This window comes from Salminus brasiliensis, chromosome 22, assembly GCF_030463535.1.
Source record: "Salminus brasiliensis chromosome 22, fSalBra1.hap2, whole genome shotgun sequence".
Classification (NCBI taxonomy): domain Eukaryota; kingdom Metazoa; phylum Chordata; class Actinopteri; order Characiformes; family Bryconidae; genus Salminus; species Salminus brasiliensis.
The window spans coordinates 22,213,729-22,285,817 of NC_132899.1; the positions used below are offsets into that span (position 1 = coordinate 22,213,729).

Below are 72,089 nucleotides of genomic sequence, written 5' to 3' on the forward strand. Positions count from 1 at the left end.
ATAAGCATGTTAACGGTAAAGGTTATAAGACCATATCCTAGCAGCTTGATGTTCCTGTCACTACAGTTGCACATATTTTTCAGAAATCTAAGATCCATGGGACTGTAGCCAACCTTCCTAGACGTGGCTGCAAGAGGAAAATTGATGACAAATCAAAGAGATGGATAATATGAATGGTAACAAAAGAGCCCAGAAAACTTCTAAACTTCTAAAGAGATTAAAGGTGAACTTCAAGCTCAAGGAACATCAGTGTCAGATCGCACCATCCGTCGTTGTTTGAGCCAAAGTGGACTTGATGGGAGATGGCCAAGTAGGACACCATTGTGGAAAACAAATCATAAAAAAGCTGGAATTTTCCAAACTACATGTTGACAAGCCCCAAAGCTTCTGGGAAAATGTGATTATGGACCTATGGACAGATGAGATTAGAGATGAGAACTTTTTGTCAAGGCATATCAGCTCTATATTCACAGACAGAAAAATTAAGCATATCAAGAAAAGAACACTGTCCCTACTGTGAAACATGGAGGAGGCTCTGTTATGTTCTGGGGCTGCTTTGCTGCATCTGGCACAGGGTGTCTTATACCTGCAGGGTACAATGAAATCTCAAGACTATCAAGGGATTATAGAGAGAAATGTGCTGCCCAGTGTCAGAAAGCTTGGTCTCAGTCATGGGTCTTGCAACAGGATAATGACCTAAAACACACAGCTAAAAACATCCATGAATGGCTAAGAGGAAAACATTGGACTATTCTGAATTGGCCTTCTATGATCCCTGACCTAAATCCTATTGAGCATCTTTGGAAGGAGCTGAAACATGCCGCCTGGAAAAGGCACCCTTCAAACCTGAGACAACTGTAGCAGTTTGCTCATGAGGAGTGGGCCAAAATACCTGCTGAGAGGTGCAGAAGTCTCATTGACAGTTACAGGAATCGTTTGATTGCAGTGATTGCCTCAAAAGGTTGTACAACAAAATATTTAGTTAAGGGTACCATCATTTCTGTCCAGGCCTGTTGGTGTTTATTTATTAAAATTATTCTGTTGAAGCATGGTTGAAAAGCAATGTCTGACTTTCATTGGTTAATTTTCATAGCATTTATTTATTATTAATTTTGTCAGATTCAAGTTTCAAGTCAGATTGTGGGCTTTCATTAACCGAGGGGTACCAACATTTTTGTCCATGTGTGTAGGTGTCTATAGGCTGTCTCCTGTGGGTTGCATGAAGGATCATTGTTTTTCTTTTCTTTAAGTGCAGGTCCTCGCTTGTGCTTTTAGCATATTTGTTCCTCAGGCTTTAGAATTCAACCACAACAATGAGCTCCTTCTCAGGCAGGCTTGCTCTCACATGTTTCCACTTGAGAATGCTTCACTGAGGCCCTGCATTCTGTTGGAGAAAGCTGAAGATTAAAGCTCCTTAGGAGTTCTTTCATGGATTCGCATGTCAAAACAGGTTTTCCATATCAAAAGCTTGGGTAGTATTTACGTAAAGCTGCGCTAATTACGTTTTTTAAGGATTTCGCAACTTTGCCATTAGTGTTGATGATGCTAGTGCCAACCTGCCCTGAATCCTGTAGGAGCTGCCAAGTGTGAATGCTTCAGTTAGATGTCATCTTTGGAAAACAGCAAACATCGTATATGTGATGCTTTAATGGTTGACTGTTAGACATACTGTTAGACATAAATTTCCCGGAACCATCATATAAAAAGCAAAACTGGTTCTTCGTTTAATGACAATGACGTTTTTTGCAGATACTCTGGCTAGTAGAGGGTTAATACCATGAATTACCAGGCTGAATTCCTGCCTCCCTGCCGTGAGTTTAACATGGACCTTTATACGCTTCCAAACGCTTTGTGATTCAGGACTCAGGCCTTGAATGTTGATTGGTAATGACAAGGTTCCGTGAGGTGTGAGCTTTGGGGTGAGATTTCCTCACACCTTCCTGGGCTCCCCAGCTGTAGATTGGTCTATTAGAATTACAATGCAGCAGACTTCCTGATTGCATTCCTCCTGAAGGCAAAGAAACCAGAAAGAATACCTACATACATTTCCAATCTACTTGGTCAACCACAAGCTAGAAACACTCAATTTAACACCTCAAAAATGCAAAATGGAACAGTATTAACAGAATGAATGTCAGAATTCTCAGTTTTTAATGATTTATTTTTCTTAAACTAAAGTTATCCATGAAGGGAGCAATGACCTTCTACAAATAACCATGGAATGGGAATGTCTACAAATGACAGCACTTGGTTTCTGAAAGGGACCGTCTACAGTTTACAGCATTTGGTTTCTTGAAGGGATGGTCTACACATAACATTGTTTAGTTTTTGAAAGGGATCGTCTACAAATTACAACACTTCATTTCTAAAAGAAACCGTCTACAAATTACAGCACTTGGTTTCTGAAAGGGGCCATCTACTTCGTTTCTGGCCTTTTATTACCTTATTTACCTTTTAGTATGCATATCATGAATGAATACACTGTAATAAATGTTTACAATTATATGTTTATACATAAAAACATTTTTAATCTTTGTGTTTAAAATATAAATATTTCAGTGTTTTGCTCCACTTAGATTTAACCATTTTGCAATATGTGCAATCAGTAATTATTTGTGTGCTTCCCAGTTTCAACAATAAAACAAGCAATTAAAAAGTTGGAACAGTGACGAATGAAAAATAGGGTGGTATTATTATTTGCCAGAACATAAAGCTTTATGAATTATAACTTAGCTGCATTATTTAGTACAATACAACACAAGTAAACAACAAAATCAAATATCACATGCCTTTAAGGAGCAGTTTCCCTGCTCCTGAATAATCCATTATAGATTAACTTCACTTCACACTCCAGAACTAGAACATAGTGCCGAGGCTTTCTGCTTCATTCAACACCAGAAAGGATGACGCAGTACTAGTGGCCTCTGTGTTAAAGTTCCTCTGACCAATGCCCACTTAACTCTGAGCTACAATACCACAATACCCCTGTCTTCGTCACACTTGCATGATCCCATATAGAGCTAATTAGATAAAGGCTAAGATAATGATTTTAAGATCAGAAAAGTTTAGATAAATGCTTTTGTTGTTTAGATAGAACATGTATATATTTTTTAGAGGTTTCAGGAGCTTTGGACACTCTGTTGTCCATCCACATTAGACTTAACCTGTGCTTGATCATGCCTAGTTTTGTTATATAGGCAGTGACACTAGGCAGTGATACAATACCCCTGCCCCTGCTCTATCATTTCCTCTCTGTTGATCTCTAAATCATTCACACATTTCTTTCCCTGGCTATTTTATCAGTTTTACTACAGACTGGCTTGTGATGTATAATGTAAAATGCCCATATTTTGCATTTTTCTTGCATTTCATTTTTTGCCCTAATATACAGTGGCAATTGAAATGATTTAACCCCCCGTAGCAAATTAGGTTTATTATGCAAAATGTACAATCCTTCAGCTGGTTGCAATAAACCAATCAAACATAACCAATTTAAATAGCTCAGCACAACTAATAGAGTAAGTGTGTTCTCCAACTTCAACACAAACAATATAGCCCATTCCTTATGGACAGTGGCCTCCAGTTTACCAATATTCTTAAGTTTGTATTCTGCAAAGTACCAAAATTCGATGAGGTTTAAATCAGGCGATTCTGATGGCCACTCCAGAATCTGCCAGGACTGAGGTATGCTTGGGATAATTGTCCTGTTGGAAAATCCAGTGACGGCCAAGCTTCAGCTTCCTTACAGAAGATGTGAGGTTTTCTCCTAGGATTTTCTGATAGATAGGATTTCCAGTGCCAAATGAAGCAAAGCATTACTGAGCCACCACCATGCCTCACTGTAGGCAGGGTGTTCATTTCAGTAGTATGCTTCATTCATCCTCCTCCTCAAGACATACCGATCACACCATAGGCCTGAAAAAGTTCCAGTTTGCGAGTTTCATCGCTCCATAGAACAGAATCACAAAACTTCTGTGACGTATTTCTATGGTTTTGAGCAGATTGCTTCTGACTTCTCTTGTGCTTTTGAGTCAGTAGAGGTGCGCGACCACGGAGACATTCAGCATTTAGTAAGTGCCTTACTGTGCAAACAGAAACCTCAGTGTCTGCTGCCAACAAACCTTGCTGCAGGTCTTTTTGGAGTCAATCAAAGAATTTTTACCACTCAAGAATCTGGTGGCAGCCAGTAATGGGTTCCTCTTTCTGCCATGTTTTTAGGTGGTGTAGCCACTGTTCCTTTAACTTTGAACTTGTGAACTATGCTTCCAGCTGTATCTCCGACTACAAACGGAGGAATTTTCAGGAATTGATGCTGATGGTATTGACTAGGGCAAGAATGCTGGTGTATGGGATTTTGGGGATGCTAATGTAAAGGAAGTTTTAAATGTAAAGGAATTTTAGGAAACCTTAAAACAATTGTTTCATTCTAATCAAACTTTTCCATTAAAATGAGTTTAATGGTCCCATCAAATATGGTTTATTTGTAGGTGGGTGTTTTTCTGCTGCTATATTAGTCATAAATGAATTACCTACCTCTGAATTATTACCTTTCTACATACCCCTCAATTACACACTAATGTTTCATTGGCTGTGAGAAACAAACCTGCTTGTCACTGTGATCGTTGAAAGCCCTTTCTGATCGAGGTTAATTACTCCTGCCATGCCGGGCAGGCGAGAGTATAATCATCTTCAGGTTTTGCCTGACTGAGTGAGCCTCTGTGATTTTTGGAACATGAGCTGCTCTGTATTGTTCCGTTTTCCTCTGGGGAGTCCCCCGGTGAAGCCGTCAGTCGCAGTGAGAGAGTTCGACTCGGACTCAGACATGCTGCTCTGCACCGGTGACACTTCAGCATTCTTAGCTCTCATGCATATGGACACCTGAGGCGGGCGCACTTCATCTGGAATGAGTCACAGGCTTTTAGAAGAATCCTTTCACCCTTTCAACCCCAATTCTATCCAGTACATCAACACTGAGCTGTCAGTTTCTTGGGCAAGCTTACCAAGCAGCTACACTCAGAGGTCATGTTATTAGAAACATCTAACATCTGTTAAATACAAGTTCTTCAGTTTTCTTGAGATATGTCTGAGGAGTGTACATATAAGCAGAGGTTTAAAAAGTTCTGAAATATTCAACTTGAGTACAAGTAGTATAACTTTGATGAAATACCAAAATTCGAGTCCAATAAAAGTTACAACAAGTAGCTTGGTTCCTTCTGTGTAGTGCAAGAAGAACAAAGGGGATATACAGCCCAAACTGGATGTTCTTAATGAAAGGAAAACACCTTTGCAGATGAGTACACACAATTTTAATCCTGGAATGTTTCATTGGAAAGATGTTATTTCTACAGCATTCCACCCCAAGCACACTGCTGAGAAGATCAAGACATACCTATCAAAGAAGGTTCTGGTGTTCTCAGAAAAATGGGCCTCATTCACCAACAGTGAAGAAATTTCTTCTTAAAACCAACTTTCTGGATTTGTTTGACTATGGACAATGGAATATATCATTACAAGAGCAGAGCTCTGAACAGTTCTACAGTTTAAAAACATAAAAAAGTCTTAAGAAGATATTGATGAACGAGGCCCAATGGACTGATTCCCTCCCAAGAGTCCTTACCTCAACATAATTGAATGTGTCAGAAATGTTTTTTTTTTTTTGTCTACATTTGGTAAGGATTTCATCAGTCTCTGGAGTTCCTGTCTGTGTTTCAGACTGTACTGGGTCCAAACACTGGGCTGGTGCCAACTGTGGGCAGCTCATGGAGATGGGCCCTAGGGCTTCAGCATTGGCAGATGCCTCCACATCATTGCTTTGGAGTAAATGCATGTTATTGTTCTTATGAAATATGTATATAATATATCAGTGTTGTTGGCCCATAAAGAGTAAATTGTAGTGATTTACTCTTTATGGGCCAACAACACTGATTGGTGTCCAACCAACATATTTCATAAGAACAATAACATGCATTTACTCCAAAGCAATGATGTGGAGGCATCTGACAATGCTGAAGCCTTAGGGACCATCTCCATGCTTGCTGCCTCCTCTCCTGACCACAGCAATGATGTACATTTACATTTATAGCACTCTTTTTCCAGAGTGACTTACAGAGGAGCTTCACTGTCCACTCAGAAAAAATATCTAGGTAGTGTGAATAGGCCCCATCCACACTTATCCAGATATTTTTAAAACCTGAGGTTTTTGTCTACGTTTGGCACCAGTCCACACTGAAAGGGTGTTTTTGGTCACTAAAAAAGGAGCTTCTGCGCTATTTTTTGCTAAATATGCATTTTGTGATTTGTCCTGACACTTAAAAATAATCAACTTAATGCAGAGCAGAGCTCTGTTTTTTGTTCTTTTGTAAAGTTGTCATTATAGAGACACAAGGTTTTTGCATGACAGCGTTTGTATGCACAATTTAACGGCTCCACCTCTACCCCGCCCATCAGTGGAAAAGGATCACCACCGACTGGATCATCATTTGGTGGCAGATTATCCTCAGCACAGCAGTGAGGCCAATGTACCAGTGGCAACTCTGTGTGTATGAGAAATGAGACATGAAAAAAGCATTTTCTTCCCCTGAAGACTAGATAGCTGTTGGAAAGGCTGAAAATAGATCATAGACTCCTGCTTTATGATGGCTTCAAAACCACAGCTTTTTTTTTTTTTTTTTTTTTTTTTTGGTGACTGTGATGGCTCATTTTTCTCTTCTTTCACATTAGGCTTGATTCTATCCAGTTGACGTGACAGCGAGCATTCGTTTCAATAGTAGCTGTCCGTTTAATTAGGTTTCTCCTTCGGTCTTTGCTCTGGCATGGTGGCTCAGCTGAATGTAATGATTTACAAACTTCCTGTTGGAAATGCAATGGAATAAGATTAGCGCATGATGATGGGTCAGCACTGACACAGTGAGGGAGAATTAGAAGGTCTTATAACCCATAACGCATTGCTCATCTAACAGATTCTGCATGTAACATTGATAAGCTCACTGGATATAAAATAATTGTCACATTTCATTAATTTGTTTTTCTCATGCTTGGTTATGGCCTTGCCCTGCCTGCTTAACAGCATCAGACCTGTCAGGTAAGGATTACATCAGTCTCTGGAGTTCCTGTCCGTGTTCCAGACTTTGTACTGGGTCCAAACACTGGGCTGGTGCCAGCTGTAGGCAGATCATGGAGATGGGGCCTAGGGCTTCGACATTGGCAGAGGCTACCACATCATTGCTTTGCATCAATGAAAGGAGTAAATGCATGTTATTGTTCTTATGAAATATGTTGGTTGGACACCAGTCAGTGTCGTTGGCCCCATAAAGAGTAAAGATGCTCTTTATCCAGAATGACTTACAGAGGAGCTTCACTGTCCACCTAGAAAATATCCCTAGGGAGTGTGAATAGGCTAGAGTCCAAAGATACCTCAAGCTTAGATACTGCCAAATACAAAAGTCAGTAAATGGATACATAGACACACAAGGGGCACCATATTCAACAGCTTTAATAAGAGCAAGATTGATACTGTCAACATTAGAAAACAGCGAGTCCTTCACTTGTTCATACACACTGGGAAGTTTGTTCCACCACCTTGTTGCCAGGACAGAAAACTAGAGGCTTCCTCAGGCTAGAGCTGCATCCTTAGGGACGTTCAAGCCGGGCCATACTTGAACCTCAAAGGCCTCTTGGTATGGTCAGGTTGTGACCACTGCCATTAGGTATGGTGGGTCTGGTCCATTTTTGGCCTTTTAGGCCAGCATCAGGGATTTAAGTCTTATACTGGACTCCGAAGACATTGTAGTTGGAGACAAGTCATGCCGGCATGTTCAGGAGGGCCTGATGGTCCTGATGGTACGTACAGAAAGATCAGCCAGGAGGAAGCTGCAGTGCGCAAGTCTTGAGATGGCGAGAGACTAGAGGTGACCTCTCTAAACAGAAATGGTCAAATTCCCTGGATGTTGTAGATGGAAAATCTGTATGACAGAGTCAGGGTTGAGAACAATTATACCAATACCAATCGTCCACAACTATACCAAGCCTTCATGCTTCTGCGGATGGAGTGATCAGGGAGTTCTCCAAGTGCGAGCATTAATGGGGAGCGTCAAATTAATTGCACTGACCAAAAAGCAGCACGGAATGCAGATCCACAAATGCACTGGCCCTGATACACTGTGTGATTAATATCTCTGCAGTGTTTTGTAATTGCTGCCTGAACAACACTTTATAGTGTAATAAAAGTGCAGTTCTTCTAATCTTGTCTAATCAGAGAATTACATATTTTTATGCGTCTCTTTCTTTTCCGAAATGTCAGTATATTATGTTTTTGAACAGCAGTTATTATGCTCAGAAAGAATAGTTTGGGTTTGTACACAATGTTTTCAGCAAATTATTTTTATAGCTATATTAGAGCTATGTGGTCTGAAAAAAAAGATGTCCACGTTGGGCTGATTCTGGACCAAATCTGATCAACTAAACACAGTCAAAGTCTTTTTTGAGCTAAATAAAGCATATGATGGGCAAATCAGATTTAGTCCAAAAAACAATGTCCATATGATGTTTGGTGTAAGTTCACAATCATCTCAGAACTAGACTGAGCTCCTTGGACTTTCCCATTTCACTGTATGTTGGTCAATCCAAAATTCTGTCAAACTAACTCCTTTTACACACAGGGCACAGAAAAGCTAACAGCTGTAGCCAATCATGATCACTTACAGGACGTTTAGAGCAATCTGCAGAAAGCAGTCTGCAGTTGTTCAGATATGGATCCAAGAAGCATTCCCCACCCAGCAAAAAAGACATATATCACAATACATATTCCATATTTCCATGTTTCTTAAAACAGCACACTGATCGACCAGCATGACCAGTCTGACCATGCTGGTTTACCAGTCTGACCAGCTTGACCAAACTTGTTTACCAATTTGACCAGATTGGCAATCACTTTGATCAGGTTGGTAATGCTGATAGATCAGCTAGTGCATTAAATAATAATAATCACATATCACAAATAATCACATCATAACAACATACAATATGCTGGTCAAGAGCTGGATAACCATCTGGCTTCTTGGCACAGGGTATTTTTTCACTTGAATGACCGTTTTCTTTTCACTATAAACCATTTCATTGACCATAAACATTATCTTAGACCTTCTGAAACCAGTTACCAACAATAGCTGGTCTTGAGCTGGATTTTAGCAGAGGGGTGCCAAAACTATGTTACATGAGTGGCTAATATTATAGGGCAAGAGCAAGAGGGGTTTAAACATAATGTACCTAAAAACTTTTCAATAATTGCCTGGTCTGGCTGTGGTGTTGTTTTTAGCGGTGTAGCCTTTAGCTCACTAAGTAGCAAGCTGGCAGAAGAAAGCAATAATTAGCAGGCACATTATTGATAGAGAAGGTTACAATATAAAGCCCAGCAAATCCAGTGTTATAATGCATACCATTGTGCAGTTTTGAGCATTTGAATGTACGCTCTAAGCAAAAAGAGTACAGAAAAGGGTTATTTGACTCATAATGATAGCAGAACCTTTTTGGTGTTTTAGAGCAATATTTCAGTCATTTCTGCAATTTTGCTATAGTACTTTCCATAATTATAGGCCTACACACATTTGTAAAGTAATTAATTACATTTAGGATGGTTTACATTCTTTTATGAGGCTTGATCTTTTTATGACCTCTTCTCTTCCCCATCCAGTGGAACAGCTGGGACTCAAACTTGATTGGACTGCTAAAACCCTTTCCTAGGCTGCTAATCTGTGTTTTCTGGGCCAGTATCCTCTGACACATTGGATCGGAGGTGTGCTATAAGACAGAGAAGGCTGCAGAAGGACAGGTTGCATTGATTTTTATGCAGCACCGAAGCTGACTGTGCACTTTCTTCACACTGTCAATGAGGGTAAGGCCAACCCTACCCTCAGTCATGCCACAAACCACTCCATTTGTCATACAACTAACTGCAGACATATAGAAATGAACTTAAAAGGTTACAGGCCTTCTCTGAACCCCTGAAAAATAGTGTAAAAATGCATCACCATGCCTTGATCTGAATGGGGCAGTTCAGTTTTTAATCTTGATGGCATCAATTATACCAAACACAATGGATCATAATATCATTATGGATCATCATTACATATCACCATTACAATGGATCATAATAATATGCAGTGTTTATATGCACATACTCTCTGGTGGTTAGATACTGAGGCAACGAGATGTGGCCAGGGACCTGGGGTTGTGGGTTCGATCCTTGCTTTGGTCACACTTTGTAAAGAGTTTGGTTGGTTCTGTCCTTGTATATAAGGTAGGTTAAATGATTATGATAAATTGCCACCAGACGTGTTTGTGTGGTTCCCTGTAATGGAATGATTCACTGCCCATGAGGTAATTCTGCCTTGCGCCCAGTGATTCTGGGTGGACTTTGGACAGGCTACCCTGACTTGAAAGAAGTAGATAAGAAGATGCATCAATGGACTTTAGATACTAAAAAAAAGCTAAGACTCTTTAGCTTAGCTTTAACTTACACATTGCATGTTCAGACCATGCCATCAGTCTACAATATTATGGGATGAGACTGTAAGAGAATGGGAAGAATTTAAGAGAACTTTGGCCAGGAGATTGAATGGCTTCTGCTTTGTGCTAGATGGTTCCACACCCTCTAAAAGTGGAGCTAGGGATGAGGGATATTGCTGAGTTGGTGCTGGATGAAAACTTCATTGTGAAGATGTAAACAAGGTAGAGATGGGAATTAATGGGATGTTAGATTAGAATTCATAGGAGGAAGATCTGCAGGTGTGTTACTTCTCAGACAATTCTGTTATTTCATAAATTCACTTGACAAAATGTCTACTGACCTCTTAGACCCTGTAGCTCACACTTCTTCAATTTCATGACTACAATATTGTTGCCATCAGTTTCATAGGCCCTAAAATACAACCCTGTGGGATACCACAACATATGCTAAACCAATTGGTAATAACTGGAAAATAAACATGACTTAACCCTTAACCCTAACTTTAACCTCAACCCAAAACCTAAAACCAACCCAGACCTTGGTTCTAAACTTAGCCCTGATACTAATTGTAAGCCTAACCCAAACCCTGTTCTATTTGAATATCTGTGGATTCTCTGTAAGAGGATAAAGTGTATATCCAAACAAACCATACCATAACAACTGAATCAAATGCTGAGGAAATTTGAGATTTCAAGATTCACTTTTATAATTTTCTTCCAAAAATATTTTACACAGATCCTATTATTGTTATATATTTATTTCATAAATGTAAACAAATAACTGTTTGTGCACCCCCCCTGCTGTTACTGTCAGTTTGTGGAAGAAAAACCACGCTGTGTGTGCCACTTTGTCCCTCAACATCTGTCATGCCTGGAGAGACGGTGGAGGATGCAGGTAAACACAGATCCATTTCTGGTGTATGACGTATAGCCCCTCACACCCACCAGCTCCTGCTTGCTTCCAGGACAAGACACCTTCACAGACTGGATGGCTAGTGTATTTGATCCTGAATGTGTGTTTCGTTACATATTTATGACCATCTGGACATCTGTTCTCAACAGCCTGGCCAGCATGACCATGGGCATTCCACCTTCCGTTGATCATACAAGAAATCGAGACCTGACCTGACCAGTTGGACAGCTGTGTGTTCTGCCAGTGTCAGTGGATACACTCCTATAGCCTGTAAACATGTTCTAACTTTGGCACATCTCTGTCAAGGTCTTTGACCTGCACTGAATTGAAGAAACTATGAACATCACTTGCACATGGATAATATGCAGTACATTATGTCAGCATAATTATGTCTATCAGTTTGCTCTGATATTATTCTATATATATTCTTCTTCTTCTTCTTCTTCTTATTATTATTATTATTATTGCAGTGAGATCCAGAGCTCTAATGCAAAATAACCTACAAGGTCCTGTTCCCACTGTTTAACTATTACATATTACATATTAAAATATATATATATGTGGGTTCACTGATAGTTTTGGATGATAAATAAAACTGCGCTGTTTTGACTCCAGACCTTCCATATATTTGACAACACAGACTCCAGACCTTGACTCCAGACCTTCCATATATTTGACAACACAGAAGAAGTCCTAAGGAGCGGCTTCATTTAGATGCATTTGTGTTTCCTAGTTCATAGTAGTGACTGAATATTGTATAGTAGCTTGCAAAGGTTTAGGCACCTCTAATATAAATGTTTGTTACTGTGAGCCAAACGAGTACAAGATGACCTGATTCCCAAAATTCATAAAAGTTAAGCATGAAACATTTCTTTAAAATTTAAGGCAATAGTGTTTTTGGGACTATGATGGCCATGGCCTCAGTGTGCACCTTTTAAAGTAGTCCATACTGGATTTTGAGGAGTGTTTAGGATCATTATCCTGCTGTAGAAGCCATTCTCTTTTCATCAGCTTCTATACAGATGGGGTGGTGATTGTCATCAGAATTGTCTGGTTTTAAATCATTCTTCCCTCTGCCAGGGAAATGTCCCCTGTGCCACTGGCTGCAACACAAGCCCAAAGCAAAATCAATCCACCCCTGTGCTTAACAGTTGGAGAGGTGTTGTTTTCTCCAAACATATATTTGCTTAACAGATCTAAAATTGTTTGACTGATTGGTTTTCTTATTCTTCCTGATCTCACATGGTCTGTACCATTCATTATTAACTGCAATTACTTAATTCCATCACAAGCTGAAATAAAAATGCTTTGCTATCTTTGTTTTGTAGGAATAAATTAGTAAATAAATAATAATTAAGTTATAATAAATAAATTGTAATTTATTTTTCAGACGCTTCTTAGTCCATGGCTGCTAATTCCTGGCCTTTCCCAATGATGATGCTGAAAAAGCCATAGGCCTTGCTTTAAAATGATACAAAACAACAATAATAATAAACTAATACTAACTTTAATAAAATGTATTAAAATTAATGTACAAACCTTGCTTAACATGTTTAAATGAATGTTACATCTTTAACTGTAGGCCTTCTGGGGATCAGTTCATCTTCTACTCACCTAACTATTCACAGTAACAGACATTTTGATCTTTGGTGCCAATATTTTTGCATGCCACTGTATTTGATGTACTAAGTAATATGTTTTAGCATTAATAATTGATTAATAATACTAATGCTTGAGAGGTTCACCCAGAAGGGATCCATTTCATACTAGAAATCAATGACAGACACTGCAGCCTCCTGAAATAGAATACTGCAGTAGATTGCAATTCCTGCACGACGGACAGATGGGACAGGCAGACTTTTCTTTTTTCAAACTTTTGGTCTATCCATAAGTTAGATTATTCAGATGTAACATTTGTCCTAAGCCATTTGACGGCACCCCGAAATCGATATGATGTCTCCGAAGGGCCTTTAAATGCAGGGAAATAACCTTGTCCTTCATGCCAGGGCTAGCTACCTTCCCCCATAAAAAGAAAGCACTCTAACTCATCTGCCGGTCCATTGTTACGGGTCAGCATGTTCTTGATTTATGACCTCTCCTGGTACATTTTTTATTGTCCACATAGCAGTCCTGTTTCATGTTCCCTGCTGGCGTGGCATCATGGGGGAAAAATGACAGCTGTGAAACTGTCACTCTTAGCAAGGAAATTGCTAAATTTCTGCCATTCACACACTCAAATGTTTGCTCAAGTGCTAATAAGCGAACGTCCCTGGCACGGCAGCTCCTGGAGGGCCACATGGAATGGATTTATCCCAACCCTGACTGAGTTATGGTGCTTTTGCACCAGTTGCAGGTGTGCCTGGCGTCTGTCCGAGTACATAAAGTGCGTTACTGCAGGCCAAATCGCCCCCTACGTGAGTCATACAGATTCTCCCTGGCTTGGCGAATGTTACACCATGCCGAATTGCTGTGGTAATGAATGATGCCAGAGAAGTTTCTCCTTTACGGGCACAATTAAGAGTAATGAAGTCGTGTTCTGCATGGTAAATGCCCGTGTGATTGATGTCCTGCTGGCAATTAACTGAATTACTTTCACTTCCGCCCAAGGCCTGAGGTGAGAGCCTCGGGGTTGCCACAGCGATAGTAATTACCAATAGCTATCTACGTGCGGGTCACTGGTTGCTGTGCGCTGATGGCACCTGATGTAAATGGCCTGTGCCACAGTGTCTTTCACAGCCACTGTATTAAACACCGGCTCAGATGTCATGTTCGAACACAATAAGCCAATTAGACTGTCACTGAGAACTCTTTTTCATTCACTGATACAGCTACCCACCTCGGGTATACATAACAAGCGGCGTGACGCGAAAATAGAACTTCCCAAATCATTTATTAGAACCTTTAAATAGATGAAAATATTATCAGAACAATCTCCATGTAGAAGCATATGCATATATTCAGTTTACATTGTGCCGACATCCCGCTTTTCTGTATTGCAGTTCTATATTGCCAAGACAGGAGAAGCAGTCCCAAGTCCATGTGTTTGCCTCATGAGGTCTGCAGGGTGCAGTTCATTGGACCAACCACCTGCTATGTCAGAATCACAGTTATGTGCACGTTTAGGTGATCTTTTAAAGAAAGACAGGTATGTGTGACAAGACCTTTTTCACATGGTAAAGCCTTTACAGACAGAAATACATACTTCTAAATGTCATGTCTAAAGAACATGTTGAAAGAACTCATCTAAAGAACTTATTTACTTGAAAGTAGAGCTTTTATCAGAAATGAAACGACAACATGATTCAGTTCCACCAGGCACGAGTTAAATAAACGAATAGCAGAGTTGATATATGTGAATATATTTGCACTACAGCAACTAAAGGCGTGCACGGCGTCTCGATTCTGTATCTATGAAGCTTACATGAATGGTGCCGGTGTTCGTCATCCGTTCGATTCTTGAACAAAGCAGTGCGAGGAGGCATGGCTGTTTCCTTTGTGTAATCATTTAAAACAGTGGTTCCCAGTCCTGGTCATGGATTACCCCTGTCCTGCACATTTTAGCTTCTAGTTCTGCTGTAACACATCTGATCCAACTCATTAGCTAACAGGAAATCCCTTATTAAGTTGAAGTGGGTGTCAGAGGAGGAAAGCACACATCTGTGGTGGACAGGGTTAGTGCTGGGCAATATGCCGGTATACTATAATTCTGTGTTCACAGTAGCACTGGACAACTGGTCATAAGAAATAGTTGTTGCAGTTCAAAGCTGATTTATACTTTGGCAAAGATGCACATAAGCATATCTGAAGAAGAGCTTTGCCGGTAAGCAGCAGGGGCTGCCGAATCTTAAATGCATGACTTTTTAAAAGAAGATTTCATCTGAAGTAAATGGCATTTTTATAAGACAAGGTTCAATTCTAAAGTAGGCGCTCATTAATATCAAGCATGGTGTTACAAACCACGGGCCGGATTCACAAAAGTGTCTTAAGAAAGAAATTCTTCTTAGATGTGCTTTTTAAAATACTGGATTAATAGTTATTCTAAAACAATTATCTTCGGGATAACTTTTGTCTTATGAAAGAATGTTAGAATAATTGAAATTCTTAAAAAATACATTCTTAAATATGTAACTATAATTTAAATATAGTTCAGAAGGTCAGTCTCTAAAATGATCAGCTAGCTGAATTACTAAAATTAATGTTTAATTTAACCAGATTCAAATTTGAGATTTTCTTAAAGTACTTTTTGTTACTACATAAGGAAAATAAGGGCTTTCCAGTGTCACGTCACATTTTCCAAGAATGTTTTTCCCTGTTGGCAACTCCCAGTTCAAACGCCTAGTTTGAGTCCGTTTTCCTTCATTTTGCTCCATTTGCATCATTTATGATAAGCTGTAAAACGCAGCATGAAAGGCAATGTTACAAAAAGCTACTTTTAAAAAAGGAAATAATTAAGACATTCTCAATAGAATATCTGAGACCTTATTTGGAGAATGGCATTTAAGAACATTGAGCCCCATTCACCAATTTCTTCCAAAGAATTTTTAAAACTTTGTTCTTGACAAAAGTCCAACCAAAACGTCTACATCAGATTCATAATGTGTTTTTAAAGCACAGAACTCTTCACAGCTCTGCTCTTATAATGACAATTGTCAAATTGAACAAATATCAAGTAAGACAAAATGTCTTCTTAAGAACTGTTGGTGAATGAGGCCCGTTATTATGAACTTCAGAAATTAGGAAAGCTTTTGTAAATCCGGCCCCAGCTTTTCTCAGCTTGGCAGCGTGAGGTAGCATGATATCGACCTCCAGGCCAGTGAAACAGTGCCTGTGGTTGATATCAATGGTAGCAGTATGTAACACTGCTTATCTACAGTAGATTAACTAACTAGAATATGCTATCCTAAGCTTATTAACTAAATTAGTAGCACATACTGTGACTCCATTTACAATTGTCACTTCATCCATCTGGAATATCACAATTATATTCGGATAAGGTCAAACCACATATCAATGCAAGTGTAAACACCCTCAAAATGCATTTAAAACAGGAGGTGGTTTACGTCATGGCATTTGACTACCAAAACTACAGTAATAACTGCTGCACAACAATCGATTTTGCATATTCCGTCCCACGTAACAATCAGACTTCAGTCTAACTGGAGATGCATTTGTCCACCAAGTGTAAATGCATGTGGCTAAAATCTTATCAGGATACAGTCTAGAGACTAGTCACATGAAGTGACCAGGTGTAAACGGGATCTCTGTCTATAACAATGAGGTGATGGTTACAGCTTGAAGCTTACAGTGCTTGAGAATACTGCATTTGGAGTGCTGGTTTGTTCGGAAAACGTTCCCCTCTGAAGCGAAGCATAGAAAAAAGTAAGGAATGCATTTCTGTCTCTCAGTTAGAAATGAACACATTGCTTGGCTCACAGTGGCTACAGAGTGGCCGGGGTTTCAAAAATCTTCATACATATTTAAATATCTAATTAAAGCCAAAGAATATTGTTTTATTGTATTAACTGCCAGAGAGGGCATGCTCTCCCATGCCTTTGTAGCCATCTTCTTTGACTAGCTCGGCTGAAACATGCTAGGAGCGACTGCTGGAATGGCTTCAAACATGCCAAAGGACATTTCTGCCCAATTCTTTCATTGAATTCAACAAATACTTGGCAATTTTTGTGTTTTCACTATCCAAGTAAGCGTAGCTTTCAGAGGCACACAGAGTGCCTCGTCAAAAATCTCAACTATGTTTCATGCAAATCTGCTAAGCTGTGCAGCAAGCAAATGCTGTTTGGCTATCTAGAAATGTTGGGGAGCAAGGAGATCCAAACAATGCATAGAAAATGCACAAGAATTTTCTATCCAATATAGTCATTTCCAATTCCCACCCACTTGAGACTCCCCTTATCTACTACTAGTGGTATGAGGGTCAAGGCTAGCATGTGCTTCCTCTGAGTCACAAGTCTCCAAGCCAACCAACCTCATATTTTCGTCACATCACTGGATGGCTGAATACGGCTGGGAGAGAATACTAACGGCCAAATCTAACACATTAGCTAGCAACTAGCGTACTGGCTAGCATCACGCTAAATGATGGAAGAGAGTTCTGCTAAAAAAAAAAACCTGGCCAGCTTGAGCTGGTTAACCAAGGTTAGTTGTATGTTTTCAGATGAGTGTAATTGTCTAGACGGTCTACCAGCGCAAACTACCTGACCAGCATGACCAGCCCTACCTTGCTTACCCACATAGGGCATGTTTTTGCTGGGGTCCAGCTCAGATCATCTAAAGCCAGTTAGCAGCAAAAGTTGGCCTTGAGATAGATTTTTCAGTAGAGAGGAAGGGTAATGCTTTTGGATGCACAGTTAAAAATACCGAAACATGCAAGAAATAAGAGGTTTCCTTTCGGTTGTCAGTAAAGTGTAGGTCTTTACTTTAAAAGAAGCCAAAACAGTCCAGTCAACAGAAGCTATATGAGGTTTGGAAGATGTTCTTTTGGCATAGAGATTTTAAATACTCACCCTGAGCCTGTGATACTGATCTGGTTATTTTATCAGCGTATTTGGAAAAATATTGTGGTATTGACTTTTATTGATACCAGCGAGCAATACCTAGGGACACTCCAGGACCAGGTGCGAGAACCACTGAGTTAAAAGAAGCACAGTATAGTCCAGTCTAAGTATATATTAAAATCTTGCTTTATTACGAGCTCTGGCTTCCTGCAGCCTTTCTGCTCGTCTCTCCGAGTCTTGAGTCCATGGTTACAAGTCAGCAGTGCCTTGGCTCATGCCTTAGCGGTCCGCGTTCATCCGACGCAGTTTGGCAGGCAGATTGTCCTCTGGCCGGCTGCCGACTGCAGGCAGGGGTTTGAGATTTGGCCCTGGAATGGGCGGAGGCAGCGGAGTCAGTCTGTGGTGTTCTAGTTCTTCCGTTGACTGGGTGTGCGCCTCTGAACCCATCTTTAGAGGCTTCAGCTGGAGCTGTTGGTTTCCCCCTGGTTCCTCTGGGCTGGCAAAGGAGCCTAGGCGCTGGACCCTCAGGGGCAGGTCACCTGTGCTGGAGGCTTTCTCGATGGCCTGCTGTGTTGCTGGCCCACTGCTAGCTTTTAGGGCATCTTTGCCATTTCTGGAGCTCATGCGCTGGAGCTTGCTGGGCAGCCTAGAGATGGACTCCTCTTGCGGGACGGCATCCAGAGAGAAGATGCGCTCCCTACGACTGGTTCTGGGATCACCTGGGGTAGGGGTGAGTGGGGGAGCTGGGGAAGGCAGGCAGGATGTGTCCTCTTGTTCTTTGACACTGTAGGGTGGTGTGGGAACCTCAAAGGTGCTGTGGAACTGCGAGTAGTCAACCCGGAAGAAGCCTTCCTCCAGAGACATTACAGGTAGGAAGCGGTGACCCCACAGAACCTCGTCCTCAGTGTAAGACGTACGGGCCTGGCAGGTCATACCTTTAAGGAATAGAGAGCGAGAAGTCAGTCAGGGGCACAAACTTACTTTTAATGTTCTTTGTTTCTTTTTATATTTAATTTTATTTACCATGAACATAAAATACTATATGGACAGTACTGGGACACATCTCTTAATCATTAAATGCAGTCCCGTTGCCACAAGTGTATAAAATCAAGCATCTAGTCTTCACAAACATTAGTGAAAGAATGTGTGGTTTTTAAGAGCTCACTGAATCCCTCTGTGGTACTGTAATAGGATGCCACTCTAACCAACTTTTTGAAGTTTCTTCTTACCTAGACATTTCAATATTAACTGAGTGGTAGTATATGTTTCTATTATTTATTGGTTGCACTTCTTCATAAACAGAACAGTAACTGCCTTCAAGACTGATAGACTTTATATGCTGATATACTTTATGTACACAAGCATTATGTTTGGAATTGCTGATTTTACCTTCACAACATATTAATAGCTATTGAGGATCTTATTTGTACCACAGAACACTTCTATCACTTGTTTACACTATACAGTAAATTATTTTACAAGTGTCAAAACGTTGTTAAAATCTGATCAATTTAAAACATGCAGACAGTAAAGCACTGCTTTCAGCTTTTAGTTCAACTATATTTATCCTTGTTTTTTCAAAATGGCTGGACATGAATCATTTAGAGCCCTGATCCGTTTGTTTATCCAGTAATCTCAGTAGGACGCTAACCTGTGGTTTCTACAATGCCCTCTAGAATCACAACGATCTCGAACTGCTCGCTCATGAGAGAGCGCTGGGAGAGGTCGAAGAAAGGGCTCTTGGGATTTATCTCGTGGCAGATGGTGAGAGGAGAGACAAGGAAGAGCTGATCAGCGCCCGTCCCGAAGCCTACGTCTAACTCCCTCTGGTCCAGAGGCAGAAACTCACCCTCAGGAGTCTGACGAGACTAGAGACAGAGAGAAATTCAGAGAGTAAGGCAGAAACAGAGTGAGAGAGTTTCTACAGCACAGTAATACAGAGAAATTGCCCTCCATATATGGAGAAAAGAGTGGGCTGATTATGCAGCCTGAAAGATTTGTGACATCTTCTCACAACCTGAGGCACAACCAGAGAAGCATAGCATCATTTTATTATTATTAAGAAATGAAAAAAAGCATAACCGTTTTTTCTGTTGGTCTACACTTCTGTTTTATTGGATAAACAATACACAACCATTTATAAACTGTAGAAACTGGGTTTTTAAATCCATTAAAACCAATAAAATGCAGATATTTTAGTGCAGCAGCTCAGCATTACCTAAACATTCTACCCTTCTGGAGTTCAATAAAGACATTCAAATATCAGTTTACAATATTAGGACAAAAATAAACATTATTTTTAGCAGTTATTGGAGAAGTGGTTATGATTCCAATATAATCATGCAATTAAATATCTCTCATCTATTACTGCTATGCTTGACACAAGAGAGTTTTAATAGATTATGCCATGTTATAATGGGATCAATCATTGGTGTAATTTCTGAGGGGCTTGGAGGGAATTTTAACCCCATACACACACTGAGGATTAAACTAGCACTAATCAATGCTACATAAGACAGCACTAATAGGCATTAACAGATATTAACACAGGCACATACAGTATATACATAGATAGACATACTTGCTTCTGTTTTCAGTCACTGTGATGTGTCAGCATATCCTCCATATTGGAAAGGTCAAGGTCTACTTAAAAATGCACGTGTATTGAGAGCTTCTCATGCTGTTATGTCAAAGTCAAATATAACTCGCTGATTGCTTTAACTGATTTTACCTAATTTACTTTGTTATAATTGTCTTACATTTCCGAAATTCTTTCTTGCTAATCATTTGCGCTCTATTTGTGTATGTGAACTGTCAAAATGCAAGTAGTTTTACTTGTGAAATGGTCAATAAAACATATGTATCTTGTTCACATTTGGGTGATTCTTCCGCTAGAGGAATCTTAATGTCCCCAAGTTATAAATTCATGTTATAAATACTTCATTACAAAATAAACAGCAAATAAACAAATGATTAAATATATTATTAATTGCTCCACACAAAAAACAATGCACTAATATCATTATGATTTTCATTTTCTCTAAGAAAATTATAAAAAGTGATCTATTTTTTAGAAAAATCCCAATGTGTGTTTTTATTATTATTTAAAACACACAATATATTTAAGTTTATTTAAATAATAATAATAATAATAATTCTGTATTTATATGTGTTTAAAGTGCATTTCAACAAACCCGCAACAAAATTTATACCCGAAAAAGTGAAACTTGTCATTAACACAACAAATCATTACCAACACAAGTTTTGTGTTGTGATGGAAATGACATCTGGTGATGGTAATGACAAGTTTTCAGTTCCACCATCAGATTAATTCAATTGTTTAGAAATTCAAGTGAAATCCAAAAACTATGCAAAGCTAAACTTCCTGAATTTCACAGTTTTTCAGTCGATATAGTCAGAAGACATCAGTAGAGAGTTCTAGAGAATACAAAAGAAAAGTAAACCTTTGGCAAATATTTAACAGAAAAAAAACTTAAGTTGGACTCCTTAGTGGTCTAATGGGCTACCACTATTTCCTGGGGGTCACTAGTTCCTGAGCTGTGAGGCTTTGCCATCAGCTTCTGGAGTCCAAGAGAGCACAACTGGCCGTGCTCTCTCCCCTCGTCACTCTTAAGCAACGTGGGCCGGCAAAGGCATCTGTTGGCTGGTGCAGTGAACCGTGTTGGCTGCCCAGCAGTGTAAAGTCCTTACCCTCATAGTGTCTGGAGCATTGCTGGTTCATGGGGGGCTTCGAATGGGTGAGTTAATTGGCAGTAACAAAAATTATTTTTTAAAAAAGGTCATTTTATTTATTTCATTAAGTTCATTAGGCTGTCGAGAGTGCTCTTCACCAGTAATATCTGAGAGAACATCAGTACATTATGTCATTATTTAGTACATGTTCAGCTTCTTAAAATGTTTCTGTAACATATTCAGAATAAAAAAAAAAACTGCAATAGACTGCTTAGGCACTTCCTCTCTCGAAATGTCTGATCAGTGCCAATCATACTGATAACTGCTAAAGGTACAAAAACCCAGTGTGGCAAATTCTGTTCTCTCTTCTTCCGAAAGTACACATCTAGTGATTCTCAGTGAAAGCACATAAGTAAAAGCATAGTGCTGATTTCACTACACTCTTCTGGAGTGATAAATAAACTCCAAATGTGCAGACAGATATATTACCGTTCATGTTCCAGAGAAGCGTGAAAGTCGTTTGCCTCAGCAACTGCTCACGAGCAAGCTTGTCTGATTTTGTTAATTAACTGTACAGATGTCAAATCCATGTTGCATGCTGAAATACTACACGTTCTCTAATTTGGATTTGAGCTAGCAACATCCCGCCTTTGACATCTGCGTTCCAGACATGCTGATGGACTACTTCTAATTCCAACACAGTAACAGCAATGCCTAATAAATTAGACAGGCTTATGAAAAGCAACATATCCTCCCTGTCAGGCAGAAATGCCTAATCCCCAAACAGGCAACCTTACACTAGAAGGTCAAAAGAAACTTTTTTAAAAATACATTTTTTATGGAAGTCAATGTAAAAAGATTTCATTCCAGGTCATTTTGGAGCATTTCTATTGACCAATTTCTCATGAAAGTTGTATACAATTAAAAAGGATAACTGCCAGATTCACAAATCAAAAAGTATTATAAGGACATTTTTAATATGTCCTTATAATACTTTTTTTAAAATATTGTATTTTATACAATATTTCGTGGAACTAAGTAGAGCTAGTTGGGGGTCACGAGTTCCCAGGCTGTGACGCTGTGACACATTTTAATGGAAAAAATGGAAGTCAATACAAATGGAATTTCATCCATGTTGTTTTGGTGCATTTTAACTGGTCCATTTATCATGAAATGTTGATACAATGAAAAAGCATATCTGCCAGATTAACATTATATCAAAAAGTCAACAACAAACAATTTTAAAAATGTTTCACAGTCAAGCTTGAGTTTAGCATTATGTAAACCTTTTTAATATGTTAATATGTAAAACAATAAAATATAAAAAGTGAAACTAACACCTTTTGTGCATGTAATAACCACCATCAGTCCATTAAAATCTCAATTGGCATGTTCTGGGTAGTAGGCCGGTAGTATTTCTTACATTTTTTTACATCAACTTTTTACCCCCTCTTGAATCAATGGGTGGAGCTACATTAATGTTGGCTGAATTGCTAAATATATATTTTTGCAGCTTGATTTCTATATATGAGATTATGGTATGTCTTGAAACTTTAATAAAAAAAAAGGGTAAAATAAGTTTTTTCGATGCTATGGGCTCTTTAAGCTTGCCAACAGGAGTGAAACTGTCAATCAAATCTAGCATTGTGTAAGCATGCAATTATTTGTTAAAAATACACTAAACACACTTTATACACTGTTCCTGCCATCAGCCTGCAGGACCCCGTTTACAGCCCACGTACAGCACCAGAATCATCGGTGCCGGATTGCATAACCACTCACGGGTAACCATGACCAACACTCCCTGGGATCTGCTGTGTGCTGCTTTCTAACTCTATGCACTAGAGTTACTCTTCTATAGAATTACAGAGAGTTTAGTACAGTTAAAGTGTGAGAGTATGCATCGGTTCATTTGTTAATTCCAATGTGTATCCCCTTGACTTTGAATGAGCATAAGGGACTGGCTGGAGAGTGGGTTAGAGCTGGCCGCCTGTGCTGGCGGCTCCAGATGGTGAACAGACTGAGCTCCGCTCATGGTGGTGTACCCGGAGCAAAGGGGTGCGACTTTTCACTGGGTAGACACAGTACCCACACGTCAGCCTTAGTGTGATACTGCCAGTGCACACACTTACCTCATACATGCTCGTACCAATGCGTAAGCATGCTCGCACACTTACACACAAGCATTTTTTTTCCATGAAAGATTGCACCAGAACCAGAAACCCATAAATATTACAACGTCCACTGAGGAATAAAGAGATGTCAGCCGTTGGAGCTACCGAACATAGAGAGAGTTCTGATTATTACTGCTGGAATGATTGAGTTCCTGTGGTTCTACGCCTGCAAATTAAAGTTAAAGCCCTGTTTCCTTGACAAAAACACATTATTTGCCAAAAGAAATCAGTTCATTTCCCTTCATTTCTGTGTACTGCACCATTATTGGACCATTCTTCTGTAGAGATAAGAGAAGCTGAACACGAATGGCTGTCCACAGCCTGGCTGGCACATTCTTCTTTTGTGTTCCTTTGAAGGGAAAGCCCATGATAGGGAATTGAGACAGCCCCCAAGGTTTTTGGTTCCCAGCAGTTGGGAGGTGATTTGAAGAGAACAGCAGCTTTGGGAGGGCAATCTTTAGCTGCAATGCCAATGTTTAGGCCCGCGGTCCACCGATCCCCCTTGCAAAGTCTCAGGTGATGTTTAATAATGACAGCGTTGGAGGCGCTTGTCTGTCTGATCCAACACCCAGGAGATGCAGCATTAAAGCCCTGCTATTCTAACCATGAAGCTCCTGTCTTCACGCTACATCCATCTGCTTTCTTCACATATCCAGGAGCACACACACTGTGTTTGTTTTTTTTATGCTGTTATGCTGGATGTGCAGTCATACATTCAATAAACAAGAATTCAAATGAAGTGTTAAAAGTAGAAATATTTATATAACATTAATACAGTTACACCATTAAAAATAAAGGTGCTTCATAGGGTTCTTTGAGCGATGCCACAGAAGAACCATTTTGGTTCCATAAAGAACCAATTTTATAAACTAAATGTGTGGGAAGAACCTTTTAAAGGTTTATAGACATAGATATACATATAGAATATTTCTCACTAATTTAAAGGTTCTATGATTCTTTGGAACTGAAACCAAAACTGGTTCTTCTATGGCATCACTCAAAGAACCCTTTTTAGCACCTTTTAAGGCCGTCACCATTTTTAAGAGTGTTGATTTTGTGTTCAACTAACTATTTCCACTATTTGCTACTTTATTAAAACAAAAAGCTTGTTGTTAGAAAGATATTTCTTTTACACTGAACATTTTGAACACTGAATTATTTATTTACACTGTATGTAGGATTCAGAACATTTCTGGCCTAAAGAATGCAAGAACACACAGTGTCACTAATGCAAAGCACCAAAAGCTATTCGAGTACCAACAACGTTCCCTTTGTGTAGAATCTTTAGCCAGCTAAACATGAGTGAGTGAGTAAGAAATACACACTTAATGACTTGTAAGGTCCTAAGACCGAAAAGAATTGTCACCTGTAGACTGGGATTTTTGCCACTGCTGGTAGACCCATATAACCGTACGCTTTGAAACACCTGCAGATTCAGTTACTTCCTTCACACTTAGCACACCCAAATGCCATCACTTCTTTTTGCCAATCATTACCATCTGCTCTGTGGCCCATTTTCTATACAATCTAACCAGACATTCACTACACTGTACCACCTCTTCTCAATCTACGAAGCCCGTTGCACACTCCGCAGGTATTTTATAGCCCAAGCCCACCCTCGTTCATCTGCAGGAGCCTAAAGTTACCACCATCTTAAACACGCAAGGTGATTTTTTTAATACAGGGAGCTTTATAAAACCCACATACACCATACTGTAACCTAACTAATTTACTATTATTACTATTATAGATTTATGTGTTTTGTGGTTAACCCCTTAATGCACAAAGGCTTATTACACACTAAGACATATTACTCAGTAGCTACAGGGACTTGTAGGGGCTGATCTTTGGTAGTAGACGTATGTGATAACACTATCGGCCCTGCCGGCGGGCTATAGACTGTTTAAGGCATTAAACTGTTACAAGTCATTTTAAGTTTTATTGGATGAACCATTATTTTATAAGTCTGCAATCTATAGAAACAAGGCTACTAAACCTGGAACTTATCTAATGAGTATAATTATGGGTGTCTAAGCAGAAAACCATCAAGCTGTGAGATTCAATTTGAAGAACTTTTCATGAAGCTTGAAGTTCAAAAGGAGAGCTGGTGACTGAACTGGTGACTGGTGTTCAACTCCAATTACTAGACATTAATACTTGTTCATCTTTTCTAGTTTGGCTGGAAGTTACTTTGTCAGCTTCAGCATTATTTTGTGTGGTATTTGTGGTTATTGCACAACTAAACTCTTAAGAACAAAGGTTTCTGAAAGGTTCTTGGCTTGGATGTCCAAGAAAAACCATGAATTTATAAACAATTGTTTTGTTTTGTGGAGGTATTCCAACTTTCTTTAGGTCTACGAACATTCAGTTCTTCAGAGCACTGACATAGGTTCATATATATCTCCAACAAAAATGCTAGAGATGAAACTGCCTCATCTGGAGAAGTGAAGTTTTTACTGATTGACTGATTGACTAATTAAGCTCTGGAGCTATGGGGCTTTAACTAAACCAAGGGTCTAATCTGAGACATGTGCACTTTGTTTTCACCTCCGTTTTAGTTTTGCCAGTGTAAGTGTTGTAGTGAGGGTGTAAATCTCCGAGGCGGGACAGAGTGCTTACTCTGCACACTGATGTGAGTGTGCTGCTGAGAGATGTGCTGCTGCTGTGGAGGCTTGTCCACTGGACATTTTCTCTATCTACTGCTCTGTGTTGGAGCGCACCAGATGGGGAGAGAGAGAGAAAGAGAGAGAGAGAGAGAGAGAGAGAGAAAGAGAGAGAGAGAGAAAGAGAAGAGAGAGATGCATAAGGAAAAGTGGAAAAGAGTCAGTGAAGTCAGCCATCCGTCACCTGGCCTTTCCGCAATGCGCCTGCTCACATCCACCACTGCTCTCAGCACGAGGAGAGACATCGACTGTCAATCAATTTCTCCTTTTCTCAAACCCTGGAGTACAACACCTACCTTCCCAACCCCCTCTCACTCTACACTGACACACACACAAATCTTGAGTGTTCTAGTCCTTCTAGCTGTGATCAAGTGTGCCCTTCATGTCTTCTCCCCTTGCGCTCTCCTCTTCTGTTCCTCTAATCCCGTCTCGCCTCGCTTTCCCTCGCTCTCCGGCTCTAACTTCGTCTTGCTCGCCGCCGAAAAGATGATTAGGAAGCCACCAAAGTATATCACAGAGAATATCCCAGCCCAAACTGGCACTGCCGCCTTCTGATAAAAAAATAAAGAAGCGAAAAGGATCTTAGCGAGGTTTGCTATCAGATAAAACTGAGGGTGTTCGTGCAGCAGCTCGGTCTCATAGAAAATTAATCTGAGGGCATAGCAGAAGAGAAAGGCCGGAAGCGGCGCTAAATAAAACAGGCAATTAATCCAACTGCGAAAATTGCAAATAGTGTACAAGCTTATTTTAACTGCTCCTTTATACACTAAAGTTTTAGAACACTCCTGATTTCCTTCCAGTTTTTACTCACATTTAGGTCCAGTGAATAACGTCAATGTGAATAACGGTTCCTTAAATGGTCACTGGACACTGAGTTCCCACCAGGAGTAAAAGAAAGGATCATATTGCCCCATTCTTAAATCCTTACACTGGATACCAGTATGCTACAGAATAGGTACTAAGGTGCTATTACTGGTCTGTAAATGTCCTAATGGTGTAGGAACCAGCATATTTATCTGATGTGCTGCAGCGATATCAGCCTAGAAGAACTCTGAAGCAGTGTTTAGCTATCATGCTGCTGTGCTGTTAAATGCTATTAAACCAGCTGACAGAGGGCATTAGAAGAGCCCTGACATCAGACTCTTTTAAATCCACGCTGAGGAGGTTCTGCTCAACTTACAACACTTCTATCCTGCAAAGGCACTTTTTATTTTTATGTATAATTTTCTACTTATATATAATTTTATATATAATTTTTCTAAATATATATAATTTTATTTTTGTACATATGTACATTTTCCCTTTTTCTCACAATTAGGTACTGCTAATTAACCCACCTGTATGTAACTCCCCCTTGGACTAGCAATGCTCCCAACACTAGGGGAGTAAGAACTTAACACGTCTCCTTTAGATACATATGAAGTCAGCCACCGCCTCTTCTAAAACCGCCACCAATGCAATATCGCCACGCAGCTGACACGCTCGGAGGAAAGCACTGGCTAATAAACGCCAGTGCCGGCCTACATCAACAAGAGTGAAGAAAGTGCCATCTACCCACCCGGTGGCTAGCTGTGCTCACTCAGACTATGGATGCTGATGGCAAAGCGGCATGGCTCGGGATTTAAACTTGTGAGCCCCGGGCCTATTTTTCTGTATTTATGTAAAGCACTTTGAATGGCCACTTTATATGAAAGGTGCTATGCATAAAATCTTGCCCTGCTTTGCCCCACATGGTACAAAGGACAGTTTAGTGTCATTGTCATTGGCTAACAACTTACAGCTGGTCTGTAGCAATGAAAGTACATTAAACTTGATGCAAATAATGTACAATTTACAAACCCTTTGTATGTTTCATTATAAGAGCTGTATAAGGTATAAGAACAGGCCGTGCTACTGCACTCTCTTCCATGGTATCTGGTAGCATCTGGACTTCTATGACGTGTGAGAGACAGTGTTGATTTTTAATGTTTAGTTTACATGCAAAGATTTGTGGCAGACAGTGGTCCATTTTGAGTTGTGTTTAAACCCTGGCTACTAGATAGCAGTGTCGCACTGTGTCTATTGATCCTACTGTTCTAACCGAGTTAAAAAATTGCACGGTGGGTGACTTGACGGCTTAGTGGTCAGCACATTTGTCTCTCAGCACTGGGATCTTGGTAGGGACGCCATATGAGGGTAATATAAGAGTGAGAACAGGTTTTGGCAGAATTGTTCGATTCTAGGTTTAGGGTTCAAGTCCCTATCTGGGTGCCATGTTCTCTTCTGTGTCCGAAAAACATGGCCATCAGGTGAACTGGTTACTCTAAATTGTCCTGGTGTGTCTAAATGAGTGCGTATGTATGCCCAGCTATGGATTGGCACTCTGTCCAGGGTAAACCCCCCTTGTGCTCGATACAGTTCTCCAGGTGAAGAGTCATTTCTGGGTTCAGATTACGCTGTGCGCAATTGGCTGCTGCTTCTTGGTGGTGTGTGTGGTGTGTGTAAAGTTGAGTAGTGAGTGTAAAAGATTGTGAAGAGATGATTATAAAGCGTCCTTGGGTATTAGAAAAGGCGCTTTATGAGTGTAACTTTCTTGTATTTAATACAGATGATGCTGTGTTTTTTTATACTGTGTTTTCCTGAAATGTCCTAAAAAAAACTATATATCGCAGTATTTTGAATCATAACTCCTGTATTGTGACACGTATTGTACCGCCAGGTTCTTGCCAATACATTGCCCTAATTGCTATCAATGCCTAGAAAAAGACAGTTTGCAAAGGAAGACAGATTGACCTTGCAAGACTCTTAATAGTGTCTGTCCTTCTTTTAGAGAAATGACAGATTTAGCCTTACAGAGTGCGGTGAGTACAGATTCCTATTCCATCAAAAAGACTCTTAGAAACTACAGACAACTGAAGAGGCCTGGTGCAGGAAGATGTCTGGTGCAGCAAAATGTCTGGCAGCTCAAAAGACAACACTTGTAGCTTCTACTTGTAGTTCTATGAAGAAATGCTTGGAGCTGCAGGAGGAAAGTATGAAAAGCAGGCTTGTCTGGGGCCATGCAACGCTGCCAGTGGACAAAAAAATTGGGTGTGATCTCAAACTTTTGACCGGTAGTGTATTTTGAATGCCACGTTAAGCTTCTATGGTCTGTATTCAAGAAGAGAATCAGTGAGAATGCAACAAAACTAATCAACAAAATCAAATGTAGCGTGTGTTTGTGCTTCAGGCCATGTAAAGAGTGCGAGTGACCTTGGGCAGAGAGCTTTATGCAGTATTGCGTCTCTTTCTCCCTGTCACTCAGCCTCTCCCTCGCTGTCTCTCCAGGCTGTTTTCAAAGGTGTAATGATCCACTCCCATGGCTTTTAAACCACCGCCCTCCAGCATTCTCTGACAGCTAGAGAAGCAAGAACAGAGATGATATCTGTGCAGCGTCTGAGATGTACGGACAGTAATGCGAGGCTTCTCCGAGGAAACGGATGCCTGGAATGAGACAGTCGCTGCTTTATCCGTGTCCTTAGGGAGTCAGCGCGGGCACTCAGGAAACGAGCGACTCTTCCTAAACTTCCTAAACTCAGATTAGTATAATCCAATTGGATGGCAATCATGCACCGTTTAACCTTGTAGTCAACCGTGAGCTCTGTTTAAGATCAATAAAGGTGGCCTCCCAGTATCCGTTTCTGCCCAGCGGTGAGCTCACTGAAATCACTGCAGAGAGCTTCAGGACACACACTGTTATAATCTTTTTCTTCTTTGCAGTCAGCTGCAGATTCGGAAAATCACTGGACACTCCCGAATTTAATGTGTGACGTCCACAAGTATGTCCAGGAGTACCACTACGGCTGTATTATGGCCTGCTATTACGCAGACTGATAGCTTTCTTCTTTCAAAAGGTTTTCAAATTTGCATAATTCAGTCGTTAAAATGTAAACCATTCATTCAGAGTGATCTGATGTGAAATGGTTAACTGTAGAAACATATACTGGCTCTGATCTCTTTACAGTGGTGGTGATTAGAAGGTCTAAATGCTTGCAACCAGATTAGGAATTGGGGGGGGGTTAGTCTGATTCTAAGAGCCTGTGACTTACAGGAGAAAATGTTAAAATATTACACTTTTATTATTTCTAGAATATTTGATTACTTCTACTTACAAAAAATGGTTCGGTTCGCCCTGAAAACAGGTGGGAACTGTAATTGTGAGCGGTGACTCCAAGGTGGGAGTGAAACATCATGTAGCATTTCTAAGAAAGATCTAGCTGCCAGACACACAAAAAAGGAAAATAAAGGCTGGAGAGAGAAAGAAAAGGGCGACAGTATGTCACCCAAGTTTTTTAGAAAGAGAGGAGGGTGTAGTCTATGAGAGGTGAGACTTAGCCTTTTAGCTCTCTGTCCACAGTGAGATCTGCTGACGTCAGCTATTCACTCTCTTTACACACAATTTAGAGGGTTTACATTTCACTCCTCTTTTAGCTGGCATTTAACCAATGTGAGCAAAGGTTTTAGAAGCTATTCGTCCCTTCGTTAGTTGTCCCTTGTGACGTCCACTGAAATTTATGAAGGGTATTTTGTTTGTTTGTTTTTTTTTGGAAATACAAAGTTACAACCCTTTCATGTAATACCGGTCTGTATAATACAGCACATTTCTCAATGATGCTCCATTTTTTGAATAACTGGATTTTCCATTAACCCCTTAATGCAAAAAAGACATATAAAACACTAGGGTGTATTATTCAGTAACTTCAGGGACTTCTGTGCAAACTGGTTTGGCTATTCTTTGGTAATAGAAGTCTGCAATAACACTCACAATTCTCCCATACATACCGTTAAAGCCAGGTAACAAGTGCATTGTGTAAAGACACAACTGTACCATGTACTGGATATCTTAAACATTTGGCCCATTACTGCAAATTCAAACATATTATTTTATTTTATTTTATGTTATTTTATCGTATCGTGATAATTTTTTTTATTGTGATAACAATATGTTTTTCTAAGCATATGGAGGAGACTGTTAGTGCTTAATAAACACTGATCAGCTACAGGTTTCATTACTAACAGTATAATTAGACTGGGTTAATTAAGTGAAGTGCAGCAGATTTTGAATAAATCACTGTACTCCGTACGGGAGAATAGTAGTATAAGGATCTGTCGCTACTGATGTTTTAGTCTGTGATTTACATTTATTGTGATAAATAACGTGTATTGCAAAAAAGTCTTTAAATATTGTGATATAGTATTTTTATCATATCGCTCAGCCCTATCCAAACATTCTGTGGATTTCTGTAATATATTGATTAGGTGAGTAACTGTAAGATACAGAAGATCGATTCTGTACTTATTTAAAACACAGTCCTCATTGATCGTTACAAGCCTAATAAATATTCAGAGAGAGTTCAGCAAGGTTTTTTAGTAAAGGCTATAGTTCTGTAAAGGACCATGGTAACTCAAAGAACCATTTGAACGCTTAAATTATTCTCTGACAAATGTAATAGTTCTTCAAATACAAAGGAACCCACATGGCATCAAAAAGGGTTCCAATATGTTATGGGTCAAAAACAAAAGCTTTTTCAGCACTATCTAGAACTCTTTCTGCATAAGCGCATTCAAATGGTCACCTTTTACAATGGAGTTCTTCTGATGGAGGCTCTGTTTCCTTAGCAATGGTCCCATTAGAGAGCTCTCCATATTCATAGCATGACATACATCTGGTAGTCTACATACAGGTGAACACATGTCTAGAACTACATTCTCTTTTACATTTGTGGTATCTGTCCCTTTTTTGAGTGCGAGCCCATTACTTCACAGCGTAACTGCAGTGTGATCAAAGGAGCGACTTTCCAGAAAGGATCTTTTCCACTGTAGACAGGAACGAATTATTAACCAGGCTACTGGGGCCAGTTGCCCAGGGGCATCTGACTGCCCAAGGCTGGGGATCTGCACGCTGCACGTTAAGCTGCACAAACAAAAAAAAAATGAGATGAATGACTTGCCCTTGAATATGTACTGACTAAATAAATGAAATAAAGGCTTCTCAGTTTCTAACCGGCAGCTCCTGCTAACAGCAAGTAAGCAAGCAAGCAATTTAACCAACCAACAACCAATTGAAAAGGCTCAATTTGTGGCCCTTAAAAAGGACATTCATTTAAAATTCATGAAAAAGAACATACATTTTAAAGGGTCCATATCATAGAAAACTGACAGCATTAAACCATACCATTTACTCCCCATCTATGGACATTAAGCAGTAAAAACAGCATGTCGTTTTTGTAATGTCACAAAATCCAGCACACCGAAAACACCTGTCTGTCTGACCTACAAGCCCAACCCATTCTCCTTGAAGTTATAAGGGGTGCTGCAATTTGCTTCTTGTACCAGGCATGGGACAAGTTTTACAGTTCAGCCAATCACAACATCTAAAAGTCTGTTTAAATCTGGCAATGGGAAAGAAATTACACCTGGATGTGTTGCAGGTGTTGCAAGATCGCAGGAATGTTTTTACTGGACTTTATGAAGATTTATGAAATAATTTTAATTTTCATATGTAGTTTTATCACATCCCGATTTGTTTCACTTTTCATGACATGATATGTTGATAATATGCTGAAATTAGGGATGCACAACTGAAACTGGAGGATTTTTCTGTGGCACCAATGCTATCTGCAGTGAACCAGTTCATTGATTTCATTCTGGCAAATCTGTTTCAGCTATGTTTTCCTTCCTTGTCAGTTTGATCCAGTATAAATTAAATAATATCCATCAGATTGTGACTTTGAATAACAGTTAGAACTGGAAGTGTCAGATTGTTTATGTGTTCACTCAGCGCTGCGCTTTTCAAGTCCAGTCATGGCAACCCACCGCCCTGCACAGTTCCAACTACTCCCTGCCCCGATCCAGCTCGTTAACTGATGATCAGCCCTTCATGAGCTGGATCAAGCGTGTTAGGGCTGAAGCTGTGACTTAAAAAACTACTAATTAATCCCAAGCAATGTGAGATTCAGGTTCTTAAAGGAAGAGGCTAATGGATTGTTAATGGATCATGACACTCATGTAACATCACACTGGGTGAGCTTTTTATAGATTAAATATGATAAGGCCATGTGTAGTCATGTGAGCCAATTCAGAGCATATGTTCATTTCTGGTCACTTCATAGACGTCTTCAATAGCTACTTTTACTTTAAGCTGAGTGCTGAAATGCTGAGAACATTTGGTGGTGAAAAGGCTCTCCTGGGGACATGAATGTACCCTCCTGAAACTGGTTTAGCTTACTTTTGGTGGTTCTGCTAGTGTACCAGCATGACCAACTTGACCAAGCTAGTCAACCAGTATTGCCAGTTGGACGATCAGCTTGTTTAGGTTGGTCATGCTGGTACAAGCAAGACCATCAAGCTCAAATGAAGATCAATAGCTAAGCTGGTCAAACAGCTTAACCGAACTGGTTGTCCAGCCTGATGTTGCAAGTCCACCAGTATGACCAGCCTAATGTTTCTGGTCCAACATCATGACCAGTCTAACTACGATGGTCGTCCAGTATGGCCAATTCGACCAAACTGACCAAACTAGTCAACCAGTATTGCCAGTTTGACAACCAGTGTGTTTAGGTTGGTCGTGCTCAAATGAAGATCCAGAGCTAAGATGGTCAAACAGCCTAACCAATGTGTGTTTTCACTTGGATGACCACCTTTTCAACCACCTTGACCATTAAAGACCAGCTTAGGCCATCTGAAACAAGCTCCCGGCAAACGCTGGTGATTTCCAAGCTGGACTTGAGCTGGACAAGAGTCATGTACTTTTGCAGGTCCATTGCCTGGAGTAATGTAGAAAATGTAGAGTGTGCAGTGGGACCTGCACGACCCCTCACTCTGTGTAGGGGTCTACTGATGCCTATTTGCGTTTTATGACAAATTGGTCAGCTCGTGGGTTCACTACTACGCTTTTTCTAGTCCCACAATAACGCACGTGGTTTCTGGTCTCTCGGTAGATGAGCATGTAGCCTACCTTGATGAGTTTGCACCTGATCTGCGCCGACACCATGTGGCTGTTCCTCAGGTTGCCCACGCGGAACATGAGGCACAGCTTGCCGTCCCGCTGCGAGATGACCGCGTCCTGGCTGAACATGAGCGTCTCGGCGCGCTTCTTGGGCTGCGACATCTTGATGAACATGCAGCCGATGAGGAAGGCGTCCACGATGGAGCCCAGCAGCGACTGGAAGAGGAAGAGGATGATGCCCTCGGGGCACTTCTCGGTGATGTAGCGGTAACCGTAGCCGATGGTGGCCTCGGTCTCGATGAAGAAGAGGAAGGCCGACGGGAAGTTGTACACGTTGGCCACGCACGGCGTGTACGAGTCGTCGTGGACGCGGCCGAGGTCGCCCCTGATGTAGGCTATCACCCACCACATGGAGGCCATGATCAGCCAGGCCACCGTGTAGGTGAGCAGGAAGATGAGCAAGTTCCAGCGCCACTTGAGGTCCACCAGCGTGGTGAAGAGGTCGGACAGGTAGCGGCTGGTCTCTCCGCCCAGGTTGCCGTGCTGCACGTTGCAGCGGCCGTTCTTCTCCACGAAGCGCTGGCGCTTCCTCTTGGCCGGCGCCGGGAAAGAGCAGTCGCCGCCGGTGTTGGTGTTGACCACCTGGTAGTCGTCGCCGAATTTCCGTCGGATGGCGGACATGGTCAGTTAGCTGCGGTGGCGGCGGGATAGCGTGCGCAAGAGTGGTGCTGAAGTTTACCGCGGGACGCCCCCTTTACGCACGGCATGGGTCACGCGCGTCTCGGCTGGGCTGAGCGATCACGAAGCACTTTGCAGTTCCCAAGAAGTGCCTCAGAACAGAAATCCATAGATGATGAGACTGAACACGAGGACTGTCCAGGAGCTGTCCAAGCGTCAGGAGCCTTTTCAGTCCAGAACTTCAAAGCGCATCTTCTTGATCAGCCAGAGTCCTTCAGAGTCCTCCTAGTCTCTCTGTCTGTCCTTTCTCAAAGTGGTCTAACTCTGAGAGGTTAAACAGAGACAGTTACTCTATTGCACGAATGAGCTTCTTCTCTTTGTCTCCATCTCCCTCTCAGCCCTTGTCCCCAGTCTGGTGTCCCGTCCAAGTGTTGGCACCCGAAGGCTCCCAGCCTGTAGTAGTAATGACTAACCCACTACAAAACACGGACAAACTGCGGCACTTGTGCTTGTGATGAGCCCACGTTGAGCAGAGGGGGAGGATGCGCGAGAGCCCGTGCGTGCGCGCGCGCGCGCCTACAAACCAATCGCCTATCTCCGGAGCGAATGGGATTTAGTGGAGAATGGGGTCGAGGAACTGAAGTGTAGTGTTGCCATCTGCTGTTCAGAGATGGTACTTCACCTCAGAGCTGGAGAATTCAGCACATGTTCAGGGAGTCTGAGGCTTCTCCATGGGACCAAAATTGGTTCTTCTATGGCTTCGTTGACTTTTACGAGTGTGGATGCTGTGTTCCGCAGATACAAGACAAGGGAGCAGGGAGGGCCTTGCTTAAGGGCCCAACAGTGGCAGCCTGCCGAGTTTAGATATCGAACCCACAAGCCTGTCATCAATAGTCTGGTGCTCTAACTTGGTGCTGAGCCACCACCACTGCCCTTTATATATAATAAGGTGTGGGGTGTGATCTGTATGCACACACCAGAAGTTCCAATGCTGTACAATGCTTCATCATTACCATTACCATTCACAATGTCTAGGAAAATGGGTTTTTACCATGTTTACTGTGTTTGACCATGTTTTTACCATGTTTATGTTACCATCTGAAGTAAACAAAAATATTTAAGTGGGTACTATTAGATGTCCAAGCCACAACTGTACAACATTTCATCATTTTACATCCATCAGGACATGTTCTGTTATTTTTTCCCTTAAAATAGAAAATAATGCTGTTAGATGGGAGCTGAATGGATGCTCCTCCAACATCACTGAAGATTATTAATAATATACATTGATAAAACCTGACCATGAATCACCATTTCTTCTCTGAGGTGTTTGAAAAGCATAGGCCATTCAACACACTCTCACCCAGTACCTTAGGAACATCTGTACACTTACTGATTTATGCAACTATCTAGTCAGCCAATCACATGGCATAAAATCACGCAGATACACAGCAGCTCATTCAGGTAACGTACACATCAACCATCAGAATGTGGAAACAATCTGATCTCAGTGATTTTCAGCGTGACATAAACATAATGGTGAAATAAACGTCACATTGGGTTCCACTTCTGTCAGCCAAGAACAGAAAGCTGAGGCTGCAGTGGGCACAGGCTCACCAACACTGAACAATTGAAGACTGTAGAAATGTAGCCTGGTCTAAAGACCCTCAATTTCTGCGAGGCACGCTGGAAGAGATGGTAGAGTAAGAATTTGGCACCTAAAGCAGGAATCCATGGGCTCAAAATGCCTTGTGCCAACAGCCCAGGGTGGTGGAGGTAGTGTAATGGAGTGGGGAATGTTTTCTTGGTCAGGAACACGACAATAAGTTGCAGTGCTCTTCAGTGGTCTTCCCAGTCACATATTTAAGTCCAGTAGAACAACTTTGGGATTTGGTAGAAATGGAGGTTAGCAGCACATTCATGCCAAGCTTAATCCACACCACAGAGAATTCAAGCTGTTTTGAGAGCAAAACGAAGGCCCAGTGTTAGTATAGTGTCTCTAATAGAGTTATTGGTGAGTGTATGCCAGATTTAATAAATTATTTAAACCTGAGAGTATCAAAATGAATCCTGAAAGTGTGTTACGGCATTATATTTTATATGGATTAATGTGGATGAATAGATTATTCGACACACACGCTTTCTCTTTTATTGGCTGGTCAGCATATAGCATTAGAGCAGCTTGTAAAACTAAGGGTTTAAGATTGACTGCTGCATACTATTCATGCCACATTAAACATTAAAATGATATCAGGCCTACCAGGCCTATAGGCTAATGGTTAGGCCAAACCATGAAATGGGTGTGAATTGAATTTAGGGCTGTAATAATCTCCTGTGTAATAGTCCACTTAGTAAAAGGGGGGATCAGCAATCCAGGGGCAGCTCATATCCTTATAGCCTTGAGAGTTCCCATGTTAAATGACTTTACAGGCAAAAGGAAACGTATTGAATAATGAAATGACGCTCATAATATGGTTGAATAGCGTCAGTACAGAAGGCCACAGGATGGGTTGCGCAGGGAGGGCCATCCTACCCACGCAAGAGCAATGCTGATTATGCTCTCTTGGACTCCCAGTCATGGAGGTCATGACCTTAATACTACAATGAATAGAATAAGATAAGACGCTTTCTTGAAAACCAGAAGAACATTAGAAAACCAGAGACATTATAAATGTGGAGACCTTCCACTGAATGAAATTGGAATGGGAGTTCTTGCAATGCTCAACATGGCATCTGATCACAGGAGAATTAGCCAATCAGCTTGCAGGTGGAGGACACCTTTGGGCTTTGATAGAACTTTTTGTGAGGGTTAAGGATTCACTGAATTTGCAAAGTGTGCATAAAAGTGCTAGATACCCTAAATCAGTTTGTGTAGCTTTGTTGAATCTTTGAATGATGCAGACTAGGGCTGTTTGATTCCAGAACTTTTGGAATCAACTCCAATTCTTTACTTTCTGCTTTGTCCAGAGTAAAATTCTATTTTAAAAAAATCTATTGATGTGTGTGTTGACAAAAGACACATGCTGTAGACAGTAACAGCAGAATGTGTGTATCGAGCCCAATGCTTTATTCCAAAAAGAAAGAAGTGAAGAATCGACTCTTCTATAAAAAAAATAATAATAATAAAAAAAATGATTCCCAGCCCTTTAGTTCATATGCAGGGTGAGATGTTTTCTTGGATTTGTCACACAGAGCACAGCTGTCATTTCAAAACTATCAGCGATGTCCGAGGGGAATCTTATGGAGATCCAGGAGAGACTCTTGAAGGTGTGATCATCAGAATGTCTGGACTGATATAGATTTCCTTCACTCCTCCACACGAGCCCTTATCTCTTCCATCAAACTGTGCTCCGCAATGGATGATCTTTGAGTTGCCGATTGCTGGACATGGCCAGCTACTAGAGGGGAGTCAGACTGAAGTTGTATACATCTGAGAAGGTCATTGTCTTATGTCTAGTCATCCTCATGTTTGGGGGAGAATGGAAATCTTTGAGGGTCTGCAGCAAAGGGCATTAAATGTCTTGTTGCCAGGGAATAAAGCCAGCTAAGGTTGATGATGTGATTTTCTTCATGCTCAGAATCGTTATCTCTGCAACAGAGGTCAGACAAAGTTGGTTAGCCAGAGATGGTTCCAAGTCACACAGTAATGTGATGTATGATTTAATAACAGAAATACCCACCGAGCTTAAAGTGCTCCTCCTCTGAGTTGGCCGCCCAGTAAGATGACATGGAGGAGCTCTTTGGTGCTGGTGAGTCCTTGTTTTTAAGCTTGTGACCATGCACAATAGTAAAAGGGCTAGTAACCACAATGGAGCTCTAATGACCTAGAAAACATGCCTCCTGGGGATCTCTGCATGGCTTCTCGAAAGGTTTCACCAAATCAGATGCTTCATTCTAACCCGCACTACTAGTGGACCTTTCTGATGATCATGTAACTGGAGGACTCTTCTAAAGTCTACCTTTTATGGCAAGACACTACAGGTAAACAGGATCATTTTGAAAAACAACATATATCCCAATGAATTTCTGCCAGCTGATCACTCATTCAAGCTGATTTTACATTCAAATGATAACAAAACCAAAATAATCCATTTAGCAATACATATTAAATATACATACATTTGCATATATTTAGCTTTTGGGTGATCTTAGAATTAAAAGGCTTATTTCACTGTGAAGGCACACTGCAGAGAAAGGAGTACAGAACAGATTGATCTATGCCTTGACACAATCCTGTTTCTGAGGCCTGCAGATAATTCCTTTAACCCCCATGGCTTGGAGTTTGCACTGAAATGCACTGTCAACTGTGGGACCTTATATAGACAGGTGTTGGCGATCCTCAATTATGTCCAATCAATAGAATTTCCCACATGTGGACTCCAATTTAGTTGTTTGAGCAGTGCAAACAAGTGGAAACAGGTCGCATCTCAGTCCCCTTTTGAGTGTCACATCAAAGGGTGTGCACACTTGTGTACATATGATATTTTACATTTTGAGTTTTAATAAAGCAGCACAAATGTCTAAAAATCTGTTTCCACTTAGTCAGTGTGGGCTATTTTGTGACAAAAACAACTCAGTACATTGCAGAATAAGCCTGTAGAGAAGGTGAAAGGGATGTGCAGACTTTCTGGCTTGGCTGTAAATCCCTCTATTAGCAAGCATTGAATCTTGAGAAGACATATTGTAAAAACAGCCTCAGATCAGTGGAGCCAAGCATTCTTTACAGACAAGCTACCTTTTAGCGACTGTAGTTAGACACAAGTGAACAAGATTTAGATTAGATTGAGGTTTGGCATGTTTATGATTTATGTCTGTTTAAGTAAAGACATAACAGATCATTTAAAATTCATAAAAATAATCAAATGACTAAAATCATAATTTATGCCTGTAACGCATAGTCAGTTGAGTCAGTTGCAGGTTTTTAGCTTCTTTGCCACATGGTAGTGACCACTAAGCTAGAGCCATATTTGACTGTGAGAGGGGATACAATCCAGCATGTGAGACGAGCCATATCAATGCTGGCCATATATGTTGGAAAGTGCTTTCTGACTGCTGTGCAGATAATCAATGTGACCTAACACACCATTTAGCCTTCAATGTGCTACAGTTGCTACAGACTCTGCTGGAAGAGGGTTGCTCAGCATCCATGTTTATAGTTTTGGTGACTGCTATTTTGACTGAGAGCCACCCATTGCCCCACTTAAGGCCCGACTGAGTTTAGTCTTACAGTTGAGTCTTTAAACCACTGACACAAAAAGACCTCAAGCGGATTTAACCTAAGATCGATATTCATCTTTTTTTTCATTTTCAGCCAGACGTGCCATAGAAGTACACACACTTTGTGAGAGACCACTCTGTGTGAGCTAGAATCCAGATGACTCTAGCGTTGCACAAAAAGTGAAAGGTAGTGGAGCTAGAGTGCGAGAACTGAGGAGTTAACTGTAGCTTTGCTGTGTGAGCAGGAAGCTTCACGGTCTCTAGCGGTCAGCAACAATAAAGCAGGACTGCTTTGATCTTTCAGGATTGAACAAGTCAGTATTAATCGTTGCATGTTATTTAGGCTCTGTTCACACGGCAGTGTAAATTCCTGAAGTCTTAAAATCAAGTGTTCAGATTTCAAGTTACAAGTGACCAAACTTAACACATCAGCTCGCATATCCACACTGGCTGCCAAAACAACAGCTGCATAATTACGCTGACTAGAAAAAGGCTGTAGTTCGTTCATGCTATATTTCGGACCAGTGCTTTACTTTCATCAGCTACATGAACATACTGTCGCTGTCCAATGAAAAACTAAATGTTCTTAAATTTGAATGGAAGTCAATATAAAATAAGAGTTTATTCCAAGTAAGTTAGAGCATTTCTATTGGTCTATTCATTCTGAATTATTTACACAGTGTACAAAGCAGCTACAGGGTTTAATGATTTTCACCAGACAGCAGCAATATACAGTAATATTTAGAGACTGGGCTTAGGTTCAAATCTTTACCAAAGCAGTCAGAGTAGAAATCCAGCATAAAATACACACACAGTAAAAATATTTTCCTGAATTACCATTTAAACATGATCCGATAAACATAATTGGGTTTCATGTTTTAATGTTTCACATTTTAATTACAAGACATTTAATTGGAGGAGACTATAGCTTACCTTCTTAGTGACGGGAGCACTGGTAGTGCTAGGGGGAGTAACAAACGGGTGGGTTTGTTGGCTGTACCAAATTGGGAGAAAAGGTAAAAAAAAAAAAAAGTTGATAAACATATAAATAAATATAAATATATAAAATTTTATAAAAATAAATAATAAAAAATCAGATTTGAGATCATTAATTGAATGTGGTGTTTAAATCTGACTTGGAAAAGTCGACTTGTTGCCGTTCAGACAGCAGAAAATCTGTGCTGCTCAAATCGGTTATCCCCAAAAAAATATGGCCTATTGAATAAATCTTATCTAGTGAGCACAAAAGTGTGTATCTTTGTGAGATATAGAAAAATTACATTTTGACTAGGACAGGAATGGATTTGTCAAAAGCTATTAATAGTAGAGCGAGCATATCCTTAAGCACTTTATGTACTTTATGTACCTGTTTAGATTATCTTAATTCTACAAAGCTTTAGGAAACTAAGCTACAATGAACTGGCATCCGTGGTTCAGTCAGAAAGGTAAAAACATTGTTTTATTATGGACCAATAGTGACAGTCCTGGCTGGGCTAAAACTGGACGTTCATGGACATCTCATATCAGGTAGGCTTATTGGGAAGGCTAACTGATCGGAACATCCAGGACAGGAATTAAGACTATACAGCTTTTGTACTGAATTTCCAAACTAGGCTTAAACTCAGTCTGGGAAACCGGCCCTAAAACAAGCCATGCCGCTTTGCCATCAGCGTCCAGAGTCCGAGAGAGTACAACTGGCAGTGCTCTCTCCTCTCATCCACACTCTTACGCGATGGTGGCTGGCGCCAGCGTCTGTTAGCTGGTGTGTCGTAGATGGGGACCTGGTGTTTTTCTGTCGGCTGTCCAGTGATGCTGCGTTGGTAGAAGTTTAAAAAAGAGCCAAGGTAACTGAACGGAAATGGATTTCTCAAAAGCATCTTTGCACAAAAATGGTAGAGCGAGCATCTTGTTTAGCACTCTACCAGTACCAGTTTAGATGATCTTAATACTACAAAGTTTGGGCAAACTAAGCCATAATGAACTGGCATTCATAATTTGCTCAGAAATGTGAAAAGGATTTTCCACTGACAAAAGAATTTGGTCCATAACTAGGCTTAATCTCTGTCTAGGAAACCAGCCCCAAAAACACCTCGAAAATAAGCTTGCGTCTATATTTTTCAGCTTAAATCTGCTGTAACAGTGGACGCAAAAGGTTCAGATGTGTATTCAGATCTTTGTGAAAGTTCTGATCTTTATATATAAATACACATATATAGTAACTTCATTTTACAACTTCAACTTATTTTATTTAACCCAGGAACAAGCCAATTGCCTATATGTTGGGTTTGCAAGGAGGGTAATCAGGGTATCAAGTTAATACCATCAACGTGCCTGTGTGTGTTCTCAGGCTTCACTAACAATAGACGGTAACAGTCTTTTTTTTTTTTTTTTTTTTTACAGTAGACTGTTATAAAAAACTGGAAAGCAGAGGGGAAATACATGAACACACTGTACCAAAATATTCAAGTCTTTTCTAGGCCGAAATCAATCAATACTGTAACCCGGAGTGCCCCTGGTGCGCTACTGGCCTGACCACGCATCGTCTGTGTTGTCTGTGTCTCTTCTCACGACCCGTCCGGTGGACCCATAATTCCCCGCGTCGAGACAAGATGGAAGAGGGCAACAGCTGCGAGAGAACAATGTTTTGGCAGTAAAACGCTGAAAGGAGCGACTACTGAGCTTCATTTAGACGAAGAGGGTCGGCCGTGGACATGCACAGGTACGAGCTGTTGGGCTACTTTGTGGTTTTGCTTGCGGTCGAACGTTGGAAAGATCCCGATTATCGCGTCACAATAGAGATCAGAGCTGAGCGGCGCCGCTGGAGCGCGAGAGCGAGAGATGCTGCGGGCAGCATTGTTCCTGTGGGCCCTTTAACACGGGGCTCAGTGATGCTGACTGGTTCGCCCTAATCGAAAAATAGCCTTCTTCAAATGCCCGATTTAGTTCGGCCGTCTCCCAAATAAGTGCCTGAAGTCCCCACCGCTCCGAAAGGGCCATGCATTTGCACTTTTGCACGTTTTAGCTGCAGTTCAATGAGATCACTTGAAAGCAGCTCATACCTGCTGTAAATGTCTGGCTGGCTGGCGGTAGCGTTAAACTCTACGTACCTACACCAGCTAACGTTTCCTACAGAAGCTTGATTGCGAGCTCAATGCGATAGTCGCTGCTATAACGCAGCCATTTGGCATAACGGGCTATAATTAGCTAGCTAGCTTGTTGTTGCTAGCGGCATTGCTAACGCTGGTCTTGGCCCCGTTTTCTTTGAGATTCAAACCAGCTAGCATGCTAGTTGGTTAGCCAGCTGGCTAGCTTTGTTGCTAGTGATTATTTCACCGCATTAAAAAGCCTGCTCGGCTAACTGGCTAGATGATGTGACCCATGCTAATGCTGTCTGAACGTCAGGACAATGTTTTTGGTGAACGCTGGCGAGATTGATTCCATGTTGTTTGGTTGAGCTTAAGTTGGCTAAGCGTAAACAGTGAACCGACGGCTGCCCTTTTTTCGGTTTCGGTTCTTTTAAACGACATTAATAGTAAAAGAGGGAAGAAATGAGCGCAACTAAGCGGTGGCTTCGTTTGGTTAGTTGGTTGCTGTACCGCTGGTGAACCGCTAGCTAGCTAACAAAGCCAGCTAACGTAGCGAGCTAGCTACCAGACAGCCTGTTAGCTAGCTAGCTAGCTAGCTGGCTAACGGTGATTTATTTGTTCACTAACTATAGGTAACTTTAGCTGTATTATCAGGCTTAATCGCACATTTTAGACAGAAGTTCTCAAGTGTAAAACCTCAAATGTGCGTTTCTAATAAACTACTCCAGGGCCAGTTTAATGTTTTTGTTTCCCCCCCTAAGCTCGGTTACCTTCGTGCGATATGCGCGCTTCATTATTTATGGAAAGGACATTAGCTAAGCTAGCTAAATTAGATAGGCAAGCTAACAGATTAGCATCTCTGTTCCTCACCAGCTCGCCAACGCTCTTCTAATGTCTAGTGTCGAGGAATCCAGTTAACAAATGGGGCAGGAAAGCGAGCAGCTCGTTTTGCTGAGAAATAAACTCCAAGTTAGTTTTATCTCTAGCTAATTTAAGATGAAGGATAACCTCAGTAAGCATTTCCATCATTTCTTCCAGGGAGCGTTAAAAAGTCACTCTTTGTTCAGGGAAATGCTTGCTCTCAGGGTACTTTCTGAGCTATCAGTTCTTAATGACTATGGGTTCAGTACTTATTTGGTGATGACCATCTGAAAGTAGCTTTAACCTTCAATGACCTGTAGAGATAGACGTTCACCACTATATATTTTTGGGTCGATGAACCAAATGCCACACTTTTCAACTGCCTGACGAAGCCAAACCACAGCTGAAGGTAAAGTGGTTATGGTTTATAATACCACAGTGTTTTATTTTTTCCCCTTTCCTTTCTGGTGTTTTCAGGGCGAACACATACAAAAAAGCAAGATCATTTTACGTAGTAGGCTTTATTATTGATATTTAAAGTACCATCAGTCTCTTCGAAGTTTATTTCTTGGTTTGTGTGATGGTTGTCCAACCAGTATCCTCTTGTGTCCAACGGTAAAGTCATGAGCTTTCTATTTCATGTAGTTTCTAACTTGTGTATTTATGTCCTGACAGTGTTTCTCATCTTCTGAGCTGAATGAACCTTGCCCTCTCGAGGAACCAACCATGAGTATTATCCAGGACAAGCTAGGCAATGAATTTTTGCGCAACGGTGGCATGGACCCCAACTTTCCCACCAGCATGATCATGTTCAGCCATTTACCTCCAGTCACCAGCTTTACACGGCTTACTTCCCAGTCCGTAGTGACGGACCTGCCCCAGGAGATGATCCTGAAAAAGGAGAGGGATTCGCCAGAACATGGTGGCGGCTTTCTTCACAGCATGGGCATAAAGCAGGAGAAACTGAGTGAACTTGACTACCGCATCCCGCTGTATGCATCGGGCCCAGCAACGGGGGTAGGAGGAAAGAGTACTGATATGCTGGACATTTCAAGTGGCAACCACCAGAACATGCTTCTACACGACCTCAGCCTTAGCAATGTAAGCTTTGAAGGGCAGTGGGTGGCATGGCACATGTGTGTGCTGCTTGTATTACAGAATTGTGATGGTGTTTCATTTATCTGTTGCCCATCAAGTCTAATATTGTAAAACGTATTTTACTTTGACCTCAGTTTCCTGCAAGAATAGGGAAAGATCCAAAAGACTCCACGCATAGACGAGGAAGGAGGTCAAATGGAGAAGGGCCAGAGGGCAAAGGCAGAAGGAAGCGGGGGGATTCTACAAAGGTACGATATTTTCATAAACAAACTTTTATGCTTCCTCAGATCGAAAGTAGGCAATTAAGCGCTTACGATCAGTGGTGATAATTGACTGGTTTGCTTTTGTCATTTTATTTGTCCCTCAGTCACTAATGCTGGATGGGGATGGAGGGCCCCTCTCTCCTAGCTCCAAACCGCACATATGTGAACACTGCAATGCTGCCTTCCGTAGCTCCTACCACCTACGGAGACATGTGCTTATCCACACAGGTGAGAGATTTTCACTGCCAGCCCAAGCCAGATGAAGCTCTGCATCCAAAGACTGATTTGATGGCATGTGTGTTATATTTCATTAATATGGAAAGGGGACCGTTTGCATTTCTGATTGCACAGGTGAGAGGCCTTTCAGATGCAGTCAGTGTAACATGAGCTTCATCCAGAAGTATTTGCTGCAGAGACATGAGAAAATTCACAGTGGTGAGTTCATTTCTGTTTGAGATTGAGTTTTTGAACATTTGTGAGTAGGAAATGTGATGAGAGCAAGGTGGCTGATTATTATTATATTTATTATTATTATTATTATTTTTCCTGGGCTAAAACTTTGTCTTCAACAGGGGAAAAGCCATTCAGTTGTGACCAGTGTAACATGCGCTTCATTCAGAAGTACCACATGGAACGACATAAGAGGACACACAGTGGAGAAAAGCCATATAAATGTGATACCTGCCAACAGGTGAGTGACTATAGAGAGATGTATAATATGATTTTTTTTTTTTTTTATTAATTTCCCCTCTTTCATTTGCAAGTTTTGTAACGACTTCTGCTTCTCTTTCCTGCTTTGCAGTATTTTTCTCGTACTGACCGTTTACTGAAGCACAAAAGAACCTGTGGAGAAGCCATAAAGAAAGGGTTGGACCCGGGGATGCTTGACCTCGGAGATGAGGACCTTGGACAAGGCAGCTATTTACACACTCAGGGAAATGCCGGTGCACCACCACGCAAGAGGGGCAAGTCCAAAAGCAGTGGAGAGGGAGGTGAACGCCGCAGAAAAAAGGCAACTGCTGCTGGGGCTGGCCACATGCTCGGCCTGCAGGACTACGCTGTTGACCTACCCACTAGCTCCGGGACGTCATCTTCCGGGGTAGGCGACCTGGCTAACGCCAGCATGCAGAACCAGCATGTTCGTGCTCCCAAGCCGACCTTCAAAAAAGGTGGACGTAAGGGAGGAGACAAGAACCTACTCTCCATGGATGCAGGAAGCTCCAACTCCGGTCTCCATGAGCAGAAACTGCTGGCTCCCAAGTCCATGGACCTGGTGGGTGCAGGAGGTATAGACAGCCTGGGCCTCCTTCAGAGTTCCTCAGGGTCTAAACAGAGTGGGACCAGCAGCAACTACGATGACGCCATGCAGTTCCTAAAGAAGAGAAGATACTTGCACGCTGCAAATAGCAGTGGCAGCGGAGGCGACTACAGCTCGGTTCACCTGCCACCTCAACCGACTGTCATCCAGGGTGGTATAGGCGAACCCACGCTGGCATTGTTGGACACTTCCCCTCTGGTCAGTGTTGACAGCAAACATGACAAGTCCGGCATCCCAGATGAAGTACTTCAGAGCCTTCTGGACCACTACACCCACAAATCTGACGGTTCCCATCACGATGTGACCTTTGACCTCCCCGACCAGCATCATGTGGAACTGCACCCTGCCTCTGCCACTCCTGAACTGGGTGCAGATGAAAACTCCTCGAACGGTTCTGGGGACAAGAGTGGGGTCATGAATGAGTACTCAAAGTTCCTGCTGCAGACCCTGGAGAGAACCAGTCACAGTGGTGGGTTTGTTCTTGGCCCCAGTGGCCCCTTCCCTAGCCTGCTGTCGTCCAGCAGCAGCCCGGCCGGCAGCCTGTTCCCTGACAAGCATGTCTACACCACCTCCCCTCTGGAGTGTACTTTCGGACAGTCCATTGTCTCTCCCCTTGCTCCTTCCTCTTCCTCGGCTCTACCAAAGTCCCATTTCAGCATGCTGGTAGGCTCCCCCTCGCCTTCACATGCTTCACCCTCCTCCCAGCAGGGCTTTCACCTGGGCAGCCTGGAGCCCACCGCTCACCAGCAGCTCACCCCGTCTCAAGAGCTCACCGAACAGCTTGACAAACCACACTCTCCTCCTTACCCGCTCGCCACCCAGGAACTCTCCAATGGCAGTGGGCAAAAGGAGCAGGTAAAGAATGGAGGTGTCGCAGCAAACGGCAGCAGTGGCACAAATGGCACTGGCAGCGGCCCTGCCACTGGCTCAATCTACCCCCTGGCTCCAACACCCAACCTGACTGCTTTGGAGTCCTCCAAAGACGTGGAAATGCGCTCCACGTACCAGATCGAAAACTTCGCCCAGGCCTTCGGCTCCCAGTTCAAGTCTGGCCGACGAACCCCGTTGGCGTACAGCAGCGACCCCCAAGTCGGGGTCGGAGAGGTCGACCACCGAATATCACGGACTCCCGTGTCCGAATTCTCAGGGTATACTAGTCTGTTAGCTGACGTTGGCGAGCCGGCTAGCTCAGGAACCAAAACCGCCACAAGCCAAAGCTACAGGTAAAGGTTTTGGTGGCCAGCTTAAGCCCATAGTTTGGGACGAGAACTCTTCCCAGTGCACCCTCCCCCAATAATCTCTTATTATTTTTATTTCTTTTTAAGCAAGATAAAATATTAATTATTACACTGCCAGTTAAATGTTAATACAAGACTCTACCAGGGAAGGTCTACAAGACCTCAAATGCAATTTCTTTGATATTCATTTTTTAAAAATATGTATTTTAGTCATTTGTTTTTATTAGATTTCCATGAGTAGATTTCCATGAGTAGATTGCAATGTAGTTTTCAGCAAAGATAGATGGTAGGTAATGACTGGCTTGACTTTTTCAAGAGCCCTGTGTTTTAGCAATCATAATAGAATTGTAAAATAATTCAAGATGATTTATAGTAATAACAGTTGCTGTCAGGGTGTGGCCCAGTATTCAGTGGCAAAAATGTCGGCCTATTGTCTGTTACAATAATTGAAAGTATTACTCAGGAAAAAAGGATTTTTAAAAAAAAAGAAAGAATTGGGTGCAACTAGCACTCTGTGTTTTTTTTTTACAAGTATACTTTTGAAACTACAGTGAATCTTTGTTTCTGAAATTCCTTGAGGAGAAAGACTACCCATTTTCAGTCTACCTGTTCATCTGATCACACTGGTGACTCTTTTCCACTACTTGTACATATGCAGAAACGACGGTACTCTTGATGTCAATGTGAAAACACTTGCATACTTCAATCACTAAGGTCCAGGTCTGAGGCACAGACACGTTAGCGAACATCCATCTATCCATCCATCTATATATTTATATATTTACCCATACAGACACACGTGTACGCATTCATACACAACCTCTCATGGATACCTATGTGCATGCATGTAAATATTTATAAGTAGCGTCTTTGCAGCTACTGAGAAATGGCCTCAGGGTGTGTTGAACACTGATTCATCCCCCCCCTCCTCCCCCCTCTTTGTTAAACGTCATCAGCTGTCCTCCAGTTTTGTTTTATTTCTCAAGGAATTAAATTAGCACTTTTAACCATTGAAGACAAAAACTGTTAGATTACAGAGACAGACATGCTTTTTCTTTTTTTTGGTCAAAAAGCTGTGATTATTTTTTTTTTTTAATCGTTTCTTTTGGTTTAAAACTGAACAATGTTGTCGGGGCATTTAGAATTTTTTAACGGACCAGTCGGTCAGTGAGTGAGCGGGTGGGTGTTTGGGAGGGATAGGGTTATTAGCGTGGTTCGTTTGAGTTAGTAATGCCATTGAAACGGATGCCATACCAATTTATTTCGTGCTGTGGAACCTTGGGTGTTGAGCTCAGGGCCTCTTTGTATTGAAAGTGTATTTAAGTATTAAATATGTTTTGATTTGAGTAAATAGCTGCAATTGGAGTTCTACCTCTCAGCAAAATTACTAATCAGATGCCTGATGGACAAAAACAAACAAACAAATGCAGAACTCCCTTTCAAGTTCCTGCTTGGAGAAGCGTCCGAGTTGTCGGCCTGTTTTGAGGACGTGCAAATCTGAATTGTTGGACCTGAACCCATCTATTTTTTACGAAGCAAGAAATCAGGAACGACGCACGAGCGAGAGATGGCGTGAACGGTTTCTTTCTCCGCAAATGCAATTTTTTCGAGGTGCCCTTGAAAGGAGCAGTGGGCCACCGTGTCTTCCTCTGTTCCACTTCCACTGCTCCCATCCAGCGCGAAATCGGACCCGGCTGCGGTCTCTGGTCCTTACTCCCTGGCTTTTCTGGGAACATGGTCTCACACACTGACTCCACTCTGCACCAGTGTTGGGGGGTCAAAGCCTAAACGCTGCAACTCCAAACTCGCCCCATGCTTTTAAAGGAAGAAAAAAAAGAAGCATAAAAAGGAAAAGTAGTGGCAAAAAGAATAGAATTGACCTAAATATACCTCATATCACTGTACAAACGAGAAAACCAGGGACATGCGTTTCATGTAGCCTATGTAGTGGTAATGTAGTATGTCAGCCATATTGTATAATCATATATTGCCACCTGTGTTTACGATTAGAGTTCATGTTGGTCTGTTGGATCTTTATTATTTTTATTTGGTTTGTTTTTTCTCTCAGCATCCATGCCAAGCAGTGTTTCATGCTAGATCTTGTTCTCCCCTTCACGATTTTATTCTTTTTATTTTTTGTTCAATGTCTTCCCCTTGTTTGTTACTTGCCATAATGTGTTTTGATATGATCTCTAGAAAGACTTTGTTTACAATAATGTACAAAACACTAAAAATGTGTGTTTGTTTTTTCTTTTTTTTTTCTTCCCCTCCTCCTATTTTGATTTGTTGTCGGAAATGCATGATATGAAGTGTTTTTTTTTTTTATGTATGGCTTTTTTCTGATCACCACAATTGCACCAAATTTTTGTAGCAGATGCGTCCTCATCTTTAGTCTCATTTTTTTTTGTGACTCTACAGGGCTGTACATGTCAGATGACTTTATATATGATTAGATAAGCCAATAAAACCTTTTGTTATGAAATGTGGTCTCTGTGTTGGGGGACTTTGATGCACTGTGCTGATCCTCAGTGGGTGGGCTGAGCTTTTGCAGACGGTTTGTAAAGGATGAATAGAGTATACAGTTGAACCAGACATGTTCTCAGATACTTTGGCGTTGAAAGCTCCAAGTGTACATAGTGGAAATATTTCAGAGAAGAATCACAGAAGTATCTCCCACATTTTGGAAATGAAGAAAAAAGGCCCTGTTTTAGGGGTATGGGGGAGGCATACACTTTACTACAGGGCCATAAGGCAGCTTTTTTTTTAATGTTCTTGGCTGTGTGGCGTCATTCAGGTCATGTTGTTCATGGTCATGTTTTTCCCCCTCCTGTAAACCTTGATCGAAGTGTAATTGCTCTTGCATGTCTCTTAACAGCACCTGACTGTTGCCTTAAGCAAAAATACCAAGCCATATAAACTCATCCTTTTCCAGAACACTTACCTTTGGGAAGTCCTACAGTTTTAGCGCCATTATCGCAATGTGAGCGTGTGCAGTAGTCCTGTTCCAGGATGCGCACGGTCACTTAAGACAGATTTATTCATATTTTACTGTTTTTTTTTTTTTGGGGGGGGGGGGGTTGCTGCCTGATGCAAAATGAAAATACACACTACTCTCACTGTTCAGATTTTAGGTGCCTGATATCATTTATATTATATATACATTACACAGTTGCATTTTTTTACTCCCTGTCAAACATGAATTTAGAATAAACTTTTCCTGTTTTAGGTTAATTAGAATTATTAAAATTATTTGTTTGCTAAATGCCAAAATAATGAGAGGGATTTTTTGAAGGCAAATTTTATTACTTTCTTAAAAGTCAAAAGTTTAAATATATTTCATTAGTATTTGGTACCATTGCCCTTAAACTGTATGACTTGGATCAAATGTTTTAGATGTCCTTCTACAAGCTTTTCACAATAGTTGGCAGGAATTTTGACCCATTCCTCCTGACAGAACTGGTGTAATTGAGCCATGTTTGTAGGCCGCCTTGCTCGCACATGCCTTTTCAGCTTTGCCCATAGATTTTTGTTAGGATTAAGATCAGGGCTTTGTGATGGCCACTCCAAAACATTGACTTTGTTCTCCTTAAGCCACTCTGTAACCAGTTTGGCAGTTTGCTTTGGGTCGTTGTCCATCTGGAAGACTCATTTGCACCCAAGCTTTAACTTCCTGGCTGATGTCGTGAGATGTTGCTTCAGTATTTCCACATAATGTTCTTTCTTCATGATGTCATCTATTTTGTGAAGTGCACCAGTCCCTCCTGCAGCAAAACAACCCCACAACATGATGCTGCCACCCTTGTGTTTTACAGTTGGGATGGTGTTCTCAGGCTTGCAAGCTTCCCCCTTTTTCCTCCAAACGTAACGATTGTCATTAGTTTCGTCAGACCACAGGACATGTTTTCAAAAATGAAGGACTGTGTCCCTGTGTGCATTTGCAAACATTAATCTGCCTTTTAAAAATTCGTTTGGAGTAATGGCTTCTTCCTGACAGACTGGCCCTTCAGCCCATGTGGATACAGTACTCAGTTCACTGTGGATAATGACCCACTCTTACCAGCTTCAGCATCTTCACAAGGTCTTTAGCTTTTGTTCTTGGGTTGATTTGGGAGCATTTCGGACCAAAGCAAGTTCATCTCCAGGACGTTCATAACAGGAAGTTGATAGGTGTATATCTTCCAGATGTTGCCAATAAACCTATCAGAAGCTTCCAAAGACATGACATCATCATAGGGGCTGTCCCAAATTGTTTAAAGACATAGTAATCCTAGTGTATTTAAACTTTTGACTTTGAAGAAAGTAATAAAGATGGCCTTTCATTATTCTGGCAGTTAGCAAATAGAAATCATTTAGATAATCGTAATTGACCTAGAACCTGAAACATTTATCTTAAATTCATGTCAGACAGTGAGAAAGAAAATGCATATGTGTTTTTTTTATTTAGTGTATGTAAACTTCTGGTTTTAACTGTAAATATATTTATTGTGTGTGTAACAAATATAGCAACATTTATTTTTTCTAATATTGTGCAGGCCCTCTTTACATAGTGAACAACTCAAATAACTGAATATGAAAGGATTGAAATGTCTCTTGGAGATTAAGGCATGTTTGGAAGATCTTTTGCAGTGACTTTTCCCTTAAAATATCCAATAAAATGATGTTCAGTAATTTTTTGCAAACTTAAAAATAAAGCAGCTTCAAGTGGTTGTTTGATTAATGCCATGGAATGCCATTGTGGTTCTTCTGTGACATCGCTTGAAGAGCCTTTTTTTTTTTTTTTTACCAAACATTCCTCAAACTTTTCACGTTTTTTTTTTCATGTCAGCCGCTCTTATGTAATGAAATGAGACGTTCAGTAGTTTCATCATCTGTACAGTTGAGCATAAGTCATTCCTTAGTTACTTAAAAGGAGACCTGCCAACACTTACCAGTTACGTGACATCTCTCACGCTGGCAGACTGGCACAACTCGCCTTGTCTAGCTTTTATCTTTGCCTTGTCTTGCTTTTGTAAATGTTGTGTTTGGGGAGTTCCTCCAGTATTTAACTATCCAGTTTTGGTGAGCCTGTGCTGAGCCACCGCAGCCACAGCTTTCTGTTCTTGGAATCGAAACCCCACCTGGTCTTTTGCTGTTTGCTGTAAGGTGTTTCCGTCCACAGAACTGTCACTCATTAGAGTTAATTTTTTTATAATTCTTTATTGAAACCGTACAGACTGCTGTGCTAAAAATCCCAGAACATCAGCAGTTTTAGAAAAGTTTTTTTTATATAGTATATGTAAACTTCTGGTTTTAACTGTAAATATATTTATTGTGTGTGTAAGTTCAAATTGAGAGAAGAATGCATGGAACAAAAGCAGTTTACCTTTCAGGACAGTGATTCCAAACACAAGGCCAAGTCTTAACATCGCTCCCATTGAGTACCTGTGACGCTGTTTGAAAGTTACGGCTTGTCAGCTAGGTAAAGGTGCACGTATTTGTGCACCTTTGTGTCCCCCGCATTTAACCCATCTGTGGTAGTGAACACACACACACACACACACACACACACACACACACACTAGTGAACTAGTGGCAGTGAGTACACACACACCCAGCCAGCCAACTCCAGCGCCCGGGGAGCAGATGGGGTAAAGGGCCTTGCTCAAGGGCCCAGTGCTCAAGGGCCCAACAGCGGCAGCTTGCCGAGCCCAGGAATCGAACCCACCCTGTTATCGATAGCCCGGTGCTCTAACCGCTGAGCCACCACTGCTAGTATTCCAGCCTGCAGAAAATCTGACAACAATGGGAAAACATTCCCAAACTGAAATTAAAAATTAATTAAAAATGTTCATTAACAACATGTTGGTATATTCTTTTTCCTATATCTTTAAATCAGATGACATATTTCAGTTCTGAAAAAATATATTTTAGTGCCTTTTAGTAGAAATGGAAATATGATATTGTTTCTAATCCAGAAGGTGTTGATAACTGATAACTGATAACTCATATAAATAGTAAATCATTAAAAACTATATAATAAATAACTGAATAAAGCAGAATGCTGTTTTTGGGAAATCTGAATACGATCACAGCAATGTGTTTCTTTCTCTGGAGCTCTCCTGATTATGAGAGCTGTGTTTCAGCGGGTGGCACTAGAGTCCCTTTGGCACACTGAAGCTTTGGCATGTTATTAAAGGTGAGCACCGACTGAGATATGTGGTTAATGGTTATTAGAGTAATACAGTTACTCACCACACGTGGAATTGGATAACAGATAAAAAGCATGACCAAAGTTTTGTTTCCCAGGTACTGACTAAGATGTGTTTCTTTAAAAATGAAAGTGTAAAAGTAAATGAAAGGTCAAAAGCTGCCAGAGGCATCGGATTCCCTTCACATTCATTCAATCTTTATTATTAATAAAATATGTTTCTTTGAAAATCTATGTTGACTTGTTGGGAGGAATTAAATGGGAATGGTTACAGAGTGGTTTGGTGTGAAATCCTTTGTTCTAGAGAATATTACCTGCTTAGCTGCCTGAGGCCCAAGACATTGTTTCACTGCAGTTCAGCAATGCTTTTTTGATCCAAGATGATTTTATAAAAATATAGATATGGTGGGTGGCACAGTGGCATGGTAAAGTTATATGTTTAAGCCCAGCTCCATTCACTGTAGGCTACTCTGGTTTTCTCCCATCTCCCAAAAACACATGGCAAGTGAATCGGCTATGCTGCATCACCCAATGAATCCACCTTTACCTCAGAGAAATTGGGCCATGCAAAAGCACCTCTGAACAAGTGAACATCTCAGAAATCAGCTGTTCCACTGTTCGGAAAAAAATAAAATAAACAACAATCCTAAAACCTGTGGTTCAAAGGGATTTTTTACAATCAATGTGAAAAGATGTGTTTTATTACTTTACAGTTTTATAACAAAGCTATATTGTGCTGAAGCTGGCTTGGTTTTTCGAGTGTACTGTCTTTCTGTGTGTGTGTGTGTGTGTGTCCTATATTACTGCTTGTATTGTTAAAATGATTCTATAGTGATCAGTGCAGCCTATCTCATATTTCATAATGTAAACTGTGGCAGGTTTAAATCACACTAGCCGTAACCTCATAATCTAGTCCACATCACAAAACGTCTTATAAAACACTTCACTGTTTTACAGCTGCTTCAGTCCAGTGTTTCTTTAAAGGTTCTAACCTGGTGATTTTTGCTTGTTTTTTTTGTTTTTTGTTTCTGGTCATTATTTTCATATAGTTCAGTTAAACTAATGGTACAGGTGGAAAGCTATGAGGCTCCTGTTCCTGTTCAAGTGTGTGTGCATAATAGCCCCTCCACTTCTCATCTGATGCTCATAAACACTTGAATAGCAAGGGTTGGGTGTAAAATGGTCTGACTGATTAGAGAAACTTTGGACCCAACACCAAAGTTGCGACAGAATGCTTTGTCTATGGTTACGCTGTGTTTACATCACTAAAACAACCTCCTCTGCCAAGCACGCTAGCACGTAGTCCTTACAGCCTTGAGATAATAGCACTTTTAATTATATTACAAGTGCACAAGTAGTGCACTTCCTTTACTTTACACTTCCTGCACACCCTTTGAGAAGCACTGGCAGCAGGATGGGATGCAAACCCAGTGCCAGTTGTTGGCAAGTGGGTATAAAGCCCTCCAACATTGAGCGCTGGAGCAGTAGAACTAGGTTTTCTAGAGTAATGGAGCTTTTTCCAGTATCTTTGGGGTGTGTTGGGGTGGCAGCTGTAATCCAGAACTGATCAGATATCAGTTATAGATTGCATCAGAGCATCAATAACTGTCCTCTCTACAGGGCTTGCCCAAATGCAATTAGCCCTCACTAAAATGTTTCAACATCTAGTGGAAAGCCTTCCCAGAAAAGTAGTTACTGCTACAGCAGATAAGAGCTGACTCATTTTCTACTAATCCCCTTGATTTCAAAAAGACACAGCGGATGAACATGTGGAGCTTTTGGACACAAGGGGACACAAGTAGTGACTCAGGTGCAGTCTTTAAACGTCTTAACCAAATAGGACACAGATAGGATTTGGCCTCCGTCTTCAACCCATCCGTGCAGTGAACACATACATACACACTAGGGAGCAAATACACACAGTGACAGTGAGCACATGTGCAGAGAGCGGTGGGCAGCCATCACGGCAGTGACCCAAGGAGCAGAGAGGGTTAAGGGCCTTGCTGAAAGGTTCAACAGTGGCAGCTTGCTAAACTGGGGTATCAAACCCACAACCCTCTAGTTAGTTGTTGAGAGAAATTCCCAAATCATTCTTTTTAATGCTGTCGTTTTGACATTTGAGGGGAGACAGGGAACATGGAAAAGGTATTGATTTTTTCATTATGACACTATATCAATAATTATTCATCAGTAATTAATAAAAGTATTAAGGGTTTAATATTTTAACAGTCAGCAATATAGCAATAGTCCAAACTCAAACTTTTAGTATTTCTATTTTAAAGAGAGTGAGCTAAATAACTATTGTACAGAAAACACCTAGATTAACACCATTTTCACTGGTGATTCACCACTGACACTGCAATTTAGTCCAAGACTAGGCCTAATTATCCAGTTATCCGGCCCGTGGTGTTCAGACAATAATGAGTGTTTCTATTTTTTTCCCCATCATATGGTTTGGTATTGAGCATTACAACTACACTTGGTATCAATTTCAAAGTTCTGGTAGCATCACTATACTCTTAACAAGGTTTTACAGAAATTGTTTTGTGAAAATTTAAAAGCCTCATCCTGACTCATGACTGTGAGTGATGTGGGACACAAATGTAAAAAAGCATCAGCTCTGAGAGACTGCTGAAAGATCTCCGAGATGTTGACAAGAGCTTTATAAGAAATGAGGAAATCTTACACTGGTCTTATATGAATCTTAATCAGCTGAGACTGGGGCGACATCAAGCTGGTGAGACAACATTTTGGAGCATCATAAAGTGAGACAACCCAAAGGTTATTTCTCAGGAGTTGAATTTCAGAAGACTTAACCACGTGTAGGAGAAATAACAAGACTAAGAGGAAGTCTTCACTTGAATATTTCTTTCCTCTGAGAAAGTCTCACAATTGGTTTTGGTGAAATTTGTATCGTTAATGTGATGTTCTTACTCATTAATCAGTGTGTCTAACTAATGAGCTTATGAACGCATACGCCTGTACCTGACTATGAAAGACAAGCTTATCTTATCGGCATACCCACTTCTCTTAAAGATGGTCCAAAAATAGAGCTGAACCCAGATCACATGATTTCCACGTCAAACTTTTGTCATCAGCAGTACAATTCTGCTTTACCTGTCCTCCATGCCCAAGCTATTACCTGCGATAAGACAACGATCAGCCAAGAATAAGCACAGACAGAGCTGTTGTCATGGTGTAAGAATGAATATGCACTCTGTTAAGTCATATCCTGATAAAAGAGTTTGAAACAAACTGGAGACAAAGTTTAAAGTGAACCTTAAAGCAAATAGGCACACTGTTCAAGCGGCAATAAATGCATAAAGAGAGTTACTTGGCCCATAGAAATTTTTCTGTCTTGATTCAGGTGGCCACGTCACGTAACTCTGGCTGACTAATGTGGGGAGTGGATTATCAGCAGGCTTAGCCATACCAGTCTCCTCCCGAATTACCCTTTTTCTTGTTCATTCATGACATGTGTGTTGAATTTTCATGTACATGCTCTGATTCTGTAGAATGAATTACAACATTTACAGTATCTTCAGTAAAACAAAACAAGAATCTGGTGCACAGGTTGAATTTTTTCAATTTTTCCAAAATCAACACAGGGTTAAAGTATACACGCAGGATCCAAAAAATATACAAACATTTGCTAAAATGATTGAATCAGTTCCAAGTCCTCTTAATTACCTGTAAGTGATCATGATGGACTACTGCTGGACAGAAAGGAGAAGTAAACGTATGACAGCACAGGACCAGTACAGGAAGATTCAGCCAGTAGTATTGAAACTTCAGGGAGATGATAACTTGTAACATGGAGTCTAAGCACAATAAACACAATGCCAAAAGGGGACCACTGGCTTATGAAGGACGACTCCAAACATGCAGAAATTATTTTGAGCAGCTTGACCACAGTAGCCCTGTTTATAACAGTTCCCCAGTGAAGCTTCTGAAGAAATTTCCCAAACAGCCATAACTTCAAATGTGTCAAATGATTCACCGCTCCAACCACTATGCTAATGTGGGGCTGAAATGGGTAGAACATGGGCTAGATGGGTTCAAGGTGGGCTTCAAGTGGGGCTTCCCAAATGGGTCCCATCATTACAGCCCACCCTAATCTTGCATGGGTCCCATCACTGCCCTTGACCCTTGTGGTACCCTGGTGGGCATTATAATGGGGGGGCCCAACATAAAACCCATGGCCACAACCTTTTGGTTTCTAGTTGGGCTACCCATACATGCCTCACATGTATATTATTATTATATTATATAGCACTGTTTACAACAAATGTTGCCACAAAGCAGCTTTATAGAGATTTGGGTCCAACCTGTGAACAGAGAGCGGTACAGTCCAAACATGTTAGTATTCATACAAGGTGCATCAGCAAGGATAACAGTACTGTGCATTGATGGATTACCCAAAAGCTTGAGCAAAAAGGTAGGTTTTTAATCTAGATTTAAACACAGAGAGGGTCTGGGTGCCGAACACCAATAGGAGGTTTATTCCAGAGTTGGGCAGCCTTATAAGAGAAAGCTCTTCCTCGAGCTTTATTCTCCTAAAGCGAGGAACTGACAGAAGGCCAGCGTCCTAAGAACAAAGTGTGCGCGATGGATTATATGGTTTAAGACATTCCCCAAGATATTGTGGGTCCAAACCGTTTAGTGACTTATAAGTCAGAAGGAGTATTTTATAATTAATTCAAAATTTAACTGGTAACCATTGCAGGGATGAGAGAATGGGACTAATATGATCAAATGTCCGAGCCCTAGTGAGCTCTCTAGCAGCTGCATTTTGAACTCGTTTGTGCTTTTTTAATGATTTACATGAACTTCCAACCAGAAGGGATTACAGTCATCAAATCTTGAAGTTATAAATGCATGCATTATGCAGTTTGGCTATATTACATAGATGGAACAAGGCCGTTTTAACTATGTAACAGATGTGTGCATCAAACGAGAGGACAGAGTCAAAAACAACTCCTAGGTTTTTACAGTGCTACTGGGTTTGACTGAGAATCCATCTAAATCCACAGCAATATTTGCATTTTTGGATTCCATATTTGGATCAATAAGTAAGACCTTTGTTTTTTCTGGATTTAGCAAAAGAAAGTTGTGAGTCATCCAGTTTTTTGTCTTTAAGACAGTTTGTTATTTTATTAAAACAATTGCGTTTATTTGGTTTAGCAGATAACTCGAGCTGGGTGTCATTAGCATAGCAATGAAAGTCAATGCCATGTTTACAAATTATTTTGCCCAGCGGCAGCATATAAAGAGTAAATAGTAGCGGACCCAAGATTGATCCCTGAGGAACACCATAGCTTACTTTTGAGTAGTAGGAATAATTATTATTTAAATAAACACATTGGTGGCGATCTGTTAGATAAAATCTAAACCAAGTGAGGGCCGATCCTTTATTTCCTACGTTCTTTTCAAGCCTGTCAAGCAGAATTGCATGATCTATGGTGTCAAAGGCAGCACTAAGGTCAAGCAGCACAAGAATAGTAGTGCAGCCCCTATCAAATGAAACGGGAGGTGATTTGTGACTCTTAGTAACGCTGTTTCAGTGCTGTGGTTGGGTCTAAATCCAGAGTGAAAGACCTTGTAAATGCTACTGTTGTGGAGGTAGATGCACAGCTGCTGAAACAATACTTTTTCTAGGACCTCGGCTATTCAGCACCACTCGGCTATTCACCTATATGTGAATTCTTTGATGAAGCTTCTGAATGACTGAGACGTGACAAGGTTTTTTTGGTTTTTTTTAGGAAGTTCAGCCTATTACTTAGCTCTCTGGTGGAGCTATCTTTTGAACAGACTGACCCACTGCAGTATCTTTGTGATTAAGAAAATAAAACCTAGGAAACCTCTGGATAGCATTTCCTATCAAGTCCAGCCCCCTGCATTACGAGCGCTCTGTAGCTCATCTTCATAGGCAGTGCCGCTGGAAAACGGGTGTGGGATAAAATGGACTTTGCCTCCTCCTGTTAAAACCTGGAACATTCAACACCTGCACCATAACAGGGTGGGAAGCACATATGCTGAGCTCTCTCTCTCCCCCCTTATACAACACTTTATTATTTAATTTTAATTTCTTTAACTGAGGACTATCAACTATACACAGTTTAGTCATTCATGATGATAGCTGGCACTGCTAATTCTAATCATTCTGCTCCATTATTTCAGACTGCCTACTGTAACACAAAAGTGTCGCACCTTCGATGTGTGGGTCCAAAAGGACCATAAAGTAGATGAACAGAGCCTCACAAACCTTTAGGTCACATGATAAAAGATGTCTAATTAAATTCTAGCTCATAGCTTACTAAATGATTGTAGCTCATAGCTTACTAAATGATTGTAGCTCATAGCTTACTAAATGAACAGTAAAATTGTTTTAAGGTTGTTTGTATGATTTGGAAGTACAGGTAGATCATAAAGGATTTGTTTATTTATATTTATTTAAAGCTATTGTTTTCCAGCATATATCCAAGGCACAAATTGTAAATCCCATCTCAATTGGAAGACAGTCATTACCCCATAACATTTTCTTTAGATGAATATGGTTATGTTAAATTATATGTTTAATATATATATAAATCTAACTCCACTTTGTCAGGCTCAAGTTATATTTTGACTAAATTTTGTAGGTTACAGTCAGGTATAAACAGAATTTTGTTGAGTTACAGCGGTTTGAACAGAGTGTAGCTCAGCATAATTCTATTCTAAACTCGACTGTAGCCCAAGAAACCTCAACAGACTCTTCAACTATTGCCCAATAGAATTCTGTTCAAACTCGAATGTAGCCCAACAGAATTCATGCCTAAACTCAACTAGAGTTTAACAAAATTTTACTTAACTGCCCAAGAATTTCAGTTCAAACTCAACTACAGTCCAACAAAGTTCTAACACTAAGACAATTCTGTTAAAACACTGCGGTTCAACAAAATTCTCAACTGACCCAACTGAGGCTCCTCCAGACCCAACTGAGTCTACTCCTGGCCCAACTGATGCTCCTCCAGACCCAATTGATGTGAAGGTGTAGCTGTTGCATACCTATTGCTTACATGCAAAAAAATAATACAAATAGGATTTGTAATGATTTGAAGAGTTTTGCTCTTTTTAGATCCTGCCAAAAGTATTTTTTTCTTACTTTATATGAGTGATTTAAATTTTGAGATAATCAGTGTTGCTGTTTTGTAGTTTGTAAAGCTTGTAATGTTGTAAGTCAGAAAATGCCAAGGCCACAATGATTGATTCATTGGTTTAGACCATGGTAGGCAAAACTATAATCTTTTTGTTTTTTTCTTAACTAGACATGGAAGGATTGATTGGCTGTGTCTCAGTATTTAGCTTAAACATTTGATCATGCATTTCATCTTGAGATACAGTGCAGGAACATTACAAATCAGTGATTGGCCAATCTTACTGAAAGACTAAAACACTGATTGTTCTATCTCTAGTTGTCCCAAATTGTTACCTAATTACCTTATTTACTAACAGCTAAAGACAAGAAAAAATGTAAATGTGAAAAGTTAGGAAAAGAAGAATCCACACTCCTCTGGTCAACACTGTAAATCATGACATATAACAAAGTGCTGAGCGTGTGTTATCAAATTAGGTCATAATTCATTTAATTATATCGGCCTATGTAAAATAACCACTTAAGGTATTCTAAACCTTTCTACCAAAAGGTTAGTTGTGAAGGAACTGATAGGGAGGCGGGTTTGTAGTTCCTGAACGAGACAAGCCCCGGCCACTGCAATAGGGTTACCTTCATGTTCATAATCAGCTTGGCTAGAAACGGGTGGGGTTTGAAGCAAACTTTGTCTCTTCCTGTTAAAACCTGAAGAGGGTCCAACACCTGAACCATTAGGCAGAGGAAAGCTTAAGAGAGCTCACTGCGAGTTCTCTCCTCATGTACATCACATTATTTCATAACTGAGGATTACCATAATGGCGCTGATGAAGCAGCTCTTCTTCCTTTGGCTGTTAGGAGCAGCAGCAATGGTGCAGAATGCAGCAGGTAGGTTAATAACCTCGGGATGGATTTATGATACGTTTCTTTTTTTAAAGCATTAATATCCTTAATAACACAGTCCTTCACAGTGTAGAAATATAGGAATGGAAATGGTGATTCTCATACATTTTAGTAAAATGTATCCAAAACAGGAACAGTCCAGAACAGTCTTACCATACTTCAGTTCCTGTGCTGACAAATGCACTGCTTAGTGACCTGCTAACAAGCTTTTCACTCAAGCTACATGTATTGACGTCACCATTTCATTGAAGTAAATAGTCATTTTCTCGAGCGGTTTCAGGCTGGTTTTATTGTAAAGGTTGTAGGATTTCTAAGTGCAGGCAGCAGCAGAGGTTTGATTGATCTTGTTTAGGGCAAATGTGACTCTTCACCCCTTTAAATTTCCATTGCATTAATGTCCTTCTGTTTCTGATTTAAGATCTAAGTCTTAAATTTGAACTTCATCCCCATTTCAGATTTACACACCATGTTGCCATGGGCAAAGTTCATTTTTGACCAAGTTGCTATTAGTCCTTTCATTGACTTCCCGTCACATTGCAAACTGAAATTTTGATCAGACCTTGAATATAAATAAAAAATCAGACAGAAGAAACTCCAAACTCAGCAGTATTCCAACAAAATTCAGAATACAAATGTATAAATATGTAAAATGTACAATATAAAAATACACATTTATGGGGTCTGATATATTTATAACTTTGTGTCTCCAAAACACCAGTTTTACAAGAAAAGGAAAAAACCATTGTCATTGTACAACCCCAGTTCCAAAAAAGTTTAAACACTATGTAAAATGTTAAAAAATATAAATAAAACTAGAATGATTTCCTGTCAGATCAGGACCACAGGCTTTATGTTCAAGGATTTTTATGTTGACACCCATTTATGTACGGTGCCATGTTTGTTCAGGTGTTCATTCACGTTCATGTTTTGATTCGGGTCACCTGAGAGCTGGGGTACAAAAGAGGAGCAAACGCGAAGGTCTGGGCCGAGAAATACTCTTGCGATGCCAAGCGTTATGTTGGCCCCCTGTCACGAGACTTCCAAGAGAGTATAGTGTTCTGTAGTATCCGCTCTAGAGGAGCCGTTCATGTTCAGAGGGAGTTCGCTTACTGGTTCACTGGTTGGTCACCAGTGAGATTCGGCGTACCATTCTCTCATAGTCAAGTAAGTTTATCAGCGCCTGACGAGCGCGGTTTGGGTTCCTGCATCTGTCTTCCTACCTCCGTTAAGTTGGCCCAGCCTCACTTTGCTCCCTAGCTACCTACCAGCCTCAGGTGGCCTTCAGGTTTAACCCATGTTATTTTGTCACGTTTGTATTGTTTCTTCTTCTCTGTTATTGCTGCACTCTTGTGTTTTCCCCTGTTTTGTTAATAAATCATGCATCGCACCGTCCCTGCGAGTGTTCACCCGTCATTGTCTAGCTTAGCCAGCATGACATTTCCAATGATTTGCGAATCTCATAGACCTGTTTTATTCCCAACAGAATATAGAACACACATCAGATGTTGAAAGCGAGGCTTTTTACCATTTCATTAAAAATACTTAATATTTAGAACACAGCAACCCAAATTTTTGGAATTTTTTGGGGTTGTAAAAAGATTTTATTCCAAGTTTGGGAGCATTTCTATTGGCCCAGTCATTATGATTTTCTTATGTTCACTGGGTGTTTGCGTTACAAGAATAGTATACACTCGGATCAGCCATTACATTAAAACCATTGGCAAGGGAAATAAATAATGTTGGTGATCCCATTAGAAAAGCATTTACCAAGCAAGTAACCAGTCTGTTGTTGAAGCTGATGTGTTTGGTAAGCGTAATAATAAATAAGCCTTTTGACCATGTTCCTGGTATGCTGTGGTTAGTACTCTAATATTGTAGTTCTAAATGCCAGTCCTACAAGTCAGTAGCTGAGAGTAGAAGAAGAACTGTAAGTTGCTTTTTGTCAGGTTTTGTACACTGCACTAAGGTTTCTAGTAAACGCTGATCAGCCATAACATTAACACCACAGTATTATCTTCATCTACAGTGACATCTCTCAAGGGGTGGATATATTAGGCCTTAAGGAAACAGTTAGTAATGTGTTAAAAGCAGGTAAAATGGCTAAACATAAGAATCTGAGCCACATTAACAAGAACCAAAGCATGACGGCTAGACTTGATCAATACCCCTTCAAAACATCAGGCAGGTCATGTGAGGGGTTCCTGGGATGCAGTGGTCAGTCCCTACCAAAACTGGTTACAAAAAATAAACCACCTGTGGATCAGCAACTGGGTCATTGATGCATTGAAGGCACATTGATGAGATCCATGGAAGCCTCACCTCACAGCTTAGAGGGCATAAAGGATCTGATGCTAACGTCATGGTGCCAGATACCACAGGACGCCTTCAATGGTCTTGTGTAATCCAGGCCTCGAATGCTCAGATCTGTTGTGACAGCCCAAGGGGGGCCTGCTCAATATAAGGCAGTTGGTATTAATGATATGACTGTATGACTGTATACATTTGAGGTTTTTTTTAGCATGGACTGCAACCTCTTACATACTTTCTTACAACAAATTCTTTATCATGCCAACAAAACATATAATATTTAGGAAGATCATTGTGGTCATTAATCTTGATTAAACTGATTAATTTAGGTCTAGCTGACCCTTGATTTGTTGTATTTTCATGTTAAAATCAATGTTTTCTAACATGTTGACTGTGTCAGTTAATGTTTTATGACATTCCAAAGGCCTTATAGAGGATCAGCCGAACCCTACTTATTGCTTCTGGTGGTATAAAATATATGACATAAGGGCACTATAACAGCAAAAATGTAGCAAACTGTCTAACAACATAAATAATGTGATGTATTCAGCTGAGCGTATGTAGCGTACATATTCTTTGCTATAAATACTGCATTCCTTTGTTTTATCAAAAAAACAAGGACATTGACATGATTGCTTTTTCTTGTCCCCCTAAAAAAACTTACAATGCTGCTACTCCAGGCACCAACACTACCAATACCCAAGACACTCCCACTACCACTGAATCGAGCACTACCACTACCCAAGAGACTACCACCACTGACCCGAGCACTACCACCACCACTAAATCGAGCACTACCACTACCCAAGAGACTACCACCACAACTGAATCGAGCACTACCACCAACACAGACCCAAGCACTACCATCACCACTGAATCGAGCACTACCACTACCCAAGAGACTACCACCGACATTACCCCTACCCAAGAGACTACCACTACTGAATCAAGCACTACTACTACCCAAGAGACTACCACTGACACTATCACTACCCAAGAGACTACCACCACCACTGAATTGAGCACTACCACCACAACTGACCCAAGCGCTACCACCACCACTGAATCGAGCACTACCACTACCCAAGAGACTACCACCGACACTACCACTACCCAAGAGCCTACCACCACCATTGACCCGAGCACTACCACCACAACTGAATCGAGCACTACCACTACCCAAGAGACTACCACCGACACTACCCCTACCCAAGAGACTACCACCACCACTGACCTGAGCACTACCAGCACCACTGAATCAAGCACTACTACTACCCAAGAGACTACCACCGACACTATCACTACCCAAGAGACTACCACCACCACTGAATTGAGCACTACCACCACCACTGACCCAAGCGCTACCACCACCACTGAATTGAGCACTACCACTACCCAAGAGACTACCACCGACACTACCACTACCCAAGAAACTACCACCGACACTACCACTACCCAAGAGACTACCACCACCATTGACCCGAGCACTACCACCACCACTGAATCGAGCACTACCACTACCCAAGAGACTACCACCCTCACTGACCCAAGCGATACCACCACTACTGAATCGAGCACTACCACTACCCAAGAGACTACCACCACCACTGAATCGAGCACTACCACTACCCAAGAAACTACCACTGACACTACCACTACCCAAGAGACTACCACCACCACTGACCCGAGCGCAACCACCACCACTGACCCGAGCACTACCACCACCACTGAATCGAGCACTACCACTACCCAAGAGACTACCACCACCACTGAATCGAGCACAACCACTACCCAAGAGACTACCACCACCACTGACCCAAGCTCTACCACCACCACTGAATTGAGCACTACGACTACCCAAGAGACTACCACCACCACTGACCCGAGCGCTACCACCACCTCTGACCCGAGCACTACCACTACCCAAGAGACTACCACCACCACTGACCCGAGCGCTACCACCACCTCTGACCCGAGCACTACCACTACCCAAGAGACTACCACCACCACTGACCCAAGCGCTACCACCACCACTGAATTGAGCACTACGACTACCCAAGAGACTACCACCACCACTGACCCGAGCGCTACCACCACCTCTGACCCGAGCACTACCACTACCCAAGAGACTACCACCACCACTGACCCGAGCGCAACCACCACCACTGACCCGAGCACTACCACCACCACTGAATCGAGCACTACCACTACCCAAGAGACTACCACCACAACTGAATCGAGCACTACCACTACCCAAGAGACTACCACCGACACTATCCCTACCCAAGAGACTACCACCACAACTGAATCGAGCACTACCACCAACACTGACCCAAGCACTACCACCACCACTGAATCGAGCACTACCACTACCCAAGAAACTACCACTGACACTACCACTACCCAAGAGACTACCACCACCACTGACCCGAGCGCAACCACCACCACTGACCCGAGCACTACCACCACCACTGAATCGAGCACTACCACTACCCAAGAGACTACCACCACCACTGAATCGAGCACAACCACTACCCAAGAGACTACCACCACCACTGACCCAAGCGCTACCAACACCACTGAATTGAGCACTACGACTACCCAAGAGACTACCACCACCACTGACCCGAGCGCTACCACCACCTCTGACCCGAGCACTACCACTACCCAAGAGACTACCACCACCACTGACCCGAGCGCTACCACCACCACTGAATCGAGCACTACCACTACCCAAGAGACTACCACCGACACCACCATTGACCCAAGCAATTTCACCACCACTGACCCGAGCGCTACCTCCACCACTGACCCGAGCACTACCACCACCACTGAATCGAGCACTACCACTACCCAAGAGACTACCACCACCACTGACCCGAGCGCTACCAGCACCACTGAATCGAGCACTACCACTACCCAAGAGACGACGACCGACACTACCACTACCCAAGAGACTACCACCACCACTGAATCAAGCACTACCACTACCCAAGAGACTACCACCACTACTGACCCGAGCGCTACCACCACTGACTTGAGCACTACCACCACCACTGACCCAAGTGCTACCACCACCACTGACCCGAGCGCTACCACCACCACTGACCCGAGCACTACCACCACCACTGAATCGAGCACTACCACTACCCAAGAGACTACCACCACCACTGACCCGAGCGCTACCACCACCACTGAATCGAGCACCACCACTACCCAAGAGACTACCACTGACACTACCACTACCCAAGAGACTACCACCACTACTGAATTGAGCACTACCACTACCCAAGAGACTACCACCGACACTATCCCTACCCAAGAGACTACCACCACAACTGAATCGAGCACTACCACCAACACTGACCCAAGCACTACCACCACCACTGAATCGAGCACTACCACTACCCAAGAAACTACCACTGACACTACCACTACCCAAGAGACTACCACCACCACTGACCCGAGCGCAACCACCACCACTGACCCGAGCACTACCACCACCACTGAATCGAGCACTACCACTACCCAAGAGACTACCACCACCACTGAATCGAGCACAACCACTACCCAAGAGACTACCACCACAACTGAATCGAGCACTACCACTACCCAAGAGACTACCACCGACACTATCCCTACCCAAGAGACTACCACCACAACTGAATCGAGCACTACCACCAACACTGACCCAAGCACTACCACCACCACTGAATCGAGCACTACCACTACCCAAGAAACTACCACTGACACTACCACTACCCAAGAGACTACCACCACCACTGACCCGAGCGCAACCACCACCACTGACCCGAGCACTACCACCACCACTGAATCGAGCACTACCACTACCCAAGAGACTACCACCACCACTGAATCGAGCACAACCTCTACCCAAGAGACTACCACCACTACTGACCCAAGCGCTACCACCACCACTGAATTGAGCACTATGACTACCCAAGAGACTACCACCACCACTGACCCGAGCGCTACCACCACCTCTGACCCGAGCACTGCCACTACCCAAGAGACTACCACCACCACTGACCCGAGCGCTACCACCACCACTGACCCGAGCACTACCACCACCACTGAATCGAGCACTACCACTACCCAAGAGACTACCACCACCACTGACCCGAGCGCTACCACCACCACTGAATCGAGCACCACCACTACCCAAGAGACTACCACTGACACTACCACTACCCAAGAGACTACCACCACTACTGAATTGAGCACTACCACTACCCAAGAGACTACCACCACTACTGACCCGAGCGCTACCACCACTGACTTGAGCACTACCACCACCACTGACCCGAGCGCTACCACCACCACTGACCCGAGCACTACCACCACCACTGAATCAAGCACTACCACTACCCGAGAGACTACCACCACCACTGACCCAAGCGCTACCACCACCACTGACCCAAGCACTACCACCACCACTGACCCGAGCACTACCACCACCACTGAATCAAGCACTACCACTACCCAAGAGACTACCCCCACCACTGACCCGAGCGCGACAACCCCCACTGACCCCAGTGCTACCACCACTGACTTGAGCACTACCACAACCCAAGAGACTACCACCACCACTGACCCGAGCGCTACCACCACCACTGACCCGAGCACTACCACCACCACTGAATCAAGCACTACCACTACCCAAGAGACTACCACCACCACTGACCCAAGCGGTACCACCAACACTGAATTAAGCACTACCACCACCACTGACCCGAGCGCTACAACCCCCACTGACCCGAGTGCTACCACCACTGACTTGAGCACTACCACAACCCAAGAGACTACCACCACCACTGACCCAAGCGCTACCACCACTGACTTGAGCACTACCACCACCACTGACCCAAGCGCTACAACCCCCACTGACCCGAGTGCTACCACCACTGACTTGAGCACTACCACAACCCAAGAGACTACCACCACCACTGACCCAAGCGCTAGCACCACCACTGACCCGAGCACTACCACCACCACTGAATCAAGCACTACCACTACCCAAGAGACTACCACCACCACTGACCCAAGCGGTACCACCACCACTGAATTAAGCACTACCACCACCACTGACCCAAGCGCTACAACCCCCACTGACCCGAGTGCTACCACCACTGACTTGAGCACTACCACAACCCAAGAGACTACCACCACCACTGACCCAAGCGCTACCACCACTACTGACCCGAGCGCTACCACCACCACTGACCTGAGCACTACCACCACCACTGAATCAAGCACTACCACTACCCAAGAGACTACCACCACCACTGAATTAAGCACTACCACCACCACTGACCCGAGCGCTACAACCCCCACTCACCCGAGTGCTACCACCACTGACTTGAGCACTACCACAACCCAAGAGACTACCACCACCACTGATCCAAGTGCTACCACCAGTGACTTGAGCACTACCACCACCACTGACCCGAGCGCAACAACCCCCACTGACCCGGGTGCTACCACCACTGACTTGAGCACTACCACAACCCAAGAGACTACCACCACCACTGACCCAAGCGCTACCACCACCACTGACCCGAGTGCTACCACCACTGACTTGAGCACTACCACAACCCAAGAAACTACCACCACCACTGACCCAAGCGCTACCACCACTGACTTGAGCACTACCACCACCACTGACCCAAGCGCTACAACCCCCACTGACCCGAGTGCTACCACCACTGACTTGAGTACTACCACAACCCAAGAGACTACCACCACCACTGACCCAAGCGCTACCACCACCACTGACCCGAGCGCTACCACCACCACTGACCCTAGTGCTACCACCACCACTGACCTGAGTGCTACCACCACTGACTTGAGCACTACCACAACCCAAGAGACTACCACCACCACTGACCCAAGCGCTACCACCACCACTGACCCGAGTGCTACCACCACTGACTTGAGCACTACCACAACCCAAGAGACTACCACCACCACTGACCCAAGCGCTACCACCACCACTGACCCGAGTGCTACCACCACTGACTTGAGCACTACCACAACCCAAGAGACTACCACCACCACTGACCCAAGCGCTACCACCACTGACTTGAGCACTACCACCACCAATGACCCAAGCGCTACAACCCCCACTGACCCGAGTGCTACCACCACTGACTTGAGCACTACCACAACCCAAGAGACTACCACCACCACTGACCCAAGCGCTACCACCACCACTGACCCGAGTGCTACCACCACTGACTTGAGCACTACCACAACCCAAGAAACTACCACCACCACTGACCCAAGCGCTACCACCACTACTGACCCGAGCGCTACCACCACCACTGACCTGAGCACTACCACCACCACTGAATCAAGCACTACCACTACCCAAGAGACTACCACCACCACTGAATTAAGCACTACCACCACCACTGACCCGAGCGCTACAACCCCCACTCACCCGAGTGCTACCACCACTGACTTGAGCACTACCACAACCCAAGAGACTACCACCACCACTGATCCAAGTGCTACCACCAGTGACTTGAGCACTACCACCACCACTGACCCGAGCGCAACAACCCCCACTGACCCGGGTGCTACCACCACTGACTTGAGCACTACCACAACCCAAGAGACTACCACCACCACTGACCCAAGCGCTACCACCACCACTGACCCGAGTGCTACCACCACTGACTTGAGCACTACCACAACCCAAGAAACTACCACCACCACTGACCCAAGCGCTACCACCACTGACTTGAGCACTACCACCACCACTGACCCAAGCGCTACAACCCCCACTGACCCGAGTGCTACCACCACTGACTTGAGTACTACCACAACCCAAGAGACTACCACCACCACTGACCCAAGCGCTACCACCACCACTGACCCGAGCGCTACCACCACCACTGACCCTAGTGCTACCACCACCACTGACCTGAGTGCTACCACCACTGACTTGAGCACTACCACAACCCAAGAGACTACCACCACCACTGACCCAAGCGCTACCACCACCACTGACCCGAGTGCTACCACCACTGACTTGAGCACTACCACAACCCAAGAGACTACCACCACCACTGACCCAAGCGCTACCACCACCACTGACCCGAGTGCTACCACCACTGACTTGAGCACTACCACAACCCAAGAGACTACCACCACCACTGACCCAAGCGCTACCACCACTGACTTGAGCACTACCACCACCAATGACCCAAGCGCTACAACCCCCACTGACCCGAGTGCTACCACCACTGACTTGAGCACTACCACAACCCAAGAGACTACCACCACCACTGACCCGAGCGCTACCACCACCACTGACCCTAGCGCTACCACCACCACTGACCCTAGCGCTACCAC

General features: G+C 42.2%; 2 protein-coding genes and 1 non-coding gene across 3 annotated transcripts; 1 reads left to right on the forward strand and 2 right to left on the reverse strand.

Annotated features, from left to right (window-relative positions):
- Positions 1–14,287: 14,287 nt before the first annotated feature.
- Positions 14,288–35,616, reverse strand: kcnj19b (potassium inwardly rectifying channel subfamily J member 19b). The gene is made up of 3 exons (XM_072666887.1): positions 34,434–35,616; positions 19,580–19,796; positions 14,288–18,863 (listed from the first exon to the last, which is right to left on the reverse strand). Exons 1-3 carry the CDS (start codon positions 35,103–35,105, stop codon positions 18,208–18,210), a joined length of 1,545 nt encoding a protein of 514 aa, XP_072522988.1. The 5' UTR covers positions 35,106–35,616; the 3' UTR covers positions 14,288–18,207.
- A 7,265-nt stretch (positions 35,617–42,881) lies between these two features.
- Positions 42,882–50,665, forward strand: znf281b (zinc finger protein 281b). The gene is made up of 7 exons (XM_072667733.1): positions 42,882–43,038; positions 44,942–45,367; positions 45,499–45,612; positions 45,732–45,855; positions 45,979–46,062; positions 46,200–46,318; positions 46,430–50,665. The coding sequence occupies exons 2-7, from the start codon at positions 44,993–44,995 to the stop codon at positions 48,170–48,172; spliced, it is 2,559 nt and encodes an 852-aa protein (XP_072523834.1). The 5' UTR covers positions 42,882–43,038; positions 44,942–44,992; the 3' UTR covers positions 48,173–50,665.
- Positions 50,666–61,889: 11,224 nt separating this feature from the next.
- Positions 61,890–61,998, reverse strand: LOC140544563 (small nucleolar RNA snR87). The gene has a single exon (XR_011978260.1). It is a non-coding gene; the product is annotated as a small nucleolar RNA snR87 (small nucleolar RNA).
- Between the last annotated feature and the right edge of the window lie 10,091 nt (positions 61,999–72,089).

Excerpts from the sequence above, each read along its gene's own strand:
- kcnj19b (XM_072666887.1), bottom strand. The coding sequence starts at position 35,105 with ATGTCCGCCATCCGACGGAAATTCGGCGACGACTACCAGGTGGTCAAC. Across the intron at positions 19,797-34,433 it reads TCAGGTGCAAACTCATCAAG|TCTCGTCAGACTCCTGAGGG; the intron begins GTAGGCTACATG and ends CTCTGTCTCTAG. Across the intron at positions 18,864-19,579 it reads GGGCATTGTAGAAACCACAG|GTATGACCTGCCAGGCCCGT; the intron begins GTTAGCGTCCTA and ends TATTCCTTAAAG.
- znf281b (XM_072667733.1), top strand. The coding sequence starts at position 44,993 with ATGAGTATTATCCAGGACAAGCTAGGCAATGAATTTTTGCGCAACGGT. Across the intron at positions 45,613-45,731 it reads AGCGGGGGGATTCTACAAAG|TCACTAATGCTGGATGGGGA; the intron begins GTACGATATTTT and ends TTTGTCCCTCAG. Across the intron at positions 46,319-46,429 it reads AATGTGATACCTGCCAACAG|TATTTTTCTCGTACTGACCG; the intron begins GTGAGTGACTAT and ends CCTGCTTTGCAG.